Source organism: Saccostrea echinata, unplaced genomic scaffold (genome assembly GCF_033153115.1).
Source record: "Saccostrea echinata isolate AGI-Se365-2 ecotype Australia unplaced genomic scaffold, CSIRO_AGI_Sech_v1 ptg000040l, whole genome shotgun sequence".
Lineage (NCBI taxonomy): Eukaryota > Metazoa > Mollusca > Bivalvia > Ostreida > Ostreidae > Saccostrea > Saccostrea echinata.
In genome coordinates this window covers 1,888,910-1,960,998 of record NW_026889789.1, presented here as the reverse complement: position 1 = coordinate 1,960,998, position 72,089 = coordinate 1,888,910, and the positions used below count along the sequence as shown (strand labels likewise).

The window sequence follows — 72,089 nt, the reverse complement described above, 5'->3', positions numbered from 1 at the left end:
TACTTTTGTAATGTAATTTGTATGTATATCTTTTTAAGCTTCCCCCTCTCCTAATTGTGACTCCTTCTTGACCTCATAGGTGAGTGTGGGGATTTTGGCATGAACCTCTCACTACAAGATATCAACACTCTTCCATATCAGTTTCAAATACTGTTGCCTTGTTTTGGAGAAGGTGATTGTTCAAAGGAGTTTGTTCCCCTTATATATCAAATGTACGTGAACCATGCGATTGAGAACTCCATGAAAGCCAAGGATTGAACAAACATTCAACTAGAGTCTTAAATCTCAGTATCAAGATCCACAATAGGGCGTTAAATCCATGCATGTACTCATTCTTTGAAAATACATACAAATACATATAGATTCTCATAGCAAATAATATAGCAAATAATGTTTTTATTAATATATTAAGTATTTTATACATAAAAATATACTATTGTTAGCTCACCGCAGCCGAAGGCTCAAACGAGCTTTTCTGACTGGAATTTGTCCGTTGTCTGTCGTCGTTGTCGTCATTGTCGTTGTAAACTTTTCACAATTTCCTCTTCTCAGAACTACTGGGCCAATTTCTAGCAAACTTGGCACAGAGTATCCTTGGGTAAAGGGGGTTCAAGTTTAACTAAATGAAGGACCTTGCCTTCTTCCAAGGGGGAGTTAATTACAGTTTAGTGCAAAATCAATGACATCTTTTAAAAATCTTCTTCTGAAGAATCATGGGCCAGGAAAGATGAAACTCATGTGGAATCATTCTCAGGTGGTGTGAGTTCAAGTTTGTTCAAATCATGATCCCCGGGGGTAGGGTGGGGCCACAATGGACGATCAAAATTTTACAAAGGAAAATATAGGAAAATCTTTTAAAATCTTCTAAAGAACAGCAAAGCCATGATTAGTCATATTTATAGGGAAGCATCCTCAGATAATGTTCATTCACATTTGTTCAAATCATGACCCCAAGGGGTAGGGTGGGACCATAATGAAAGTTCAAACTTGTAGGAAAAAAGTCACTGTTAGTTAAAGAAATATGTAAGCATCTTTAGTTATAGTGTAGTTCAATTTTGTTCAAATCATACCCACACCTCTCTTTTAGGGGTAGGTCAAGGCTGGACCCCTTAAACAGTAATGCTTTTAAATACTGAACTGATTTTTGCTTTTTTCCTAGCCAGAGTGCTCAGGTTAGCGATGTGGTCCACAGACCTCTTGTTCCATCTAACCAAATTTTCAAAATGACCTTGCCCATTTTATGCATCTACAAGTTAAAAAAAATCACCTTAAATTTTAATGTTTATAAGATACGTCGCAGGCTTTTTAACTTTTCATACGACCTCTCTTTGTTATCAGCAGGCAGAGTCCGAGCCCGAGCTCGAACTCGCTACACTGGAAATGTCTATTTTGACATTAGTTTAATTAGAGGATCGTAACAGATACTCATTGTAATGAAATTAATTTATTTATAAGGCACATTTTACAGCAACTCTTAAACTAACATAACTGCCCTAAGTGAAGAAATATTAATATAGAAAGCACATAAGAAATTCACTTTTTTAAGGATACATGTACCCACTTCCGCCAAAACCCCTATAGCTTAGGGTGCCGCCGTGAGAATTCCATCGGTATCGAAAGCGAGTTTTTACACTTGCCTAGATGGCCGAAAAACATTATATATATCTATCTATCTATCTATCTATCTATCTATCTATCTATCTATCTATCTATATATATATATATATATATATATATATATATATATATATATATATATATATATATATATATATATATATATATATATATATATATATATATATATATATATATATATATATATATATATATATATATATATATATAGATATATATAGATAGATAGATAGATAGATAGATAGATAGATAGATAGATAGATAGATAAATAGATAGATAGATAGATAGATAGATAGATAGATAGATATATATATATATATATCGTTTACAGAATGTTCAATAGGCTTCTACGGAGAGCGCTGTATGCAGAAATGCAAACATCCTTACTATGGCAAGAATTGCAAATATAATTGCACCTGTAATGAGAGCAAATGTAATTTCATTAAAGGTTGTGTAGAATAAGGTTTGTATTTCTGACGCAAGCAGGTTTTTAATATTTTGATCAATAAAAAATGGACCAGTGAAATGCATTAAATTAAAATTACATTACATTTATTGTAACTATGATTTTAGTACATCGTGACTGTAACTGAAGATGACATCTGTTTATTATATACCTTACATTATTTTTTTCAGAAACCGAAACTTCAAGAGATATGTCTACAATAACCTATAACCAAATAATCCATACATCTAATAACCATATGACTATTCTACGTAATAATGAGCTAAAAGCTACAGAAATATTACATTTATCTTCATTGCCTGTGAGCTTGATAATTTGTGGAGTCTTGCTTATTTTTGTCACCGCCTCTTACTTGGTTTTTGTTACTTGTGAAAGGCAAATAAATGCAAATAGACGACATTCTACTGAAACAAATGTTTATGCAAGTTATGAGCCTTGTAGAGGTCTTACTCTTCATTTGTAAAAAGATAAATGTTGTAAACCATTATAAAACTGATTCACTGTCTTGAAAATACGGAAGACCGTTGAGGCCAGTTCAGAGAAGGAAATATTTATTATTGCGTTTAAACGCAATAATTATTGCGTTTAAACGCAAAACATTGCGTTTAATCGCAATAATCATTGCGTTTAAACGCAAAAGATTGCGCTTAATCGCAAAGTATATTGCGTTTAAACACAAAACACTTTGCGTTTAAACGCAATCTTTTGCGTTTAAACGCAATCTTTTGCGTTTAAACGCAATACTTTTGCGATTAAACGCAATACTTTTTGCGTTTAAACGCAACAATATTTTTGCGTTTAAACGCAATACTTTTTGCGATTAAACGCAATACTTTTGCGATTAAACGCAATGATATTGCGATTAAACGCAATAATTTTTGCGGTTAAACGCAATAATCTTTGCATTTAATTGCAATAATCCTTCCTAAAGATTTGTTGTGCATTTAAACACGATATCGTAGTTTCTGAATCAAACAACAATTAGCCAAAACTTATAATTACGTGTACATGTACTATGATCCTTGTAATTATGCAACATTACTGAAACATTCAATTGATCAAAGACTTCATTAAGAGTGTTCGGTTCTAATACATTTAAGACAGTCAGGTTGTTAGGATGCCATTGTTTTACTTCAATTTTTCAAAAACTGGAAAATTTTACAAAAAGACACAGAACAAATCGAATCTTCTTTGCTTACGTATCACAACTTATAGATGATGTTTAAGTGTTATTAAGGGCACTTGTCAATTTGGTAGTACACAGCGATCAATCTTTTTTCATTTGATTTTGATCTTATATCTTAATGATCTCATATGAATCCATCACCTATTGTGTTTACTGTATGCAACCATAGGAAGGGTTGAGAATGCACATTTAAGTCTAAATACTACATGTTGTACGTAATTCCAACATTTCACAATTCCTTTTCTAAAAACCCCACATACATGGGTTAAACTTCGTGACCGTAACGTAGGGGATAGTTTTTTTTAACAAAGCAACTGATCAAAACCATTAAGAATGTAGAGATCTAATAAGCTTAAGACATGTCTCGTTCTTAGGATGCCTTTTTTTTTACAACCCGACATTTTTTTTCTCTTCTGTGAATTCATAATATGTTGACCGGTGCGACCGTTAAGGCGAGCGCAGATACCTTTTCAGTTTTAATTTTCATCCGTCTCTTCAAACCGCACATGATATTTGATACGTCGATCTAGACTCTAACGTCACATGACGTCGTATGTAAGTTGCATTTCAAAATCGAAAGTATGAACAGTGCTAGTTTTAATGAAGAATGTTTAATCTACTTTTTTTTTTTGCAATATCCATTTAATCAAAAAATGTGATTTCATTTTTTGTTGAACTTTTTTGCTACCGCGATAACGTAGTTTGCGGCGAGATGCAATTTGCAAAGCATTATGAGACCACATGGCGCCCAGGCGTTGCTTTAAGAACTCGCAGTGACGTGCGACGCTTCGCGCCGCTCGCTACTCTCGCTATAAGTGATTTATCCTTCCAGAGAGCGTTTGCTCGAATAAATCTGATTCTATAAAGCTAGACAACACACAATTTCCTAATAAGTAAAAAAGAGAAAGAAATAAAAGATATAAGTATGCGTGGGTCCATTTTACTATGCAAGGTTTGATACAAATGACTGCCTGTAAACTCAAAGATTATTGCGTTTAAACGCAAAGATTATTGCGTTTAAACGCAAAGATTATTGTGTTTAATCGCAAAAATATTATTGCGCTTAAATGCAAAAAGTATTGAGTTTAATCGCAAAGTTATTGCGTTTAAACGCAAAATTTGCGTTTAATCGCAATCTTTTGCGATTAAACGCAATGTGTTTTGCGTTTAAGCGCAATAATTATTGCGTTTAAACGCAATAAAAATATTTCTTTCTCTGAACTGGAGTCAACGGGCTTCCTTATGAAGAGAATAGAGTATGATATATATAATATGGCTAGAAACTTGGTGCAATGATATTTTTATTGCAAATGTATTATGTTTATCCGTTGTAATTTTTATCTTCATTTCAATTTCATTAAAGTCAACTTTGATAATGTACATTTTAAATCAAAGAAAGCAAACTGGTTTGTCATACCAGGTCTTGTCTTCCAAAAGAGAAGAGTTGTCTTCAAGGAATTACAACTGGTTTTTAGAAAATCTGTGACTTACAAGTCCTGTTGACCGGATATTTGACGAAAGGGTTATACTTAAGTTGTTATGATTATAAGTTGTGATCCGTGGTAATGTCTTGGCTTCCTTGTCACATCTAGGATTTGTTTTAATCCCTTTCTGGCTAGTTCCTTTCTTGATGTCGTTATTGATTAATATAACGGATAATGCTGTATTGTGACATATGTTTATTTTTAGATTCAGACAGGCGTTTATTTCTAAATTTTGCATAACTATTGTACATATTCTCCTGGCGAGGTTGCATTATATAGCTTTTATGATGTATCCTGGATTGTCAGATCACGAATGTAAATACTGTATCGGTGCTCTTGTAGAATCACATGTTGCAATTTTGAAGTTGTGTTTGCAGGTTATTGTATCTTAAAATGTATTTGAGTGGATCTTTTCTCCATCGTGAATTTAATATATCGGTCTAGTTCATTCAACAAGACTTTCAGAAAAATTCATTACCAGGCCCCAGACCATAAGCTGAGAACTAGATTTACTATTAAGGTCAGATGATACGTTCCTCAAATATCTGTTTTGTAAATCTTCGTAATGTATGAAAAATATTCAAAATTTTTACTACCTTCTGATTTCTAAACCAGTTTCTAAGCCTCTTTAAAAAGTCCAAACACTAGAAAAATTGATATTGGCAAATTATTTTTTTTTTCCAAAAGGATAATATAAGAAAAACTACCATCTGGTATCTTGCACAAATGCCTGGTAAGGTACCTCAATTTTTTTGTGAGTAAACATGTTAAAGTAGCAATACTTTAATGACAAAATCTTGGAAAAAATTATATATTATTGAGAAACATATCGTCTGTCCTTAAAATAATTTGATCATCAAAAATATTTTTCATCATGTGATAGTTTATGATTACTTATATTTACATGTATCATATCAGTTTGCAATTTTATAAATGCATATGCAAAATAATAATCAAGATATATAAAAACAATCAGAAATTTGACTTAAATCTGTTCTCCTTTTATTTAGCAGGTATGTTAAGGAATTACCCAGACAATTGTTCGGCGAATTTACACTTTTTTCGTAAACTGTAACATTGATAATTAAATCACAAAAGTCACGGATAAAAAATTTACTAATATTGTCCATTGTATAAAATCAAAGATTTTTCATTAATCCATGTTAACCACACGATTCTTGCAGCACTTTCCAAGTCCTTTAGATCACAGTCTTTCAATGTGGGTAAAATTATATTTCAAACTATGTGGCATAGTACTGAACTTTTGCTATTAGTTGTAAGGCTATTATTTGTACGCTAAAATCCACTTCACTTGATACGGAGCACTGTTATTTGACAATCATGTGGTAAATGCATGTCATGTGTACTGGATGAAAGTCATAAACAAATTTCAATATCGGAAAGCGGCAGGTTTATTTACATTTTTCAATAGTAATTGCCCTTGTTATCTTAATGACACATATGCCAAAATAAACACTTCAAATTAAAGTATACAAATATATGATTTCTAACTTGATTTGACTAAGAACTGCCAGTTTAATTTGGGGATACAATTAGGATTTTTTTTAGATTGTAAATAATTAAAATACAATGTATATCATATGTAGTACCTCAGGTATATAGGGGGTTTTATTCACAATGGAGAAAGACACGTGTGGAAGTAAAACTTGATTTACTTGATCAGGTATGAATAAATGTGCAGACTTCCCTGTTTATATTTCACAGCGTTAAGTAATACGTGTGCGGTAATCCCTGCTTGTTAGTGCCAGAGTTTGATGTCATCCCTGCTCTTGGCTTGGCATCTCATAGCAACAAGTGTTCGGACATCCCTGCTTGTTTCTGCGCATGATCAGGAGTCAGGACTTTCTTGCCTGTATCTTGTTTTAGAGCACTGGTATGCGAACATCTCTGCCAGTGTCTCTAATATAGAACCAATTTGATAGTGACTGGTTTGTGGTTTTCACTGCTTGTCGCTGCGCATGGGCAGGAGTGTCGACATTCCTGCTTGTCCCTTGTGAAAGTGCGCTGATGTGAGGACTTCCTTGCCAGTACTTGTTTCCTACTAGACAAAGTCCTATATACGTGCAGTACGAACTGATTAAGACTGCGCATTGTAAATATTTGCGCCATCTCAGAGTTATCTGTTTCTACCACGCGTACTAGCCCGCGGGGTTCACAGGTAGGGGTCTCCTTTGCTCGTTACAAGGGTATACCCTAGTTAAAATGAAAAGTTGATTAATAGTTTCTACATATCTTATAGTTTCTGAAAAGTGCTCTTGCTTAATTTATAATTTGTATTTTATTAGTTTAAATTTCAGGCTCAAGATGATACTATATCATCTTTATTAAGTGTTTTAAGTATTTATGAAGTAATGCTCTCGTTTAAGGAAAGCAGAGCTGCTTGTTGCAAGTAAAGAAGTATTACCTTTATGTATATTCTAAATATGGTCATGATCTTTAAGTGTATGCCTTTGCGAAAAGGCGATTGAATGAGGCACCTCTATGTATAGCATGCCAACCATGTACACAACAACACAGTAAAATTAATACAATACCTTCTTTCAATTGATTTTTTTTAAATAATGGCACTTTAATTTTAAATTGGTATTAATTGTTTATCTTACAATTGTAAATGATATTCTGTTTAATAATAAAATGCATTTTTTCACTGTGAAAAAAAATTTACAAATATGACATCATGTCGCGACAAAATAGAATCAAGAGGTAAGTTTTGATGTAGTTCATTACTCTTACACAGTTTAAAATCGCAATTTTTTTTTCTTTTTGGTTATGCGAGGTTTTTTTTTTTTTTTTTTTTTTTTTTTTTTTTTTTTTTTTTTTTCCCAAGACCGTAACATGCTATAAATACACAGAACAAACAAGGTGCTAATCCTTTAGACCAATCAGATAACGACATTTCGACAAACCCATGAGGAAATAAATAGGACACGTTTTAAATTTTTTTGTTCAAAAGATTTTTAATGGATTTTTTAAAATTTATTCTAATTATGCACATGTAAGAATTATTCAGCATATATAACAATTCTACCGTGAAGAAATACAACTCGAAAGCTTAGAATTATTTCTAAGAGGGATTAAAATCCGTCACTTTGAGGTTCGAAATCCAAATAGTTTGACTTGCATTAATAAATTTAATACAAATACGACAGATTTTCAGTTTTTAGAGCCTGACATGAAAATTCTTTGGTGCTAGGGATATAACACTACTACTTAATTTCCCGTGTATAGCAAAATTGTCCATTTTCTGGTATGCGTGGTAAGTTGTAATGTTCATTACATTCGTCTTCATTCCCTTTCTCCTATGTATTACACCTTTCCTTACGCCCGTTCAAAGTGTACACATTATCATATAGTATATATCATGATCTTCAGCACTCATGAAACCCGTGAAAAAGTACATGTAGTCTAAAAGAGGAACACTTGCGTACAGTAGATCTAACTCGTGGAAGCTTAACGTGTTCTATGAAAATCGAACGGCTAAGCCAAATTATATTTACCAACCTAAAGCATTTTCGGGTAAATGTTATAAATGTAATTGATAAATAAATATTTCGACCGTTTGATCTATTCCTCCGTAAACGATCGCACCTTTTACATCCATTAATGTGTTGGGCTTTTTCCGAGATGAAAATACAGTGCAGGGAACTAATTTTGTTACATAAACCAGCATCAGCATAAGCATTAGTAGCTTCAGGATCGAGCTAGCATCAGCATCAGCATTCAAAAAAAAAAAAAAAAAAAAAAAAAAAAAAAAAAAAGCATTACCAGGATCAGCATCAGCAAGCAAAGGATAAAACCAGCATTGACCTACATAAAATCAGCATTATCCTACTAGCATCAGAAAATCAATGAGTTTTAATTCAGTAAAAAATTAAAAAAGAAAGAAAGAATATTGATTAAAGTATTCACATTATTGATCCATAGTGAGATATTATGATCAAATAATTGTAAAAGGCACTTTTATTGCTTTAAACGGCAATGCTGAAATTCATTATCTACTTCCGGTAGCATGATGCTACATCCGGTAGCATTGACCTAATTATAAAACAACATCAGGATAAAGATTACTAGCATTAAATCAGCAAGCAAAGGAAGCATACAAATCAGCAAAGGAAGCATTCAAATCAGCATCGATGCTGTAACAAAATTAGTTTCCTGTACTGTATCTCATTTTGTTTACGGTAAATATTTCAGGAATATCTCATTCTTCCGACGCAGTACAGTTAAGGCAACATTTTCTATAAAAAGGCACCAAAACGAGACACTTAAAGTTCAACAGTCTTATTTTTTAGCATGAAACTCTATCTGAAATATCTTAATGGCTTTATGAAGAGTTTGTCCATCGCTTTTCACATCGGTATTTTTTGTCATCATGTGACCCTCTACAGTCACGTGAGCTCCGATTTTAAGTAAAAATATGAAATGTCAAATTTAACCAAAAAGTGCAAGGGCAAGGCAAACAATATTTGAACTGCACAAGGTTTCATCGAGTCCCTTGGTAACTATCCTATCGAAAAACTGATGCTCATTCAGTCAGATTTCTGAGATATTTAAGTTATTCATTGAAAACAAACACCAGTATTCAAAATTAGGGTATTTTTCATCATTTAATCGGAAATTTTAAATTGCCTAATGAATTACAAAGAAATGAGAATCACTTTTTAAAAACTATACAGTAAAATAAAGAATTTAAAATAGAAACCTACCTCTTGGGTTGTCACCTTGCCCTTGCACTTTTTGATTAAAAATTGGAATTTTAACACATTCATTCTAAATATAGTTTTCAAACGCATCATTGACCCAGCATGGGAGATAACTCTGTGGTACTTAATAGAGGTTATGTACCTCGCAAATTTTAAACAAATAATACCTTAGGACTGTGCTGGGCTTTATTTCACTAAGTCAAAACGGTATGCATAAAAAAAAAAAAATCTTTGACATTACTTCGTTTTTTATATCTTCGTTATTTTATACGCTACACAAGACGTACTTGACACCTACCGCATTTCCTGTGTTCGTCAACGATAGGCCTTAAATTTGCCGCAACATCCATCATGTAGATCAATTGGAAAATGCCCATGGTTAAAAATATTGAAAGATTCAATCATTTGTAATAATAATAAAAAAAAAATAGACAGCCCCTATCAATGGTAAAACATTTATTCTTCCTCAGTAGACACACAGAAAAAATATCTCCAACAGAACTTTTCTTTTTTTTTTTACATAAATTATTTGTGATTATTTTAGTTATCAAATCTTCAACTGTTTATAGATTCTAGACTACGTTAAAAGTTTTAACAACAGGAGGAAGGGATTGGGGTGCTTACTCCTGTATTTAATTACCTGTTTTCCTTTCTACAGACCTACCCCCCCCCCCTTTTCCCCATCACCAGTTTGCCTCTGGCTCCTTTGATACCATATACCTTACTGACATGTTAAAAATAAATTATTAAACAGTGTTTACATCAGGTTTTACTTATTTGGGCATTCAATATTGTAGCACAAATCACACTGGGGAAGGGGGGGAGCTTTAGTCTCGTGTTTTTGAGTTATTATCAATCAATACGCAAACAGTATAATCGTAGTAAAAACTTTGTAATCAAGAAACAGATACTCTGTTAAGGAACAGGTGAACACAATATACATGCTGAAATTTAGATCTTGTTGTACCCAAAAACACAGACAGGCGCGGAGCCAGAATGGAAATGAAATGAACGGCTGGGGTCCGCTTTGAGACCGCCAGTGCATCCAGGGCGAAGTCCCTGGAAGCTCATGGTTTTTACCAATATTTCATTCAAAACCATGCCATTTCGATTTTCTTTAGAAAATACAAGACATAGTAATATTGTTTTTAACACAAAGTTAAATACTTCCGTGCAAATTTATTGTACATGTAGAGGATGAATATTTTTTCAATTGAAAAGATATATTGGTATCATCTTTCGGCAACAAATATGATTAATTTCAATTAAAGGTGCTTGGACACAGATTTGAAGTTAATATTTTCTCAAATTTTCTGTATAATTTCATGACTTATATGTTGCTATAGCATTTCATACTAAAATATAATAAAAATCTTATTTCATCTCGAAGTTATTGAAACTTCAAATTTCTGGACGCGTTTGATTGACACATCCTTGCACTTTCACAAATTTTAATTTTATTCTTAATACTTAAGAAAAGTGGCAATTTTGTTGTGTATTAATGAAAAATATCAAAACTATAATCCAGAAAATTCAGAGTAGAAATGTTCGAAAGCAAAACCCACTCACAGTATTGTCAGTCCGTGCTCAGTGGTGTGTGCAGACTTTAACAATTGAACACACTCGGTGAATCATAAACATTAACAATAACAGAGCTCGTGCCCTATTTACAAAAACAGTTTACGTTTCACGGGTGTATTCAATTTGTTAAACTCTGTATACAACACTGAGCACGGACTGACGATATTAGTGAGGGGGTTTGCTTTCGCACATTTCTACGCTGAATTTTTTGGATTATAGATGTAATGTTTTTCATTAATACACAACAAAATCGCTTCTTTTTTTAAATATTAAGGATAAAGATAAATTTGTGAAAGTGCAAGGATGTGTTAATCAGACGCGTCCAGGAATTCTTAGTTCCAATAATTTCCAGATAAAATAAGTTTTTAATTATATTTTCGTGTGAAATGCTATTGTAATATGTAAGTCGTGATATTATACAGAAAATTTGAGAAAATATTAACTTCAAATCTGTGTCTAAGCACCTTTAATAACAAAAATGATATTTCAAATCATATTCTAGTGGATCACAGCATTCAACGGTTGATATTTTCTCAAAGATCTTTGAAAAAAATATCAATGTGTTGTAGGAGAATTACAAATTAATGAATGTTTTATTTGGTTTTGGCAATGATTTAATAAAACATTACAATTTTTTTTATAAAGACATGGTAATATAAAATTTGAATTTGAATTGAAACAGTATGAGATAAAACAATTTGAAACACAAATATTTGCTGCATGGTATTGATATTTTTTCTCTTCTCGGAAATCTCCCCCCCCCCCCATTTTTTTTTATTTGAAAACGATGTGTACGCACCTGCGTATTTGCGTATAGGCAGCTACGCGCCTGTCAGAATACATGCAAATAAATATATTCAAATCTTAACAGCCTTCAAACTTTCACACCATTGTACTGTTAAAAATTCAAAGTATTAATTATCTAGAAAATTTATTTAATTAAAAACAGCTTTTCAATTTTAAAGGCAGGCTGTGAAGGGATTTCTGAGCAGGTGCAAAATATTTCAAATAGTCCACAGTTCAAACAATTCTTCTGGATGAAATCAATTCTGAAAACAAAATGAAATACCATTATGGAAAGTTCATTGGTGTTTTAAAAAAGTGATACTCAAAACAATGCATTGAGTAACATGGAAAGCATATACATGACTCTTCTGTTTTTATTATCAAAACATTCCAATACTCTTGCTAGGAATATGTATGGTTTATAGCTAATATGGAGCATACCTTTTTATTTTATTGGTGCAAACACTTGCTGCCTGAATGAATTGTTCAAATTGTTTGGGAGTAGCTACAACACAATATATATGTAATGAGTGAAATACATAATGATTACTATAATTGTAAAATGAAATGACATTGCATTGTGCAAAACAAACCATGCTATACTATATTTTCTGAAATTCATAAAATAAATGGAAACAAACTTTTGATACAAAACTTTTCTGGGAAATTGAAATCGATGACATTTGCAAAAGTAGAATTAGTAGCTATACTTAATTTAAGTAGAAAAAAAAAATAAATCAGTATACTAGAGATAACATTTAATTCTTTCACCTATACAAAATTTAAAAAAAAAAAAAATTAACACTGGCATACTATAAACTTAATGTGAAATGCTTTAGTGTGATCATACCCAGTGGAGAAATTGATGCATCTATTTTGATAGTTCTGGCTGATGTAAATGCCAGTTTTAACCAGTTCTGTGGCAGCTACAATGATAAAAGAGTTATACATATAAACTGTTCATAAATACATATATATACATATAAGACTGGCTTAATGTATATGTAGTCAGACAAATGAAAATTCAAATATCTATCTTCACTAATGTAGAAATTCTACAAATTTACAGCCTAGTGATACAGAAAGAAAAGTTCTACGGATGAATTTCAAATATGAAGCACTGGTAAATTCTGAAATCCTAAAATTCACACATTTTTGATTGCCAGAGGTATAAATTAAAATTTATAGGGTCTTATACTCTTGTATGTACAGTGCAGATACATTATACACTGTGCAGTTTGACTTCACATTGAAATACATTGTAAGTGTGACTGCATCTAAATTATAATTTGATATCATGACATGCTGTGCTTATATTATGTTACATGTATGTACATGTATGCCAAAGGACAACATCATTGCATGTTTAAAAGTGTGCAACTTTCATAATGTGTGTGTTTGTATGTGTGTGTGTGGGGGGGGGGGGGGCATACACACAAGGCATGCATTACAGTTTGTGACTGACTGTAATAATACATCTTATTGTACATGTTCACGGTTATTTTACATCTATGTAAAGAACAGTATGTCTACATGTTAATACCTATGCGCATACACACCTTAATGAACAGAAAGGGACCTAGGGGGGTAGTGCGGATCGTCTCAGTTTCCCTTGATTCCCCGAAATAACGTCATCATCTTCTCATCAAAAACATAAACAAGGTCTAAGTCTCTTATTTTATCCCTATTCTCTTTAAAGATTGCCTGATTGTTGCATTTATCCACTGCATATCTCAGCTGCTGTCGCCACGTTTTTAGATGTAAACAACATTTCCGTGTCACCGAGTGCAAGCGCTTGGCTGAAGCCGAATGCAGCCAAACGACACAATAAAAAGAGAATTATTTCGAAGACCTGTTGTTATTATATAAGAGAAAATCACTAATGTTTATTTATTTAAACCTGAAAATACAGACATTCATTACAAATTCTCGCAATCATCATTAAATAGCTTTTTTGAGCTCTATTTCCTTATATAGATCTATCAAGGCGGAGCAACTGTCATGACGTCAAACCTCATTATGACCTCATTACCATATTATCTTCATGTGTAGCCTTAACTGTACTGCGGACCTTTTCATTTTACTTTTCAGTGGTTAGAGCGTCTGCTCTACAGTCGCGAAGTAAGGAGTTGATCCTTACGTCGCGGGTTCGAATCCCACTGTGGGACGTGGAGACCGGTCCTTCGGATGAGACCGTATAAACCGAGGTCCCGTGTAGCAGTAAGTGCTGGCAAGAAAAAGATCCCTCAGTGCTCAATAGCCGTAAGTGCCGAGTACAGGACAAAATTTGCAGCTCTCCACCGGCAAGTGGTGGCGTCTCCATATGAGTGAAAAAATCTCGAGAGGGACGTTAAACAACATGCAAAACAAAACAAACATTTTACTTTAAGATTTTTTGTCAAAAAAATTTTTTGAGAAAAAAAAAAAAAATAAACAAAAGCACATAATATTAAACTGTGCATGAAGTATATTTATAGCAACCTTTAGTAATCGTTCTTGACTTCCATATTTGGAAATCGTCCAGACCTGTATAAATTAGGCCCTGCTCCCTCTATGTAAGCTCAATAGTGCTGTGTAATAAATCTGAATTGTCTGAATGACACGAAAGATTTTTTTTTACAGAATAGCAAAGAAGTTTTTTCACACTTTGTTGGATAGCTGTTGCGGATCATGTCGCTATTCACAAACAATGTATACCGAGTTATATTTTTGTATAGCATCTGTACATGAGTTTTTGGTAACAGAAAAAAAAAAAAAAAAAAAAAAAAAAAAAAAAACTTTGTAGACAAAATTTGTCACAAAATCTTCCTCCATTTCTGGTAATGTGGAGAGGTATTTACTAGTATATAATATTTTAGTGTTTGCTTGCATATATATATATATATATATATATATATATATATATATATATATATATATATATATATATATATATATATATATATATATATATATATATATATATATCTAGAAAGCACAAAGAAATTCACTTTTACAAGGATACCCACTTCCGCCCCAGCCCGGGGTTGAACTCTCGACCTACGGAATATGTCTCCTAGCAGTACAGGAACAGCGTACTAGACCGGTCGGCTATCTAGGCAAGTCAAAAGCCGATGGAATTCTCGCGGCGCTGCTCTACACTACACGGTCATTGAGAATGGAAATGAGATACAGTTATTTGGACATTAGTTTTATTAGAGGATCGTTACCAATACACGTTGTAATGAAATTAATTTTTATTTATAAAGCACATTTTACATCAACTCTTAAACTAACATAACTGCCCTAGGTGAAGAAATATTAATATAGAAAGCACAAAGAAATTCACTTTTACAAGGATATTAGTTCTGACTTTCAATTATTTCCGTATGAAGTTTTGTATTGGAAAGAATTTTCATTATCTTTTGCTCGCTGTAAGCTAAGTTCATCAGAGATACGCCTTTATTAGCTACTTTGATGCAAATATCTTCATATCTTGCTGTTGATTCATATAGTGCATGTAATTCTTTGTAAGCATTGCAGTCTAAAATTGTTTCCGGTGATATAGAAATGTGCTCGGTAAAAGAAAACAACAAAAACAAAGCAAAACAAAACAAAACAAAACAAAACAAACAAACAAACAAACAAACGAAAACATACAAATTGTACGTTCGACAAGTCAACACTTTCCTTTCTTACAGACATAGCAAACATTGTCAAAAAAAAAAAAAACAAAAAAACAAAAAAAAAAAAAACTTTCTCTATCACTTAGTTGCATTTCAGCTAATAATTGCTTTCTATCATTTGAACGTATGAACAATCAGATTTATCCCTAAAAGATAAATACAGTTATTGAGAATGACGCTTATCGCTTTCTATTTTGAAATGCTACAAAGTGCAACCCGTTTTCCGGAATTATGTGGTCCTATCATGACGATTCTATGGTTAATAATACATGAGCATTAATGAGCATGCGCTAGGTCTTTTCATCTTCCCATCTTGTTCAAAGCAGACGAAATCCCCTCCCCCCCCCTTTAAATATTATGGTTTGTTTGAGTTTTTAAATTTATTAAATAATTTTTTATACCTTTTCTGCTGTGTGTTTTCTTTCAATTTCAGAAATCGTCATGGCATATACACTGATGAAGAATACTATGGACTTCGCTGTGGGAATGTGATAATCCTGACTGTTTGATTTAGACAAGTAACCATTTGCTGAGGAATACTGTTGTCTCCAGGTCTCCCAGCTCTGATATGGTTTATTTAATATTTGTGAATGCTATGCTGCCAAAATCTTACTAGTGGTAAGATCGGCGCATAGGGCATGAACATGCGAGTGGCATGTTAACTGTGATTGTAATTTGTAATAAAGAGCCATGACAGTTCCGATATATGAGTTGTGTTATTCTTACAAATTCTACAAGATACATCTATGAGGTGTCTAGCATAAGAAAAATTCAAAAGCTAAGATTATCAACCTTTATTAAACAGTTCTTATTAGTGTTAGGAATTTCGAAATAACGTATGATTAACCAAATTGAATGAACAAAATTATTGCTTTTCAATAACTTGTTTTAATGGTAACGTATGTAATTGTTACATTCAGAATATATATATTTATATATAAAAGACGCAGAAAGTTTATGGCTTATTGTGTCCAATAACATCATCGCTTCCTAATTTTCTTTTTAAATCGCAAAAAATAACTTACGCAAAATAAAAACTGTACAAAGCGTCCCTTTTTTTGCAGAATTTGCAACACGCTAAAAACCGAATACACGGTATATCTGGCATATAAGACAACAATTGTTTGACTTTTAGGAATAGTCGCTGTCACGTTTTTCTAGACAGATATAAATGTTAACAAGTAATAGCTTTTCAAAAAGCTTGCCTGACTAACCAATCAATATCTATGGAACCTATAAGCAAGAGAAGTGCTAAACGTTTCCGTCATCAAGAAGTGACATAGTTGCGATACTTCATTACACATACACAAAATGTATAATTGACTTTCTCAAATGTCATAACCAAATACTACAGATTAAAGAATATCTAAGACATGCCACTATTTCGTCATTTATTAGTTAGCCCACAGGTTGACTAGTTACCTTGGGATGAAACTGCAAGTGCGCTAGCGTAGATTATAATTCTGGGAAAATAGTTAGATGATTCGTTTTAAAGAAATTCATATTCTCGTACTCTCTTACTAGAGGGCGCGCATTTTCATGTACACTCTCTGGTCAGTGATAGATTGATCAGACGGCCTCTATTTATAGACTGATCTGTTTCCGCCGTTCTCGACGACGAAGTAAATTATGAACAGTTTTAACTGGGAAAATTGTCTTGAAGTGTTTGAAACAAAAAATGCTTCAATGCTGCTCTAGGACGCAAAGTAAAATAATGGCCTGTACACTTTATAGCTAGAGAAGAACAAGGTACTAGTACCCCCCCCCCCCTCCCCGGACAAAACTCACGCGATGATGGTTTTACCATATATAGATGTACATGTATATATTATTATAAATGACTTATTATAAAGTACATCTTTATGTACAGTTTTAAAATTGTTCAGTTTTTCTTTTCAATCGATTTCAGTACCTTTCTCAATTTATAATAACGTGTTTCTTTATGAAATGAAAACCAGTACAGATCATGATGTCTTCTTCATTTTACCGATTCTTTACTTAGCCTTACGGGAGTGAAGCCTCCCTCTATAGGTACTGACCTAAAATCTTCTCACTCTATTAAAAGGAAACCCTTGTTCATCACAAAGGATGAAATGATATGCTTCCGGCTGACTTTCCAAGCTTTTTTAAAAACCTAACCTTGTAATGTACATTATTGGTAAATGTAATATTGAAAAAAAGTGGAAAACAAGAAGGGAAGTCCCAATTACAAGGTAGAGGGAGTTTGTTTATGATTGGACTAGTCCACTTATGGGATCAATATATATAATAGTAAGAATAATCAGCAAATCCATTGCTTTAGTGTTGCCTGCCCATATACAATGTGATGAGATGAGATAAAATTTACTGTTAATAAAAATTCTGAAGCTTAAGAATCAGGTTGAAAGAATATTTCCATATAAGTTATCACACCCATTCAATAGAACAATCCAAGAAAAAGGCGCGAAATGATTGTGTCACCCCTTTCGTAGAAGGCAAATGGACTGATCCAGTAGTTTAGAAACACAGAAAAAATGTTACACGGACATGTCCGTACAAAGAATCGCAAAGAATAAACATGTGCATACAAAAAAAAAAAAAAAAAAAAAACCCGAAGGAATTAAACACATCATTATTTTGCACCAGTAATATGATTCTTTCTTCTGTAAACTGTATTTGTTTAAATGCAGGAAACAAATTCCGATGTAAATCAGCTTGCACAAAATCTTAGTTCATTAAGAATGATCGCTTAGTTTCGGATCTTGGAAAAAATAACGTGGCGTCAGGCAATAATTTGATTTTTCAGATTCATTTCTTGATGAACAAAATGATTAATATACCGGTAGTCAACCTTACAATTTCAATTTTAGTGACAAACATCATTGAGGTAGGATTCTTATCGTTGCGCCTTCTTAATTAAAACAATGAAATATGGAATATACCCTCTAATGTGTGGGTAACTTGAAATTCTCGTTCAATAAAAAAAAAAAAAACTATGACCCAATCCAAGCACATTTCTGATACAATATTAGACAATTGTATTATTCACTTGCTCCGAGGAGATTTTTGAGGAACACTTCAAAAACTATATTTGATTGTCACGTGATTAACGAGGTCATGTGATATCATAACTGTATTTGTAAAATTCTTAAGGGCATATTGTCTCTTATTATGTTCATAGACTAGATACTGAAATCAAAATCCAGCTGAAAATGTAATGATAAATTTCAGATGCAATTTAATGCTTCGTGCAGTCTGAACACAGCTGCGTGTAGAAAACAAGATGTGTTTGTGAAACACTGATGCCCCCGTACGGCGACTCATAACAAAGGTTAAACTTTCTCAAATGCAAATCAAATATGTTGGTACCCAAAATAACGTCTTGTCTTGAGGAATATACCTGTGAAATATGAAAGGCCTAGCAGCAACCATTGAATAGATATGGAAAAGGTTAGAGTTTTTCAAAAAGTACGTCAAACATCAAGGACAAGTTCAAATGGTCAAAATTAATGGTGCACAAGGAAATGTCTTCTCATAAGAAATTCACATGTCAAATATGAAAGCCCTAACAACAACTGTTCAAAAGTTATGGCCAAAGTTAGTTTTTCAAAAGTAGGTCAAACTCCAAGGTCAAGGTCAAAGGGTCAAAGTTGTTGGTATCTAAAGGAATGTCCTCTCACAAGGAATGCATATGTGAAGTATTAAAATCCTAGCTCTAACTGTTCAAAAGTGATGGCCAAGGTTAATTTTTTTTTAAATTGAAGTAGGTCAAACTCCAAGGTCAAGGTAAAAAGGTCAAAGTTGTTGGTATGCAAAGAAAGGTCTTGTCACAAGGAGTATACATAAGAAGTATGAAAGACCTAGCTCAATTTGTTCAAAAGTTATGGCCAAGGTTAAAGTTTTTTCAACAGTAGGTGAAACTCCAAGGTCAAAGTCAAAGGGTAAAAAATGTTGGTATCCAAAGGAAGGGCTTTTGACAAAAAATAAACCTGTGAAGTTTCAAAGCCCAAGCTCCAAGTGTTCAAAAGTTATGGCCAAGGATAAAGTCTCAAAAATTTTTGCAACAGTGGGTCAAACCCCAAGGTCAAAAGGTCAAATATGATGGTACCCAAAGAAAGGTCTTGTCACAAGGAATACACATGTGAAATATAAAAGCCATAGCTCCAACCAATTAAAAGTTATGGGCAAGGTTAAAGTTTTTGCGGATAGACAGACAGACAGACAGACAGACGGACGGACAGGGCAAAAACTATATGCCCCCGAATCTTCGATTAAGGGGCATAAAACTACCCTGACTTTCAATTCTGCAACCAAACTATTTCTAAAACATGAACTACCACTTAGAATGAAAAAATGCTTTGAAGTTAGCAAAAGTGAACAGTTCCCTTCTTGGTAACTCCAGCAACAGTGATATTTTCTTCATCAAAGAACTGTATACGGTAAGGGCGTATTCCTGCCCCCATAATAGTCAAAATTTGAAAATCTCTTGAAATGAGAAAAAGTGCATATATTGTATAAAATAATCCAAATTAAGACAATATATTATGAAATTGGAAAAATTAGTTGGCTTTTCTTGTCTCTGTGAGGTCACAAACTATTTGGATTTCCGTTATTTTTAAAATAGAGGCCAAAATGCACAGAGTTTGTTCAATTTTGGCTATAGTATTTATAGAGCGCAAGCTTGCTCAGGTACCATATTCACATATTTCATTGATATTATCAATCTACACATTATATCAAAAGATGTAGTCTGAGCAGACCTGCGCTCGATAATTTCCAATCAAAAAACCGACGTAAAATACGCTATTTTCTATCAAAATCATTGCAATTTGGAATTTACGTCATTTTATTGACGTCATATCTAACTAATGATGTCATAGTTGATAAAAATATTTAATGCTTTGAAGTCTGCAAATATCCACCTGGTTTAGAGCATAATTAAAGATTTCTCCATCAAAGTTTTATTTTGGGGGCAGATACTGGCCACTACAGAATATAGTCCTTTGATCAATATAGGATATTAAATACTTTCAGATTAGTACAACCAAAATTTATCACCAATTAAAACCACTGGTATACTAGTATTGTTTCATGGATACACTATTGCTTTTTTGTGTTGGTGACTGAGTTTGATAATGTACATAATACATTTAATTACAGAATATTGTGAACTTTCATCATTTAAAATGTATTTCAAGGTTATCTATGGTTACCCCTTCCTTGGATATTTATTCTAAAGCTGTCCTTATAGCGTAAGTGTCAACAAGTGTAATGCTGTTCGTGAGAGTGGTTAATTTGATTTTCATAGTCTTTATCACGACTCAGTAAAGATTCAAAGTTGCTGGAAATACCAAGTTTTCATTTTTTTGTTCGGTTGTTACCATGATGGCAATTAAGAGAGAGAATACAGAATGAAAACAGTGTTTACAGATAATATGTACTTTGAGTGCACATGCTTTGTGTTTTGATGATTTGGTGTTGAATAAATATCCGTCCAAATTTTTTGCCTCCAAATAAAAATACTTTTTAATTCCTGTGATTTTTGTATGCACAATGTATTTCCTGACGAGTTTGTTTACGTAATTTGTATTAAAATAGTTTGTATTTGTTGATCATGTTTTAAATCATCTGTCTTTGGGCGGGGGGGGGGGGGGGGGGGTGGGTGGGTAAGGGGACATTTGATTAGTACTTCTGCCTCTGATATAGTAATTGGAAAGGCGTTTTCTCTTTTATCGACCGGTCACAGTTTCCTAGTTTTAGGATGTTCACTTCGTGACCGAGGGGCCTGGTTCCGATTTTCGTTCGCCGCCCTGATTAAACCTAAGAATAATGACTGTTCCTTCTCCAAACACTTGGCATGAGATGTGAAAGTCACGGATATTTCTGCTGAGATCTTAAAAACTTATGTCTCCTTTCAAGGTAGGAGTTGGCACGATAAAGAAACTTCACTATTCAATATACTTAAGTGCCGAGTATAGGTCTTAATTTGAAGCCTTTAACTAGAAGATAGTGACGTATCTATATTCTCGAATGTTACGTTTAACAACAATCATTTAATAAATCTCTCTCATTGTGCCTCATTGTTTTACTCATATCATAAGTAGTATTTTGTGGTTTGTTTCCATATTTTTCTTACATACATTGCACCGAGTTTGTCCTTGTTGCGGTCTTGGGTTCCTTTGTTGCTTAGCTTTGTAGACGTTATTTGTTTTTGTTGAGATTTTGACGGAAAAATTCAACAAAACCTTAGTCTCATTCTTAATTGGCCTGCTTGTGAGTTTTTAGCTCACCTGAGCTGAAAGCTCAAGTGAGCTTTTCTGATCACCCGTTGTCCGTCGTACGTCCGTCTGTCCGTCTGTCCGTCCGTCCGTAAACTTTTCACATTTTCAACTTCTTCTCAAGAACCACTGGGCAAATTTTATCCAAACTTGGTACAAAGCAACCTTGGGTGAAGGGAAGTTTAAATTGTTAAAATGAAGGGCCAAGTCCCCTTCAAAGGGGAGATAATCAAGAAAATACAAAAATTGGGTGGGGTCATTAAAAAATCTTCTTCTCAAGAACCACTGGGCCAGAAAAGCTGAAACTTATCTGGAAGCATTTTAAGGTAGTGTAGATTCTAAATTGTTCAAATCATGACCCCCGGGGGTAGGGCGGGGCCACAATAGGGAATCCAAGTTTTACATTGAAATATATAGGAAAAATCTTTAAAAATCTTCTTCTCAAGAACCACTGGGCCTGAAAAGCTGAAACTTATGTGGAAGCATGTTGGGGTTGTATAGATTCTAAATGTTCAAATCATGATCCCCGGGGGTAGGGCGGGGCCACAATAGGGAATCCAATTTTTACATTGAAATGTATAGGAAAAATCTTTAAAAATCTTCTTCTCAAGAACCACTGGGCCTGAAAAGCTGAAACTTACTTGGAAGCATCCTGGGGTAGTGTAGATTCTAAATTGTTCAAATCATGACCCCCGGGGGTAGGGCGGGGCCATAATAGGGAATCCAAGTTTTACATTGAAATATATAGGAAAAATCTTTAAAAATCTTCTTCTCAAGAACCACTGGACCTGAAAAGCTGAAACTTATGTGGAAGCATGCTGAGGTAGTTTAGATTCTAAATTGTTCAAATCATGACCCCCGGGGGTAGGGCGGGGCCACAATAGGGAATCCAAGTTTTACATTGAAATATATAGGAAAAATCTTTAAAAATCTTCTTCTTGAGAACCACTGGGCCAGATAAGCTGAAACTTACTTGGAAGCATCCTTGGGTAGTGTAGATTCCAATTGTTCAAATCATGACCCCTGGGGATAGGGCGGGGCCACAATAAGTACTACGGGGGGGGGGGAATCCGGTGAAAAACAGCAAGGCCAAAGTTACTCAGGTGAGCGCTGTGGCCCATGGGCCTCTTGTTCCTTTTGGTTTCTGTTGATTTTTTTTTATATTGTTTCTGTATTTTAGAACACAATCAAATGCGAAATTTGATGCTTCTTCAAATTTATCCTTTAATTGTCCTCCCCTTCTCACAATTAGCTTTCCACATATTTGTCAATATCACAAGGATTCTCTAACTTAATTTCTTCTTGAACTCATTGCGATTTTAATAACTTTGTCTTGAGCTCGAGTGTAAGTTGTATTTCTCCCTTTATTCTTATCCACTGTCTTATTTTCTTTGACGTTTTTCCGGTTTTCTGGTTCTCCAGGAATTTCTGTAATTCTGATTTTCAGGGTAGAATTAGGTTGTCTTCGCCAAGCTACTTTTAATTCTGTTCTGCATCCTTTAGCAATGTACATTGTTTCCAGAAAAAGTGTTTACTCAAGTTGAGTGTTCTATTCTACTTTACGTTTTTGCTTAAATTTGTCTGTTTTGCCTTTCAATATTGCTTCAGTTAATCAACAAAATGAAAGCCATAGTTCATGTGTAAATGTAAAAATAAAGAAAAGGAAAAAAAGAAATATGGAAATAACGAAAAACGATTGATATTAAAAAAATCTGTAAACAATACAAATATGTGAAGAGGGCATAAAACACGGACCCCTGGAAATTCCAGAGGTGGGATCAGATGCTTTTTAGAAGTAAGCATATCCTCTAGTGATCGATAACATCCGCCACGATGCCTATTCACAGAACAGTAAAACGTAACATTCCGTATTCAAATTCGGTATAAAAACGAAGGCATAACAATTGATTAAACATGTCAGCCGAAATACGACCCAATGAAAGGTTATATTTCCAACAAGGTCATTATAACGACCGTCGAATTTTAAAATGCTGACTTTAAACGAGGTTGTTGAAATCCATGCAACATCAGCTCATCTATCAGTAGCCTGTCTCGGTTTAAAAATTGATCGTACTCGGAGCATGCTCTTGAGTATCGAATAAGTTGGGAGGTGTGAACATCATACGCAGGTTATAGTGGGATGATACTACATAGATAAGGAAAGGTGACGATGGAAAAACTTCAGTTATCTCGTTTGTCATACAATTTTATTGTTAGTTTGCCATTAACGTCTGTAGTCACTAAAACATCCAAAGGACAAAGTATGGTAATGGTCGAATCTGGCCCCTCATTTGATGTAAAAATCAGAACACAGGTAAAATTGTGATAGTTTGTAATAGGGATGGCAATCGAATACAGAATTGCTAATCGGTTAACCACAAGACGTTCCGACCGATTAGTCCGTTAATCATATCAAAATGCACATTTTTAGACATCTTTTTTAAGGTAGCTCTATTCATATACACAAGAACACTAAAAAAATGTTAGAAGTTAGAAACATTCTGGTTATCTTGATCAGGAACCTACATGTACATATATTTTATTTCAATTTCATTATACAAGAAACTTGAAACATGCGTGCCTGTAAAATCAGACATTGATAATTTTCCAGAGCAGATGTCTCACAAGTTCATTCTGCATTGTCACAATAATCAAAACTAGCACTATGTCTGAACTTTCGCTTAATTTACAATGTTTGCCTAATGATATAATTTAATAGATAGCGGAAAAAGATGTTTTTAGAAACAGTAATTAACACTTCACAACAGACCAATTACCCCGCGATCTCAATCCAGACAGCAATAATTACCCACTATAAATAAGCTTAAACTGATAGGAGAAAACACTAAATTATGAACTTTTATGCAGAGGTTTATTTTTTAGAAATAAAATTTTTAAGACAATCGCGTTCAGATATACAGTCATATATTCTATTTTTTCCGACTAACCGATTACAGATTTTCTAACCGATTACTATCGTTCCGACCCAATAATCGGTTAACCGGTTACAAATTGCCATCCCTTTTTTGTAGTTAAGAACTTAAAATGATGCTTGTTTTAAAACCAGCACTAATTTTGATTCAAGGCTTACACGAAGGCGACAATAGGGAAAAGAGTACCAATAATTTTCCCATAGAACTCTATACAAACCTTTTGCCCTCTCTGTACTCTACTAATTCAATTTTAGACAAATCTTGGCACCATTTGAAACTGTATTCTAAGCGCTTATAAAAAAGCCCGAAAAAAATATAGGGTCCCATGGCGTTTATAGATCAAAATTGAATTTGTTTACAACTTATAGCGATCAGCAGTAAATGACACTGCCAAAAATATCAACCCCAACTCCTACAATCCCCCCTGGTATTTCTATTTTCTCTGTAATATTCCCACATTCCATCATTTAATTTAAACATTAATATTTTTAATTGAAAATGAAAATAGTTACATACCTGAATTCAGCCAATAGGGTAACACACACTATTCAGTACTCTATACTACTTTGTGTAACAAACAAAACCACGTGTACATGCGGGGATTTGGTACTCTCATTCCAAGAGAGTGCAAAAATAGGACATTTTCCCGAATTTCCTCAATTCTGATCGAATTTCATGAAATTTGAGATGATTTTCACTTCGGAAAACATAGAGCACAAGCTTGCCTATCTGAGATTTTTATACATAAGATGCATCTGATACTAGTGTATGATATATATAAATTTGATAGATAGGCAAGCTTGTGCTCTATGTTTTCTGAACCAAAATGTGCTGTAAAATTTGCATAAAAATGAGAAAATTCGGAAATTGACATATTTTCCAACCCTCCTGTGACCTCTGTGTATCCCATAACTTAGAACAAATATTCATTTTGTGGCAGGGATGACAACAGGTTTTTAACTGATAAACTGTTGCATCACTCTTAAAGACACCCCGAACCGGGGACCAAAATGGGGTCGTAGCCTATCTTGTCTTTTGAAACATACTGTAAAACGAGAAAATTTGGCGCATATGTATTTTAGCGCAAATACAAGTAGGAAGTAGTTTTAATTTGGTGCAAATAAATTTCAGCGCTTGTCATAAAATATATAAATGTAATACTTTTTCTTTGATCCACGAACGTATTTGATTTTGTGGTCATTCGAGCACGCAAACACAATAGCATTGATTTCTAACTCACATACACAGGTAAACATTCGATCAATTTTCCGTAGTGTTAAAGGTACATGGAAGCGGCACAATGTCGATTTTAAACTTTTTCAACAAGATGTGTTTGTGAAACACTGATGCCCCCGTATAACAACTTATAGCAAAGGTTAAACTTTCTCAAATGCAAATCAAATATGTTGATACCCAAAGTAAGGTCTTGTCTCGAGGAATAAACCTGTGAAATATGAGAGGCCTATCAGCAACCATTGAATAGATATGAAAAAATTTTAAAGTTTTTTTTTTCAAAAGTATGTCAGACAAGGTCAAGGTCAAATGGTAAAAATTAATGCTGAAAAAGGAAAAGCCTTCTCCCAAGAAATACACAGGTGAATTATGAAAGCCGAAGCACCAATTGTTCAAAAGTTATGGCAAAGGATAAAGTTTTCCAAAAGTAAGTCAAACTCCAAGATCAAGGTCAAAGGGTCAGAGTTGTTGGTATCGAAAGGAGGGTCTTGTCACGAGGATTACACATGTGAAGTATGAAAGCGCTAGCACCAACCGTTCCAAAAGTCATGGCCAAGGTTAAAGTTTGGTAAAATTTTGCAAAACTTTATCAAACTCCAAGGTCAAGGTCAAAAGGTTATATATGGTGGTACCCAAGGAAAGGTCTTGACATAATGAACAGTCATGTCAAATATTAAGGCCTTGCACTTGATAGCGCAATAGTTATGGGCTAGGTTAAAGCTGACAACAGACAGACAGATAAACAGCTAAAGAGACAAACAGACAGACAGGACAAAAGCAATATACCCCCAGGATCTTTCGATCTCGAGGCATAATAAAAAAAAATGATGAGTTTCTTCTTAAAGTCATGCATGAATCGAAGGAAAGATACTTGGATAACTGGTAAACATAATCAGGTATTGTCTGCAAGGTCTATCGCCATGCTTAATCTAGGCGATATATGATTGACATGGCGAGAAGCCCAACTTTGAAGGTGCTAACGATAAGTGCCAAGTAACAACTAACAATTGTTTAATTAACTGATTAATCCATGATTTGGCAGACTTTTCTCGATTGATCATGCAGTTTACCAGTGCGAGAGTGTGTATATACAAAAAATACAGCTACTCTACGACATTACGTAATAGCGCGTTCCGGTTTACATGCACTTAAGTGATTGATTTGAACACAAAAAAGTTTAATATTTAGAAATTCCTTAGCGTACAATAATTTTAGCGCTCGGGGACCCTTGCGCCAAGGGCGTTAAAATTAGCAGTGAGCCATATTTTCTCGTTTTACGTATGTGGCAGCCTCTGTTGTGTCTTTTATTTCTTCACTGGGATTGACCGAGTCGAAATATGAATGTAAGTAAGTAAATTTTTGAATGCATTCTGCTTCATATCAATATAAAAATATGTCAGGTAATAAAATAACTCAGTTAGTACCCATCGGAATTCCAACTTATTGTTGGACGTCCTGGTCTCCGAAGACTACATAACTGTTGTCAATGAGAAACTCCAGCATCCTTTTAATATCAACTTCACAGTACTTGTGTGGAGAATCAGAGTGATTTAAAAAAAAAAGTAATGTTGTTGATGACCAATCACAAAATACGACAATTTTTGACTTCCATGATAAAATTACGTTATATTGAATCTATCAATATGCAGTGTGCAAAAGAAAAGCATGTCTTGTAGATATTAGACTAAATTCATAATTTTGGTGCTTGAATACTGTCAAAAAATATTTGTGTGTTTGGTATATGTAACGAAAAACAATTGTCTCGAATATTGTTTATTTTCGTACATAATCCTTTATGATATTGATCTATGTAAGAATTAAGCTTTAGCAAGCAGACAGTGTAATGTTATGTTGTTAAGAAAATTTTTGGTACGAGTTAATCATTACTGGTACGAATTATTTTTAGTTCATGCATTTCCGCCCGAGTGGGCACATGTATTTATAGTTATTTGCGTAACATTGTTTGATTATTTGGAGCCCATCAAAGTGTAAGTTTATTCTTTTATCAGTATAATCGATTGAATTATTACATGTATTTGATAATGTCAGTGATAAATAGTGATCTAGAACTGTAGTTAATGTCAAACCAGTACATCATACATGTGATCCTTTTCGCGCCATATTTCTTGTGTAAAGATATAATGTCCATCAAGTTAAGGGCTGCCAGCTTATGATTCGTATATTTTTTGTTGTAGCTTTCACTATATATTGAGATATATGTGCATGACGCACTGGAATAAAGCATTGTCAAATGTACTGACTCGGGCTTTACAGTGAAAGACTTTGTACGCAGCTCACGCATCATGTCGGACGTCTCCGTAAGCGCGGAACTCGCCAAAATCCATATGAAGTACGCAGATGAGGAAACTGCATTAAAGAAAGCACAAGCTGAGATCATCTATAAACAGCAGTTAATCAAGATGGACCTTGAACTTTTAGCAGAAAAACGTGCAATTGAAGAGATGTATGCTAAGGACAGCATTAGTTTAGAGGATTTAACAGATGTTAGTTCGTGGTGTTCAAGTGAATACAAGCCGATATCTGTGAAAGCTCAAGAGGAGAATATTCAGTCAGTTCAGTTATCAGCCGAAACCCCAGCATTTGTTCCTAGACATATGGAGCCACATGCACCTAAGCGTATTAGAGATGGACTTTCACCCTGCACAGCCAGTGGTAACAGACCCGTCTGCTAGAGAACTGTTCCCAGGTCGACCGAAGGTCACATCATCCACATACATACCTTTACGAGCTAACACGCGTGATAACAGACTCAATGACACTCATAGAGCACCTTGTCTACCAGAACAAGGATGGAAAGACTCTGTTCATTCATGGGATTTCTCTCCGGAACCTACCTCAGCATTTGATAGGGACTTACTTCCTCCCGAAGTAGATCATATTCCACCTATAGGGACTCGTCCTGTAGATCAGTGTTCCGACTTTGCTAAGTTCCTTCTCAAAAAGGATCTTGTTCTTACAAGACTCTCCAAGTTCGATGACCGACCTGAGAACTACTTAGCCTGGAAACACAGTTTCAAGTCAGTGATGAAGGAGCTTGACATAAGTGCATCAGAAGAACTGGACTTGCTTGTGAAATTCTTAGGCCCGAGTTCAACTCCTCAGGCGATAAGTGTGCGTTCGTCAAATCCGTTGGATCACCAGAGAGGTCTGTTCAGAATATGGAGTCGACTTGATGAGAGGTATGGCAGCCCACAAGTGATAGAAGCTGCACTAAAACGGAAACTGGAAATCTTTGCTAAAATCAGTGTTAGAGAAAAGGAGAAACTTTATGTACTCTCGGATATTCTCTCAGAGATTGAATCAGCCATGGAGGACCCACAGCTCAGGGACTTGTTATCGTACTTTAACACTTATTGTTGCAAAGTTACCACCATCTCTGCAGTCCAAATGGAGAGACAGAGCCGTCAAATATAAAAACAGACACAATGTGGCTTTTCCTCCGTTTAGAGAGTTAAGTGAATTTATTCGTGAACAGAGCACTATCTGGAATGACCCTGGATTTGTATTTGCATGTAATCCACAGCCAGTTCAAACAGGAAACAGGGGACTCAGTGTAAATAACAGAAAAACTGCTGTGGGGGACTCGAACAATTCTGTGAGATCAAAGTGCCCAATACATAATGCAGATCATAGCTTACAGGACTGTAAAGGCTTTCTTAAGCTCTCCATGACAGAAAGGAAGAAGTTCTTGCGTGACCGCAATTTGTGTTTCAAGTGTTGCGCGTCTACAGATCACCGCGCAAAGGATTGTACTGTGCCGGTTAAGTGTAGAGTGTGTTCGAGTGATAAACATACGACAGCACTGCATGTTGGTGTTGCCCATAGAACTCAAAGCAATCTTGAGCCAAGGGTCAGTGTAGCAGCCGAGCTCCATGGCGGGGAGCCACAAACCTCTTTGTGTACGGAAGTATGTGGACCAGGATTTTCTGGGAAATCCTGTGGGAAAGCAGTACTTGTGCGTATATACTCCACTGACACACCTCAGAACTATTACCATACTTACGCTCTTATCGACGATCAGAGCAATAGGACACTAGCCCGTTCAAAGCTCTTTGATGCTCTGTGTAGCCCTAAGACAGAGTCTGTGCAATATACCCTATCTACATGTGCTGGACGCTCATCTGTTACTGGACGACAGATGTCTGGACTTACAATTGAATCGTTAGATAAGACATTTAGAATTGGTCTTCCACCAGTTATCGAATGCAATAACATTCCAAATGATCGCCAAGAGATCCCCACACCAGATGTGATCACACATTTTGAACACTTGAAAGGTATTCAGATCCCTCCTCTTGACGAGAAGGCAAACATTTTACTTCTTATTGGAAGAGACTTACCAGAAGTACACCATGTATTGGAACAGAAAACTGGGCCTAGGACTGCTCCATTTGCCCAGCGGCTACCCCTTGGTTGGGTTGTGATTGGTAACGTATGTCTAGGAGACACATGTACACCATCGACTGTAGCTAGCGTCAATAAGACTACGATCCTGAGTAGTGGACGACCATCTGCATTTGAACCATGTGATCATCACTTAGCTGTTTCGATAAATACTGTGAAAAGTGACGGAATTGGACAGGATGTGTTTATTCGGACAACGGATGATGAGAAAGACGGATACTCTGTCGAGGACCGACAGTTCTTGGAAATCATGGGTAAGGAGTTTAAGAAAACGCCGGATGGTCATTGGGAAGCACCATTACCCTTTAAGGAGTCGCGTTCCCCTTTACCAAATAACAGAGAGGAAGCTCTCAAACGTGCACGAATCTTACAGAAGAACCTCCAACGAGACCCTGTGAAACGGGACCACTTTCGCACTTTCATGACAAAGCTGCTGCATAATGGACATGCAGAAGTGGCTCCACCACTTGATACAGAACAGGAGTGCTGGTATCTACCGTTATTCGGAGTGTACCATCCACGGAAAAGGGACCAAGTTAGAGTCGTTTTCGATTCTTCAGCTAACTATAAGGGAATCTCACTAAACGCTGTTTTGATGTCAGGACCTGTGCTTATGAACAGCCTAGTTGGTGTGTTACATCACTTCCGCAAGGAACCAGTTGCTGTAATGGCGGATATACAGCAGATGTTTTATGGATTTTTCGTGACAGAGAATCATCGCGATTTCCTGCGTTTCTTTTGGCACCAGGACCACGATCCCCAGAAGGATCTAGTTGAGTATAGGATGTGTGTCCACGTTTTTGGAAATTCTCCTTCTCCGGCGGTTGCGACCTATGGTCTCCGTCGTTGCGTGGCACAGTCTGAAGATCCAGAAGTGAGGGAATTTGTTAACAACCAGTTTTATGTGGACGATGGTTTGGCATCCTTCCCAACAGAAGAGGAAGCTATAAAGGTGTTACGGAACACACAAGAGACTCTTTATCAAGAGGGACAACTCAAGCTTCATAAGATAGCGTCCAACAGTAAAACTGTAATGAATAATTTTTGCATGGAGGACTTAGCAAGTGACTTAAAAACTTTAGATATTGCTAAGGCTGACTTACCTTTGCAGCACAGTCTTGGACTGGTCTGGGACCTCAATTTAGACACATTCACATACCGTGTGCGTGACGATGATAAGCCGTTTACCAGGAGAGGTGTGCTGTCTGTGGTGAATAGTCTATTTGACCCCCTCGGAATGATCGCACCAGTCCTACTCCTAGGGAGGATCCTGATGCGTGACTTGATAGCTGAGACTACAGATTGGGACATACCATTGCCAGAGTGTCGCATAAAGGACTGGAGGAATTGGAAGGACTCCTTGAAATCTCTAGAACATCTTCAGGTTCCTCGATGTTTACTTCAACATCCTTACAAGGACTGTGTTCTGAAACGTTTGCATGTGTTTTCAGATGCCTCAGAGCAAGCGATTGCTGCCGTCGCATTCCTGCAAGCTATTGACAGTAATGGCGCTATTCACATAGGCTTCACATATGGGAAATCCAAGATAGCACCAAAACATGGCCACACCATACCGAGGCTTGAACTATGTGCGGCAGTGTTGGCTGTTGAAGTGGGTGAGATGGTATCTCAACATCTTGGACTGGAATTGAGTGACATTCAGTACTACTCAGATAGTCGAGTGGTGTTAGGATATTTACAGAATACGAGTAGACGGTTTTACATTTACGTCAGCAACCGTGTTGCAAGGATCCATAGGTCATCTCAACCTGATCAGTGGAATTACATACGATCCGAGATAAATCCTGCAGACTCGGGAACCAGAATCATGTTGGCGTGTCAGCTTCAGGAAAGTTCATGGCTGAAAGGTCCAGACTTCTTGTACACAGAAACTGAGAGCCATTTGAGTGAAGGATTTCATCTTGTCAACCCTGAGAGTGATCGAGAGATTCGTCCTGAGGTTACCTCGTGCAAGACCAAGGCAGATGGCAAAGAAACCGTAGATTATCTCGGAACATCTCGTTTCAAGCGATTCTCCAGTTGGAAATCTCTCTTATCTGCCATAAGAGTGTTGTTGCGATTCTTGACAAAATTTAGAAACAAGAACAAAGACACTGAAACTAATGAAACAGAATTCATCAAGCAGGCTGAGAACCAGATTGTTAGAGCAGTGCAGCGAGACATGTATCCTAGAGAGACTGAAGCTCTAATGGAGGGCAGACCCATACCGCGGACAAGCTCCATTCTAAAGCTTGCACCTTTTATAGATGACCAAGGGATCATAAGAGTGGGAGGTAGACTCCAGACATCAGACCTACCATATGGTGAGAAACATCCAGTTTTGATCCCGGGAAAACATCATGTTGCTACATTGATTGTTCGACGTTTCCATGAACAGACTGAGCATCAAGGAAGACACCTCACAGAAGGCGCCGTTAGGAAGGCAGGATTCTGGATCACTGGAGGGAAACGCCTCATATCGTCCATACTCTTTCATTGTGTAACTTGTCGGAGATTGCGAGGGAAGTTTGTAGAACAAAAGATGAGTGACTTACCTAGAGACCGTTTGACACCTTGTCCACCCTTCACATTCGTTGGTGTTGACGTGTTCGGTCCGTGGGATGTGTTAACCAGACGCACACGTGGAGGAAGTGCTAACTCGAAACGTTGGGCTGTGATATTTACTTGCTTGTACTGTCGAGCTGTTCACTTAGAACTCATTGAGGAAATGAGTACAGGATCATTCATCAATGCTATGAGGAGATTTTATGCTATTCGTGGTGAGGTCAAAGAATTTAGATCGGACCGAGGTACCAATTTTGTTGGCGCCGCCGACGCCCTACACATGAAGGTTATCAATGTAGAGGACTCCAAACTGATTTCAATCTTGGAAGACCACATAACAGTATGGAGATTTAATCCCCCTCATGCATCCCATATGGGTGGGGTATGGGAGAGACTTATTGGGATAGCCAGACGTATTTTGGATAACATGCTCAGAAACCCAGCCAATCAAAACCTGACTCACGAAGTTCTATCCACCTTAATGGCAGAAGTCAGCGCAATTATTAATGCGAGACCTATCGTATCAGTTTCTACTGACCCAAACTCACCGTTTATACTTACACCATCAGTTCTGTTAACACAGAAAACCGGGACCATGACACAGCATCCTGTGGAGTTGGATACTAAGGAGATGTATCGCTCTCAATGGAAATACGTTCAGATTCTAGCGGACACCTTTTGGAAGCGTTGGAAGTCGGATTATTTGTCGACTTTGCAGTCAAGACAGAAGTGGGAGTCTGTGAATGACAACTTGAAACTTGGTGACGTCATTCTATTACGCGACCGAGATGTACCTCGTAATCAGTGGCCACTAGGAGTGGTAGTGCGTGTGTTCCCTAGCGAGGATGGTTTAGTCCGAAAGGTGGAAGTACAGGTTGCTCGAGGTGATGCAAAGACTGTGTATGTTCGCACTGTGTGTGAAACTGTTAAACTCTTGTCTCTATAAGGTGCAAACTGTACACATGTAGATTGATGTTTCTAAATAGGTATCTTTTATTCTAGTCACTAGTAGTGATGTTGATTGAAGTTGCAATATATGTTGTGATATTAGCATATCAGGCGGGGAGTGTAATGTTATGTTGTTAAGAAAATTTTTGGTACGAGTTAATCATTACTGGTACGAATTATTTTTAGTTCATGCATTTCCGCCCGAGTGGGCACATGTATTTATAGTTATTTGCGTAACATTGTTTGATTATTTGGAGCCCATCAAAGTGTAAGTTTATTCTTTTATCAGTATAATCGATTGAATTATTACATGTATTTGATAATGTCAGTGATAAACAGTGATCTAGAACTGTAGTTAATGTCAAACCAGTACATCATACATGTGATCCTTTTCGCGCCATATTTCTTGTGTAAAGATATAATGTCCATCAAGTTAAGGGCTGCCAGCTTATGATTCGTATATTTTTTGTTGTAGCTTTCACTATATATTGAGATATATGTGCATGACGCACTGGAATAAAGCATTGTCAAATGTACTGACTCGGGCTTTACAGACAGTCTGGCGTAATTACGCAAAATTATCTCCTCGAGTTTAAAAGGATGATTCTCTATAAGGCCATTTTCCGGCCTACGATAAAATCACTTAAAAATGTGATTTTATGTAACTTTAATCATTGTATTTCATGATTTTGATGTTTGTTTTTCAACATCGATCACCTAAGTCGCGTGATTTAAAGATCACAAACGGCCGTCAAGTAAAGAAAAACTTAGGGTAGGTCTATTTACATCAAGTTTCTATGCATGTTTCTAGATGTAAATGATCAAAATTCGTTTATTTATGTCGGAAACATATCAGACTTAAGTAATAAAAGCAAAGATTGTTTAATTTAAGGCTAAAGATATTTTTTATGGCAAGAATTATGATGCATTCACATTTTGCATATTTTGAATGTAAATCTTTACAAAATGCACCTCGTATGATGTTGAAAAATGTTTAATTAGCATTTAATTAAAAGTATTATTTCATATATGTTTATATTGTAATTGTGTATTGTTTCTATAGATGTGGTACCTATTTTATGCATAAAATGTCCATGCAAGAAATGAGATTTCTAAGTTTCTATTGAACTATAAAAGTTGTGTATCAAATGTTTAAAGCAATGAATGAATTTTGTTTGTGATTAAATCAAAAAATTAAATTGTAATTTATAAAATATAGTCTATATTTGCAAAAAAAAAAAAAAAAAAAATAATAATAATAATAATAATAATAAAGAATTCATTAATTTACAGGATAAAAATATTAATGCAAGTACATGTTAATAGTCAGTACATAAAACTCAAAAGGTTGTATTAAAAATATATATATCGACGTAAAATGAAATAACATCGTAAGAGTTTCTTTGATTCAATTTAATGTAAAACAATATATTTAATTTAAAATGCTATCTAAACTATAATACACAAATGTATATATAAAAGTCGAGTCCCCCCCCCCCCCACGGCACTCCATAAAATGGAGTAGATTTTCAACAGTTCCTTCCGTGCTGCGTCAAGAACTAACGTGTTTAACACGGGTAGTGACAGTTCCTTTACTACATCCTCAGCACTGAAAGTAAAATTCATGGGTTTTTTGGATATTATCTTAAAGAAGGAGGTCGTGTCCTTCGGTAGGTGTTGGTCAATACTGAAACCATGCATAAATCAAAATTGTGACACTTCACCTTAAGTGGATGATCTCTTTATCTGGGTGAAAAATTCTAAAATGACGTAAAACAACATTCAATTATCAATCACGTGACATTTAGGAACCCCTTTCCTCCTTGGCGTTTTATTTTCTAAGACAGAACTACTGTTCTCATAACTTTAATTGATGCTACTAAAGAAGTGTGATAAATAGATTGACTTCTCTCAACACCCAGTTAACAAAATACATGGATCCTATGTCACTCATACGGAAAAGTGTCCCTCTAAAAGGTCGAGGCGAGAATTTCCATTATGAAACCATCCCATCAGTAATTCTCTATCTATAAAAGTTACATGTGTACCCATAGAAAAATAAAGTTTATAACACAAATAGCAAATGCATCTTCCCGCTACAACAAAAATAGCTTTTATCATTTCTAGAACTAATAACAAATATGCAGTACTCCTAAGGAAATACAAATACAAAGAATTAGCATAGATAAACTAAACTACCCTATTAATAATAATAATTATAATAAGTAACTTATATTCATGCCTTATAGTCTATAAAAAAAAAATCTTTATTTCTAGCAGATAGTTCAATGAGACTTGTCTTCACGTAATTTCATAACAACCAATCATTTCAGTCCTTTGATTTTAGATTTTTTAACTAAAAAGTTTACCTTTTTTGAGTAAACATGCATGGCTTATATTAATTCTTAGTAAATCAATAGAAACATGTACTCTAAGTGGAAGTTTATAATAAGAAATAATCTACATAAGCTGATATCCTTCATTGTGAGTAGTTAGCTTTTCCTGCTAATATCGCAAAAATGAAGCGAAAAGTTTTTATTTACATGTCATAACCACCTTTAACCAAGTTGATAATTTGGTAGTCACTTTTTATGTACATAAGAAGTTTACATGCAAATTTTGGTGTTGGTTAAAGGTGGTTATGACATGTGTAGGAGTTACCTAACACACCAACCCTCTTGAGTTTTCCCATTACCCTAATGCTAATACGGACCGATAGTACCTTACTTTGTGACCCTACATCATAACAAATACTTTTGTATCATTAACCAATCAACATTTATCGTTAAACTGGAACATTAGCCTACTGACTCATGCAGTTTTTAAGGGAAAAAATACTATTTGAAAATTTGAAGCCATTGTAGGCCGCAAAACAGCCTTATAGAGAATGATCCTTTGATTTACAGTAATCTAATCTTGTATAAGATAATAGAACCCTAAACAAGATGCCAATGGGCCACAACACTCACCTGAGTAACTTTGGCCTTGCTGTTTTTCACCCGATTCCCCCGTGTAGTACTTATTGTGGCCCCGCCCTACCCCCTGGGGTCATGATTTGAACAATTTAGAAAAATCTACACTACCCCAGGATGCTTCCACAAGTTTCAGCTTTTCTTGCCCAGTGGTTCTTGAGAAGAAGAATTTTAAAGATTTTTACTACATATTTCAATGCAAAACCTGGATTCCCTATTGTGGCCCCGCCCTATCCCCGTGGGTCATGATTTGAACAATTTAGAATCTACATTACCCCGTAATGCTTCCATTTAAGTTTCAGCTTTTCCAGTCCAGTGGTTCTTGAGAAGAAAATTCATAAAGATTATCACAACATACTCCAATGTAAAACTTGGATTTCCTAATGTTGCCCCGCCCTACCCCCCTGGGTCATGATTCGTTTAATTTAGAATCTTCACTACCCCAGGATGCTTCCACTTAAGTTTCATCTTTTCTGTCCCAGTGGTTCTTGAGAAGAAGATTCATCAAGCTTTTTTTTCTAAATGTTTCAGTGTAAAAATTGGATTTCCTATTGTGGCCCCGTCCTACCCCCGGGGGTCATAATTTGAACAATTTAGAGTCTACACTACCTCAGGATGCTTCTACATAAGTTACAGCTTTTCTGGTATAGTGTTTTTTTTAGAAGAAGATTTTTAAATATATTTTCTATATATTTCAATGTAAAATTTGTATTTTCTATTGTGGCCTCGCCCTATCCGCAGGGGTCATGTTTTGTACAATTTAGAATCTAAACTACCCCGGAATGCTTCCATATAAGTTTCAGCTTTTCTGGCTCAGTGGTTCTTGAGAAGAAGATTCATAAAGATTATTACAACATTTGTCAATGTAAAACTTGGATTCCCTTCTGTGGCCCTGCCCTACCCCAGTGGGTAATGATTTGAACAATTTAGAATCTACACTACACCAGGATGCTTCCACTTTAATTTGCTTTTCTGACCTAGTAGTTCTTGAGAAGATTTTTAAAGATTTTTTCTACATTTTTCAATGTAAATCTTGGATTTTCTAATGTGGCCCCGCCCTAACCCCGGGGGTAATGATTTGAACAATTTAGAATCTACACTATCCCAGGATGCTTCCACAAAAGTTTCAGCTTTTCTGGCTCAGGGGTTCTTGAGAAAAAGATCTTTTAATGACCGAACCCTATTTTTGTCGTTTCTTGATTATCTCCCCTTGGAAGGGGGCTTGGCCTTTCGTTTTAAGAATTTAAACTCCCCTCCCAAGGATGCTTTGTACCAAGTGTGGTTAAAATTGGCCCAGTGGTTCTTTAGAAGTAGTTGAAAATGTTAAAAGTTTACAGACGGACGGACAGACGGACAGCTAGATGGACAGTCGGACGGACGGACGGACGACGACAACGGGTGATCAGAAAAACTCACTTGAGCTTTCAGCTCAGGTGAACTAAGAAAGAAGAATCAAAACTGTATCGAACATAGACATAGCGTGAAAAATAATTGACTGGAGTTTTATCAGCTCAAGGTCCCTCAACAGCTGATTTAAATTTGAATAATTGACCATAAACTTGCATATCTTGTGCATAAAATTGCAATTTTATTGAAGTAAAAAATGTAATTAAAAGATCAAATTAAAATATTCTTTTGAAATAAAAATAAGGCGCATATTATTAGCTGCAATAAATCGTAAAGAAGTAAGTCTTATGGCAAAAAAAAAAGCTTAAACAGATCAAGATTGAAAAATAAATAACATCCTTTCAAATGGTGCCAGTTTCAAAGGGCCTCACTTTAGTAAAGGGCATAAGAGTGATTGGGACAAGTACACGTAAAGGATTAGAACTGGATTCTGAGCTTGATCTTTGACATGCACATTTTCTCATAGGCACCTTTTGGGTAAGATATGAGGCAGGTAAGGCCAGATCAACAAGGCATGCTCTGGGCAATGGATTTACACAGATATACTTTGACCTTGACCTAATCTAGAAAAAAAAACAGTTAATGGGCACTGCACCTTTTTTCACCAAAGGCAGTGAAGGTCAATTCTGATAGGGCCTAAAAGGGAATAAATGTACCCTGGAGAAGAATTTTATGAGGATATTTTTTTACATTGACCCTTGATTAAGGAAATTTATCACTGCATATCCTCTATCTACAAGAACACATAGTTTAAAGTATGACTCAGATTGGGAAAATATGCTTGCAACAAATATTTGCACAGAATATGTTATCTAATGCTTATGGTCAAAAATGGTTCAAGTTCACAGCAAACTCTCTACCAGCAAGCATATTTTATTTGACGTATGAGCTAGAATGGGCCAAGGAGAGGGATTTAAAACTCATTCGATGAATTTCAAAAAAGATACGTGCTTTGACCTCGACATCTAACATACTAACATTTTTCAAGGTAATTCACTCTTAACTTGCAAGCACTTCATCGCTGAAGTGCGATCCAGAGAGGAGAAACGGTAAAAATATACGCTCCCAACAAGGTTTTACACAGATGTGATTTTTTACTTGACCTTTGATATAGAAACTTCATTCACGGTCACTACACATTCTCTAAGCATAGACACTCTAAGGATGAAGTATGAGCCAGATCTAACCATGGAGTAAGAGAATATGATTTATTCAAGTGATATCGGATGGACAGATAGACGGAAAGACTGACAGACTGATCACCTCGGGGTACCCGCAAGATGAGGCCCTGATAATTAATGAGTATCAAGTCAGTGTGTCATTTCTTTAAACACATATGTATTATATAGTTGAAAAAATCAATTACATTTATGCAATCTTTTCTTTCTCAGATTACATTTAGTAACCTCTTTTCCCCAATGATTTTGGATTCAGACGTCTCTAAGTTCCTGTCTTTTCTTTTTTCACAGATGACGCAGTTCCTTAAAAAAAGAAAATATTACTTAAAGAGTCTGTGTTGAACTTTCTTTCAAATATTTGGGCTAATTTTTTTTTTAAACTTCCCACATCTATACCCTGTATTATACAAAAAACCATCTTGTTTTTATTTTCATTACTGTAAACTTTATGAACTTAAGCAATTCTGTAGGTTTTAAAGGTTGTATTTGTTTTTTAAAAAAAAATACCTGACATGCTTATGAAAATTTCCTAAGAAAAGTTTTAAAACCTGTCTTAGGATATTTCTTAGGACATATCTTAGGGCTCTTTAGGGGGTGTGAAATGAAAACGTCTAAGGAATATCGTAAGTTTAATATATGGTATATACCCAACGCATTTTTTCTTCTCTCTCTCTCTCTCTCTCTCTGTCTCTCTTCCGTAAAACAAATATAACAATGTACATGTAGTTCGTATTGACAGTTCAATCATCCGGATCTGGAACCCTCTGGGATTCGTAAAGTTATTACATTCGCGGTGAAGTAAAATTACCCAAACCCTTAATAAAATGGCAAAGAAATTTATATAAATGTTCTTTATATTTATGAAAGAAAGCAACTTGACCCCACCAATCTAGCAAGAAATAGACAAACAGAAATTCAAAACTGCATATTTTTATATCCATAGATAATGTATAGCTATAAGTGATTTAGAAAAAAAAGTTTCTTAGGATCGATGAAACACAACTATTGTGAGGTGTTTTCTTTTTATTAAATAGTAAAAAATATATAACCCAAATTAACCCTTTAACACTATAATATGTGTCATCCAGTCACACAGCATACGAAAAGTTTTGGTCAAACGAACTTAGCTCCTGAGACAGAAACCAATGAGAATAAGTTATATTATATTTTTGAAAACATTTCTCATGCAGCTCTCTCTCTCTCTCTCTCTCTATGGGGAAGGGAGGGGTAGTGCCCGTACGCATCCGCGCTTGTAGTAACACTAAAGAAGTTCAGATTTTTCCTATGATGTGTCTTCTTTATCATTAACACTGGCTACTACGAAGATCTACGAGAATTGTCCCAGAAATACGCGAACATTTTCATCTTTTGTTTTACTAATATTATAAAATCAAAAATTGGAGTAATCAATATTTTTTTTATATAAAGCATAAAAAATTGAATAAAATATCTACTGTAGACGTCAAAACTTAGATCGTGGCGTTTGTTAATTTGTTATTGAATCCTGCGTCTGATAAAATATGCTTGAAGCATTCATTGAACACTGTACTTGGTTTTCTTTTAGTTATCGATCTTAGATATTAGCATTACCAAATGATCGCATAATTAATTCTTTTAATAGACAATTTGTCAACCCCGATCGTACCCTAACAAAAATATTGAGTACTATAGTTAACTATAGTTTACTTAAGTTAACTATAGTTTACTATAGTATCAAGGTATTTTTACTATAATAAATCAAAATATCTTTACTATGGATTTAAGATTGCTATATGTTTTGTTCCTCAATTCATACAAGCACATTTATATAGAAAATGAAACTATTATTTGCATATTCAAATATTATTTTTTTTTTAATTTTACATCACTGTTATTGAATCTAAGAGATCTTAAGCTTTAAAATCGCCAAAAAAAAGCCCCTGAGTAAAGTTTCATAGTAAATCAAAGTATCAACGTTTTTACTATAGTTAACTATAATAAAACTATGGCTAACTATAGTAAATTTTTGTTAGGGTAAACCTAACTGCTTGCATACATGTAGTTAAACGGTGGTCGCCTCGAATGACGTCCAGCTCCTGAGTTTTCAGTTTGTCTTCATTTTTGTTGGTCTACCCAACGCTTCTTCCATCGAATAACCAGTCAAGTCATCCTCACTTAGGTGCATGTATGTATCTGTGTCCGAGACATATGTTTGTGTCGTTTCATCGATAACATCTTTTATTCGTATGGATAGTAGTCATATCCCGCTCATCACAGTATTGCTTGGTATTTTAATTGGATTGTTGCCCTGCATTATTGCCCGACGTCACCATTTTGGAAAATATCTAACTGATAGTGTTTTGGCATATAACGTTATATTCTCGTCACTTTTGATGCTGATTAAAGAATTAGGGAAAATAAAGAAAATTCTCACGTGAGTGTTCCTTTTTTGAGTTTTTTTGAAAGTATTTTTTAATATTATATTTCCATATTGCCTGGTAATAAAGTAACTTCAGTGACAATGCTATTTCTACACTAAAAAATTACCATGCGCCGACCATAAACATTTCACAACCTTTAAATGCTTTTTTACATGCATATGTCATTACAGCATTATAATATTTCGTAAAAATAAGGAAAATATCATTTAACAACAAAGTGCAAAACATTATTAATTTCATTTTGTTTGAATAGTTTTTGAAATATTCAAAAAGTTCAATCGCGTTTTTTGAGACAACCCACCTACTAATACATGTAACAGTTTAGTACAATGAACAAGAATTACATTCTTAACTTGGACTGAAATATTTCAATGAAATTTAAATAAGACTACTATCAAAATAATTTTCCGACTGTTGTTACCGGAAAAAAAAAAATACATGTGCATGGGACTACCCCCCCCCCCCAAAAAAAAAAAAGAAAAAAACAAAACAAAACAAAAAAAAAAAAAAAAAAACAAAAAAAAAAAAAAAAAACCAAACAATATTAATTATAATCAGTATTTTATATTCATTATCAAAAAGTTTTAAATAAACCTTCATCAGAATATTTGATCCTGTTACATATTTAATTGAAATCTGTCGTAAGCTCGGCCTTTGATATATCTTAGTCTTAAGAAAGATAAGTCCTAAGAAATCCTGCAGATCTCGACTGGGTTGGTTGAGATACATAATTGTATACAATTTTTTTTTTCAAAAATGTTTTGAATAAAAAAATATTATTCTATTTTTAAATTATGTTTATTTGCTTTCAAGTAAATATGTTCTGTTAAAGTTCCTGCCAAAATCTTTGAATTGAATTGAATTTGTGTTAATCAATTATCTTAATTAAATAAAAATTAGTTATGGTAAGTAAATGACCTTGCTTTAGGTATGACTATGCAAGAAGAAGGAGCAATAATTTTAAGGGTATTGTGTTTTTTTGTTTTTTTTCAAACTGGCAAAATCGAAATATAACTCCCAATCCTTGTTAGAATGGAACGAAACATTTATACTTTGTTGTTCCCATCTACAAATGTCCTTTGATCTTGGTGAAGGTCATAACTCAAACGACAGAGGCCTTTTACTGTCACAAACAAACTGATGGTACTTTTGCTATTCGTTTATTTTTTCGAATACCTTAAAGCCACAAGACAAAGACAGAATAATTGTGCACCTGGTCGAAAACTATGGGAATTTTGATTGGTTTTAATCCTAAATTGATAACATTAATAATTAAACCATAATAGTTTTTAGAATAGTTTTTCAATAGAATTAGACGTAATAAAATGCACAATACGCAAAACACGTGCTTATTTATAGAGTAATATCCCTTGTCATCCCGAGACTTAACTAGGGTTACTTGATATTTCATTAAATTCTATTTATTTAATTTAATTTATTCCTACTTTAATTTAGAAAATATAAAGTATTTCTTTGAATTATGCTCGGGAAAGGAAAGTGTTACAGAAGCTTTATTTATACCCTGAAAAGAACATATTCATTTTTCTTTTAGTATATATTAATGAACTTCTATTGATTTCCCTATATAAAATAAAAACGTTAGATGTGAATAACAGCTAAACATAGATACGAATGGACGTTTTGCCGTTCGTTCGTTAAGTGATCTAATCACTGCATCAAAATTTGTATCTGTATAATAAATCATTTAAAAAGTATACAATTGTGGGAGACAGCAAGATTGCAGTTCAACTCCCATATATACTTTTACTGTATAATAATATCATTATCTCCACAAAATTGTATTGACTGAAAACACTGATGGTGAGTCGTCCACTTTAAAAGTAGTTCAACCATTGACTGAAAAATAAATTCATCGACAAAAGAACAAGAAAAAAAAAGATTAAATAAGCTCTGACAATAGAAGTCCATGGGCTGAAAGTAGAGAAAATCGAAATATCGCTAGATTCAATCCAGTCTTTTCTATATGAAGCGTGTTTTGATTTTCTTTGGTTTGTTCTTTTAACTCATCATGCAGCACCTGTCTGTCTTCTTGCTCAGTGATCTCATTTAAAATTGGTAATAAAATGACTATTTTCATGTTTGAATCTTTAAACACGTGCCCCCCCCCCCCCCCCCCCCCCCGTGAGACAACAAAACCTTTGGAATGAATAAAAACTGAAAAAAGGATCTGTTGTTTCACGGGGGAGGACGTTTTGAAAATAAATTTCCATTTTCCCTGGCTCATTCAAAGGCAAGAGTATTAATTTATTTTAATGTAATTGACCTAGAGAGAGAGAGAGAGAGAGAGAGAGAGAGAGAGAGAGAAAGAGAGATTACCAACACCATCCAGAAAAAAAGAAAATTATTGAAAGATAATATAAACACCATAACTTATGCAAATTTTCTTCACTGAATATTATAACTAATTCTTCATGAATGTATTAAATGCATACATTCTCCTTTGGACTAAGTCTTTGGTGAGAAGCTTACGTTTGTTGATTTATGTTTTGTTAGAGTTATCTCTCTTGTGTCGTGCGGATAACAAATGTATTTAGCACGACCGTCGTGCGAAGAACGAAAATAATCTGCACGACCATCGTGGCGATAGACACTCTCAATTAATTCTTAGGTAAAAAAAATCTCTAGATTTGGGGTCTTTTAGACAAGAGGCTCAACTGAGTCATATTGGTTTTCCTTGAGAGAAAGATGTTTACAAGATTTTTTTTCTCCTCTATACAGGTATTCCTATATAAACTTTTGATCCTACATTTTGGACCCACCTACTCCTTGAACAAGGACTTTAACAAATTTAAATTTACATTTTCTTTGGATGCTTGGATATTCAAAAGTTGATTTATCATACCCTAGTAGTTTTTTACAATTTTTTTTTTTTAAATATTTTTTCCAATCTTTTTTAATTGGTGGTTATTCTAAAAGCAACTTCATTTGAATTCTCCAGAATCGTTTCGGAGCGATTCTGCAGTTGTCTGCTACATATTGCAACTTTATGGTAAGCATTCTAATTGTGGTAAGGGAATGTTCTAGGATAACGCAAAATATGTAATTACCGCTCTCAGTTGCCTGAGTCAAGTTTCTTAATCTGCACGTCATAAAATATGAACAACAAAAGTCTGCTAATCCAAAATATGTCCTCCTATATATTCCTATGTAAAATCTTTTGTCCTTTACTGTGGCACCAAACCAGAGGCCAAGACTTGAAAAAAAAAGCACCTACCTGAGGATGCTCATATGACTGATCATGACTCTGCTCTTTTTTTCGTATATTTTTGAGTAAAAAATCCTTGTGCACTCATATGAAAAATTTCAATCTCTATAATTATGGCCCCATCCTAGCCTTAACGGCAATGATTGAAAAAAAATGATTATGCATTATCCGAGGTTGCTTGGATATAAATATGACTAATCAGGATTCTACTTTCCTTGGAAGATATTAAAGATTTTCCACATGTATATCCTTATGTTAAATTTTAAACACTAGTCGTAGACCTTGTCCTAGCACCAGGGGTCATAATTTGAACACATTTCATTCTACACTACCTGAATATGCTTGAAAATTAAATGTCAAATCATGATTTAGTTCTTGTGAGATTTTATTTTGTTTTCTCTATGTGAAAACTTTCATCATTTACTGTGACCCAGCCTTAGCCCAATAGACAATGGCTTGAACAAATTGGATTTTTTAAATACATGTACTTGGGATGTTGCATAATTATATGATAATTCATGGCGTTATTATTCTTGAGAAGACGATTTAAAAAAAAAAAAAAAAAAAAAAAAAACTGATTATTAACTTGTACAAATTTGGACTCCTATTTTGGTCACATCCTATTTCAAGAGACCGTTAATTGAACAAACGCGAATTTCCACTATATCAGGAAGCTTTCATGGTTTCATCTTTCTTGAAATAATTTTTTAAATGATGCCAGTAATTACCTGCCCTCAAAGAGGATGAAGCTCTTTATTTGAACAAACATGAATTCCCTGCACCCAAGATTTCTTTGTGGCAATTGTGGTTGAAATTGCTTCAGTGGTTCTGGAGAAGAAATCGAAAATGTGAAAATTAAGTTCACAAACTACACAAAACAAATGGGCATTTTCAATTAGAGAGCTCCCTTGACCTTTCAGGTAACGTGTTTTAAAAAGCAATAAGGGTTATGATAATCTCTTGAAGTGGTGGTTTCAAAGTCTTTAATGGTTTCACCGAACGAATTTATTGTACAAGGAACATAATTTGGTACGTCGCTGAAAATTTCTGAATGTAAATTTCGCAATTAACATTTCTGATCACTATAGTCGAAACAAGTATTCTATACCCGTGGGTTTTCTCATTTTGAATAAACGATTTTAAATAGTTAAATGCAACTTTGAACTTATTTGATAATTTTCTTTGCATTCTAATTAATGCTCTCTTACGAACATTAATGTGCTGCAAAGAGCAAAGGAGTGTAGTCCACTGGGTAATACATGTATTATTAATTTATATATTTAACAAAGTCAAACAATAACTTTGATCTCTACAAGTATGCCAAGTAATTTTTGATATAGTGATTTGTTTCACCTTAAAAAAAAAGATATTTTAGAAATGAATTAACTGAAAATACAAAGCACATCATTACACAAAATAAAGACAATTTATCCGATGTTTTTGTGTAATTAAATCCCAAACATGCCATTGTTGTCGTTACATTTTTGACGGTATTCTATTGAATTATATAAGAAAAACGGCCTTTTTGGCTCGTTTTGAGGCAAGGTTTTGTTTCAAAAAATATCAATAACTTTTAAATGGTGCAGACGAAATTATTTCCCCTTTGGTATTTTAACAAAGAATTGATTTGAAATAAATCAATGTGAAAAAAATTAATATGTCTTCGGGTTAGTTTTCGTGTAATTTAAATGTGTATAATTGCTTTTATATCGCAAAATGTAACAATTTTAGGAACGACGTCATAAAATATCGCGACGTCATGCTTGACGTCGCTAATATCTATCCGGTATTCAGTGCAGAAAAATAAGATAAAATGATTTTTATAAAAAAGAAATTCACGTCTATATGCTTTCAAGTGACCCGTGAATCGTATCATAATAATTCAATATCAATGAAATGATTATTAGACATGCTTCTCTTAAGATTAGGGGTTTTGTACGTCTTATATTTGTTAAAATTCTCGCAAGGGACATAAAACAACACTCAATCCTTTAGTTTCTTTCTTCCAATTTACTTTCTTTATGTGTTGTTTTCTTACCGTTTCTTTTCTGCCTGTTTTGTTTTGCTTTTTTCCCCTTAGATTAGACGTATATATCCTTACATTTGGCTGTTTTTTTCTTCTTTTTTCCAGCGTGCTGGCGAAAAATGGTATTCTTTAATTCAAGTATTTAAAATGTTTTTATTTAGACCATACAGCAAGGCGCTCAAATCTACGAATTTCTGCCAAATATCGTCTCGGCTAAATACAATATATTTTCAGTATATATTTAAACAAAATATCTATTTTTACATACCACATTTTCAGAGGGGTAAACGGGACGAGGATATAAAAATTCATTTTATCTGACGTAATCAACAGCCATTTTTTTTAGAACATGAATTCTACTTGTTGGACATGGAAAGCAATGTAGCGAATAAAATCTGTAGGTAACTGCATTGCAAGCTGTTGCTTAGGGGACTATCAATTCATTCGGGGGGGGGGGGGGATGGGGGGTGTGGGGGCTTACAGATTTTGGAAATAAATAATCTATCTTCGACTGGGCAAGAAAATAAATAATCTGTCTATGACTAGTTCTAGCACCCCCCCCCCCCCCCGGGAGTTTTCAACTTTCAAATTGATGTTTTTCTTACTTTTTTTTTTCTTTTGCTTGTCAGAATTTATCAGTGAAGAAGAAATAAATAATCCGTCATTGTTTTTTTTTTTTTGGGGGGGTGGGGGGGGTGGGGGGAGGGTGGTGGCAAGTTTTACCGAGTCAGATTGTTTATTTTCATGTCAGTGAAATACAGATTATTTATCCCCCCCCCCAATAAATAATCTGTCCTTGTTTTTTTTTTTGGGGGGGGGGGGATAAATAATCTGTCCTTCACTGACATGAAAATAAACAATCTGACTCGGTAAAATTTGCCACCCCCTTCCCCCCCATTCAAATAGTTGTCCCCTAACAGTAGGTCAGTGTCGCTAAAAAATTGTCTTTATGCTTCATCGTACCTTAGCAGTGCATGTATTTAATTTATGATAAACTTGTAGATCTTTACATTTTAAAAATATCCTTTTTAAAAATAAAGTTTAATCTTTTGATGTAACAGGTGTATTTGCGATTTTTTTAAATAATGGCTTTTTTCTTAATGAAATAAATTGTTAATTCAAATACGATCAAAGGAAAAAAAAAGGTCAGATGAACCTTGTGTCCATATCGTTTTGCGATACCAAGTGAAAACAAATTAATCGGAATTTCTCCGGCCTTTCCGACAAGCCGAGAAACAACTACTTATTTTTCCAAGCTTGCGGGAAAGGCCCAAGAAGATGCGATTGATAATTATGACGTCATAATCAAATGTGCACAAGAAAGTCGCCCAAATCATATAAATTGCGTACCCAGTTTTAACGACGTCAGCAAACCCGCGACCTACGTTAAAATGCATTTCTGAAAAAAAAGAAACGTCCGTATAAATGTTGATAATTAAGCTTTTTTCACAAATCTATTTAAACTTATATGGAGGTAATTTTGGCTCTCCGGATTGAGATCAGGGGTAATTGGTCAGTTTGTGAAGTGTTACTGTTTCTAAAAACACCATGCCGTTACCCCGACTGTCATGTAATTCTTTAATGATATTAAATAAATCACTGTTGAGCACTGTGAATTAGAACATGTATGTCTATCTTTTGCCGTTATCTATTAAATTATATTATTAGACAAGCATTGTACATTAAGTGAAAGTTCAGACAGTTTTAAATATGGTAACAGTGCAGAATGAACTTTCTCTCTTTCTTTGTAGGTTGTTAAACGTCCCTCTCGAGAATTTTTCACTCATATGGAGACGCCATACTTGCCGGTGGAGAGCTGCAAAATTTTGTCCTATACTCGGCACTTACGGCCATTGGGTAGGGAGGGATCTTTTTCGTGCCAGCACCTACTGCGACACGGGACCTCGGTTTATACTGTCTCATCCGAAGGACCGGTCTCCACGTCCCACAGTGGGATTCGAACCCGCGACGTAAGGATCAACTCCTTACTCCGCGACTCTAGAGCAGACGCTCTAACCACTGCGCTACGCGCAGAATGAACTGGTGTGCCATCTGCTCCGGGAAATTACCAATATCTGATTTTACAGGCATGCATGCTTTATGTTTTTCTTAGTTTTTTCTTGTCTAATGAAATTGAAATAAAATATATGTACTTATAGTTTCCTCATCAAGATAAACAGAATGTTTCCAGCTTCTAACGTTTTTTAGTCTTCTTGTGAATATGGCTAAGTACTTGACAAAAATGTCAAAAAATGTGAACATTTGTATTTTGATACGATTAATCGGTGGGAACGTCTTGCGGTTAACCGATTAGCAATTCTGTTTTCGATTACCATCCCTAAGATGATTGGTAGATAGATAGATAGATAGATAGATAGATAGATAGATAGATAGATAGATAGATAGATAGATAGATAGATATTGCAAAAACATAATTTGTGTAGAAGGAATATGTGTAAACAATTAAAAGAGGTGGGATTGAATGAATAACAATAGAATTGATATTGATGTTAAATAGTTTTATGTTAAAAACAATCACCGTCTAGTAGAACAGCTGCATTTGGAAGAAATATTGTATGATTATAATATTTAAAAATATATATATAAAACGATAAAATTTGCACTTCATGAGCTAAATCAAGTTTTTGAGTATCATATATAAAATGTTAAAGGTTAAGGTTTAGTCTGAGATTTATTTACTAAAAAAAAAAAATTTTGTCATAGAACTAAATCGTCGATTTGTTTCCTTCAAATATTTTGACATCTGATGCCTCTGTGTTAATTCTTTTTTCCATTAACGACGTAGTTCCTGAAAATCAAAACAGAGCACATTTTAATATGTCTGTATAAGGTAAAAAGTTCTAATCAATATATGCCTAATTTCCTTTGATCTACCCTCCATTAGACCTTGTAAAGTTCAAAATATCTTTTAATTAATCTTGTCTAAATAAAGGACTTTCCTCTTTTAAAGAAGAAAAATCTGATTTGCTTTCGATGTCAAAGAAATTCTCGCGGCGCCGCCCTACACTACGCGGTCATTGAGAATGGAAGTGAGATACAGTTATTTGGACATTAGTTTTATTTGAGGATCGTTACCAATACACATTGTAATGAACTTAATTTTATTTATAAAGCACATTTTACAACAACTCTTAAATTAACTAAACTGCCCTAAGTGAAAAAAAAAATATTAACATAGAAAGCACATAGAAATTCCAGTGGCATTGAAAGCAAGTTTTTTGACTTGCCTAGATAGCAGAGCGGTCTAGCGCGCTGTTCCTGTACTGCTAGGAGACAGATTCCGTAGGTCGATGCTGGGTTGGAAGTGGGTATCCTCATGAAAGTGAATTTCTTTGTGCTTTCTATATTAATAGTTCTTCACTTAGGGCAGTTATGTTAGTTTAAGAGTTGTTGTAAAATGTGCTCTAGATAGATATATAGATAGGTATATATATATACACTGAACCAAACTTCTAAATGTTCACCTAACAATTTTTAAGTTATAAAGAACAAATGCATACAATAAATAATTTCTTTAATTCATGGTTAATGATGCTTATTTCAGTTTGACGTTGCGTAAATTTCATGTAAGTATCTCGTCAGACTTTAAAGCGAAGTATCAAGGACATGAAGAACCCCCAAAATGAAAATTCACATAAAATAATCTCTATGGCGTAAGACCACCACTCGCTCTAATTACTGCAAGACATCCTTTTCTCATGGATGCTATGTACCCCTGAACAGAAGGTTTGCCTATCTGCTGCCACACCTACTGCATGAATCTTTCTAAACGTTGAAATTGTGTAAAGGAGGGGGGGGGGGGGGGCTTTGACATTCCTTTTCAAAGTCCCAAATATGTTCAATGAGTTTCAGAGCTGGGGATTTGACAGGCCACTGCATCACACAGAAGCCTTTTGGTCAACACTAAGACCCTCCTTGGGCGTCTCTCACTTAAGTGTACCTCTTTAAGGATGATTCAGACTGTTTGAGATGATACTGGACTGCCATGAGCACCAATTTGTTGTCATTTTCGTACCATTGATGTTGCTGATTTAAATGTTTTTAAAGTGGTTCAGGACCATGTAACAATCTTTTAACTTGGTTGTGACGCAAAACCTTGGCCTCAGACGAAGATCCTGGTCACTTCCGGTTTGATTAAATTTTGTCCAAAGCTTTCAAATTGTGATAAATTGGCGATAAAAATGACACACAACCTATAGAAAAATGTGTTTAAATGGATTTTTATTCAGGTTGTTAATTTTTAAAAGTAATATGAAGGACAAATAAACACTAAAATAAAAGTGAGTGAAACGTGTCGTAAGGATGATCCAGATATCAACATTGCAACGGCTTTCCCTCCTTCCTCAATGGTCATTTTGCCCATGTTTTGTGTTTTTTAGTTAAACCAGTTGTTAAAAATTGATAATGGTCACTAAAAGTAGCTGATTACACAAAACACGTGCCGTAAAGTACAAATTTATTGATTTTAAGCTTCGTCACGGGACATTGGTTTTCATCGGTGATAATTGATTTTCTTTCGACAATTGTTGAGAAGACTCATTGGTTATAATAATTTCAAAATATCATACCATTCTATCGTGTAGTTTTTAAATTAATACAATTATTAGAGTGAACACTTAGAAGTTTTGTTAAATATATATATATATATATATATATATATATATATATATATATATATATATATATATATATATATATATATATATATATATATATATATATATATATATATATATATATCCCATGCTTACCCTTTATCCTGTGGATATGACTCGACTCATTGGATAAATTTTTCATATTCCACAGTTAAGTGCAGTTGTGACGTCACAATGTTTTTTGCGTTAGAGTGATGAAGTAAAATGAAGTCTTTTATAAAACTGTAAAACTGTAAAACATTCGTTGTGAAGTATTAAGCATGGGATAAAAAGAATCTCCCATGATTTGTAGTTGGATATGACTTTTATCCAATTCAGTGTGTGTTTTTATCCCCTCACCAAGGCTCGGGAAAAAAAAAAAACACACACACCTCGTTGGATAAAAATCATATTCAACTACAAATCATGGGAGATCCTATATATATATATATATATATATATATATATATATATATATATATATATATATATATATATATATATATATATATATATATATATATATATATATATATATATATATATATATATACCTGTTTCTCTGTATGTATTTGGCTCTGATGAATGTTTCTCTGCATTACAAGTATCTAATAAACAAGGAATAGATTAAGAATTAGCGAAACTGTTAGAACTTAATCTAACAAGTAAGAAAATTTATCCTTTTTTTCACTTCTTGCTTCTCTGCATTCAAATCGAAAAGAAATTACATTCAAAATTTATCTATTACTGCGATTTATTTCTTGGCCACTGTTTAAAATTACAGGAAGAAATGACCTTGTTTTATTTTATATATGCCATAGGGTTAGGGGCGTATTAATATTTTCTGAGAATCACGAGGTACTGATAGGTTAGTTCTAGCAATAAGTAAGGTAACTTTATTGCAATTGATTCATACTAAATAGGGTTACTTAGTCATCCTGATTCTTATAATGTCACAAGGAAATGGTAAAATGAAATTGTTTCCGGGCTATAAGTAACTCTTAATTGTATAAATTTTAACTTGAATACGCTGTTGTTGACAATTTTATTGAATGTCAAAATGCACTAAACTGCCAATGAGCGGCTGAAATTAGAATACAATTCAATCCATACTTTATGAAAACAATGCATGTTTTCATCTATATTTGAAAAAAGTTAAATGGTCAAGATCTTTATCTGTTGAAATGAAGATTAACAATTTTGTTTAAAAAAGAAAGATTCAAAGATTCAAAAAAATTGTCTTAATGGACATGTAATGCATTGGTTAAAGAAAAAAACTTCAAAAGACCCAACTCTGGTTAGAATGCTGGGTTAACAAGGATTACTTCCATTATAAGAATACTAAAGAATACAAAGTATATAATTTATACAATTTTGATATGAATACATTTCAGATGTTATATTTTCAAGACAACTTAAAAGCCCAAGCATAAACTTAGTAATTTTTTCCACAACAGTTTGTGGGTCAATCTCAATGATTTGAAAATACATACCAGTAGTGTTAGTACTATTTAAGACCCTTTTCTCTTGTCCATTACTTGTATTTTTGTATAAGTATTGATGGTACTGGTCCAGTGCATGATGTTGGAGAAAATGTCGAAAATTATAAACTTAAGATAACAGATGATATACTGGAAAGGATTGACGGAGAAGCAATCGCTTCGGCTTCTGCTTAATAGGGCACAAAATACTGCTGTTATATTTGCTAGCGAGGTTATTATAACGACCATTGAAAATTTGAAATGCTGACTTTCAACGATGTTATTAAATCCCTGTAACAACAATTTATCTGTCTGTAGCCTACCTCGGTTTAAAAAATTAGAGTATGCCTTTGAATATGGAATAAATTGATCGACATAAACACCACATGCAGGTGGTATCGGAATATTACCATGTAAATAAGAAAAGTTGGCGATTGTAATGCTGATGTCATCTTGTTTGTCATATAAAGTGGCAGTAGTTAGCTAGCCCTTGTTATTATCGTCTTTTATCAGTAAAACATCCAAACAAGAAAGAGATGTGGTCAGACTCTGTAGTTTTTATAATTAAAGTTCACATGGATATATAAGATATATCGAATTAACATGTGAATGGAACTTACTATTGTTAATTGATAAAACGTCGTGATATATCTCAATATCGAGTTTAGGGCAACAGTGAATGAATTCTGCTTCATAGGAATATAAAAACAGGTCGGCTAATAAAGGAGCACAATTTGTACTTTTCAAAATTCCAACTGTTTGTCTGAAGACCTGGTCTCTAATGACTATATAGATGTTGTCAATAAGGAACTCCAACATCCTTTTGGTATCAACTTCAGGGCACTTGTGTGTAGAATCAGAGTGAATTTTAACAGTCATTTCTTTGACGACAATCACAAGAAATGAAAATTTACGAATTAAGAAGCAGTAGCCTTGATATCAAAATGTCTCGATTTTAAATTATTGTGAGAAATAGATGCATAAAGTGTAGAAAAGTCATACATTTTGCTTTTACTGACTCTTGAAAAAAATGATTTCAATTTTTTTAAGTTCTATGGAGTTTTTGAGAATACAGGCACATTTGATTTTCACCATATCTATAATATGCAGTAGCACAATTCGTTTGAAGTCTCCCTCCTTTACAACAGTTTATATTTTTGTAAGGAGTAAAGATAGCGGCGTGGTGCACTTGCTGGACCAGGCAATATATCTTAAGTTTGTTTGTTAAGATTTTTATGAACTTTGGAAGCCGAGTATGGGTAGGGTGGATCGAACTCATCTTCGTTGACTGGGATGTTAAATACGTGAAGTCATGATATTTCTTAGATTTTTCATACCTATCTAAATTCTTAAACCCTGTTTAGATTATCGTGAGTTTTGTGTTTTGAGCTGAAATAATCAAGACATTTCTAACCCTTGACGGGCTTATTTAATAAATTCTATAGCTTAGCTTATCAACGAAAGACAGACCTCAGTTAAGGGTGATATTGCAACATACAATTTTATCTAAAATATCCTTTACCAACAGATTTTATGCATCATTTTTGATTGCAATAATTGGTTCTGTATAGTAAGTAAACAATGTCTTACTTTGAAATTAGATATTATGGTTTCAATAAAAAGAGTAATTTTAGACTCATGTAATACATGTATACAATTCTCAATGTAAGAATTGAGGAGTATTTATTAACATAATGATTCAGTACATGTATTTTGATTTTAAATTCAAATTTACTTACGCTTTATAGCTTGAAGTTTAATAAATAAAACAACAACAATCAGTAGTATCAAGAAGAACACGACGGCAGTGACTATGAAGATAATCAAGGGATCTTCAAGTTGCTCCTCGCTATGAACTCTGTTGTCCTTTATTTGTGTAACTGGTTTATCGCCCTTCATGCTATATGAAAAAGAAATAAATTGTTTTCTTTTATACATAGGGAATTTTAAAGTATTTTCATTGGTTATTCCATACATCAAATTAGTGTTTCTTAATAGTTAATTACAAAAGAGATTCCATGGAAAACACAAGTTTTCCATGCCTCTCTTAGTTCATTATGATGCCAGCTGTACTTTGATTATATACAATTAAAAGAAATACTTTAATCGGAACTGTATTAGACACACGGACAACACGTACTTTGCATACCTTATAATTAAATCTTTTTGTGCAATGCTAGTTGTAAATTGAACACAATTAAACAATCTGTAGCCTTGGAAAAACTGTTACATATCGGGTGATATGATTTTGAAGAAGCTTAAATATTCTATCAAAATTGAATTTGATAATGATAAATTCTATTCAAGATTGGTTTAGGTTGTGGAATGACTGATAAAGATGATATCTGATTTATTTTCGATGATAGAGGATTTGATGGGTTTTTTTTTCGGAATAATCTCTAACTGTAGTCGATACCATTTGTTTCTCTTCTCTTGAATTAAATACCTCAGATTGGAATATGAAAAAGACCGGTTACTGCATAGAGGCAGAGCATTTGCTTCGGAGGTTCGTGGTCAATTATCATCCGCAGCGCCACGTCAATTCTAAGACATGGTAGTTACTGCTCTAAAAGATTGAGAATTTTCTAACAATCTGCTTTCTCTATATTGAAAATGAACGTTTTTCATACGAAACAAAAGCCATACCTGAAAAACCCTTCACTGCTTGGAGTTGTAGAAAATTGAATACGTTTGCTGGCAGTAAGTGTTGATTTATGAACATTTTTATTAATTCCTGCATGTGAAGCTTGCTTTTCTTCTTTCTTAAGTTGGAAGCATTCTTTATCTATTTAAATGAGAATAGTGCATAAACGTACAAATCACTTTCATAACATATCAGCTAGAGGGGAACATCTGATAAATCATTATCCGACTTGTGTGTTTCTGTTTGTAAACAAGTACATGCGTACATATAATATAAACTTTCTATAACCTAAACTGTTAATAACTTTTGTCTATCATTACAATAAACAGATTAAACAAGATGTGTTTGTGAAACACTGATTCCCCCGTATTGCAACTTAAAGCGAAGGTTAAACTTTCTCAAATGCAAATCAAATATGTTGGTACCCAAAGAAGTCCAGAGAAATATACCTGTGAAATAAGAAATTCCTTGCAGCAACCATTGAAAATATGTGGAAAAGGTTTTTTTTTTTTCAAAAGTAAGTCAAACATTAAGGTCAAGGTCATATGTTCAAAATTAATGATGCCCCAGGAAAGGCCTTCTCACAACAAATACACATGTTACATATGGAAGCCCTTGCACAAACCATTCAAAAGATATGGCCAAGGATAAAGTTTTTCAAAAGTAGGTCAAACTTCAAGGTCTAAAGGTCAAAGTTTTCATTATCAGATGGAAGGTCTTGTCACAAGGATTACATATCTGAAATATGAAAGCCCTAACACCAACTGCTCAAAACTAAACCAAGGTTAAAGTTTTCCAAAAGTAGGTCAAACTCCAAGGGCAAGGTCAATGGCCAAAAATTGTTGGTATCTGAATAAGGGTTTTGTCTCATGTAGTACACATGTGAAGCAGGAAGGCCCCAGCACCAACTGTTCAAAAGTTATATCCAAGGTTAAAGTTTTCCAAAAGTATACCAAACTCCAAGCTCAAGGTCAAAGGGTCAAAATTGTTGGCATCCAAAGGAAGGACTCGTCACAGAATTACACTTGTGAAGTATGAAAGCCCTAGCTTTAACCGTTCAAAAGTTATGACCAAGGTTTAAGTTTTTCAGAAGTAGGTCAAACTCCTAGGTCAAGGTCAAAGGTCAAAGTTGTTGGTATTCGAAAAACTTGTCACAAGGATTACACATATGAAATATGAAAGCCCTAACACCAATTGTTCAAAAGTTATGACCAAAGTTAAAGTTGTATAAAATTTTGCAAAAGTAGGTCAAAGTCTAAGGTCAAGGTCAAAAAGTCAAATATGATGGTACGCAAAGAAAGGTCTTGTCACAAGGAATACACGTGAAATATGAAAGCCATTGCTCCAACCAAACAAGAGTTATGGGCAATTTTAAACTTTTTGCGGACAAACTGACAAACAGACAGCTAGACGGAGGGACAGGGCAAAAACTACATACCCCCGAGTTTACGATACGGGAGCATAAAAACAACTTTAATATTGGTCCAAAAGTCTTGGAAGCAAGGTCTGGAAATAATCACAAATGCCCCTTAATATCAGGATGATGGAATCTATAAGGTACAAAAAAAAAACGTTCAAAGTATTTTAAACACATCTCCTGCAATTTGTCTGAAACCAAGATAAATGACTTCTACATGTTATTATATACACAATGACTTTTCAACCACACTGCCTTATTTTGGAAAACAAATATTTAATTGCATTCCAGTTCAAGAGGAAAAAAAATATTTTTCTTCTTTTTCAAAAAAAAAAAAAAAAAAAAAAAAAAAAAAAAAAAAAAAAAAAAAATCATTGCATGGAACAAAGTCTGCTTTTAGCATGAAGTCTTGTTAGATTTAACCAAGAACAAGCATGAAGCAAAAAAAATATGTTTCCACAGAACCACATGTTCATTCTCTATTTTTTCAATTTAGAAAATCTGCAAAAATCACCTTGCTACAACAATGGGTAGGCATCTTAGAGAGAGCAATCTGATCTGGTTATAACCTGTGACATTATATACACCATCATCTGTCTAACTTATTTTTGACTCTCCCAAATCTTTTCCAAAATAGCGATACTGGTCTTCAACCCTAAGGGACGGAATCTTTGATCTGAAACATTTGCTTTTTTTTTTTTTTTTTTTTGCTTTAGAAAAAAAACAATAATACTTTTTCAAAAGTTTTCTTTTTTGTTTTCATTGCATAAAACGGCGTAACTTTTTTTCAATATTTAAATCAGCCACAAATGTGAACACAAATGCATTTTCATTATTTAAAAAAAAGATAATAATATTAAAAAACAGGAAGAGCCCTGTCGTTGAGGAAAATTTGTCATACAATATGTACATGTGAATTTTTAATTTGCATGAAAAATTAATCACATTAAACAGGTGTATAGCAGTAATATTTTAAAAAGTTAATAAGACAATTCAGATTAAGCATCCATTTATACATATAAATGTATTACTTCTGTGTAAAAATTAATGTCTTTTGATTAGTTAATGTACACAACATTTTACTCTGTAAATTAATGAGGTGTAATTAGTACATTAATTGGCATCTGTAAATTAATGGGTGTGAATACATGTACGTGTAACACTTTCAAATGTATTCAATAAAAGCATCAATTCTACACGGTTCAGTTTAATCAACAAGAGGCCAGTGGTTCTTAATATTCATCTGATTCATTTTGGCTCTGCAGCCATGAATCGTGTATTGAAAGATTTTTCCTTAGTATAGACCATGACAAATTTCGGACTTATACCGTGACACTACTTTAGTCCCAACGGGTCATTTTATAATCAAACGTAAATTCCAAACTTTATAAGAAATTTGAATCTCAGAATACCACATATGAACATGTATACATACGGTATGTAAAAAAAAAAAAATCAAATTATAACAAAGCAGGTAGTTTTGTCATGTCCGTCCTTATCCCTCTAACCGTCTTTTTTCCCCATTTTTTAAACTTGAAGTTAGGCTGAGTTTAATAGATATCACTTATGACCAAAACTTCACTATCTTTCACTTTGCGTTTAATATATTTTCAGTATGTACAAATTCAATTACGTAATATTTTTTCAAACCTTGACTTTCCTTTTCACCTAGGTTTTCAATTATCAAGATCTTTTATGAAATACATAATTATTGGAAATTATTGATACTAGCAATTAAGCTTTTTCGTTTTTTTTTTACCTTGGTATAACATACACACTTGACCTCATATTCCTTCTTTTGCATTTGCCCTTGGTTCCAAAGAAACTTATCAAAATATTTAAAATATAGTTCATCTTATTGGGCTGCATGAAAGATTACTACATATAACCCCATTTTTATTAAAAACTCTAGTCCAAATTAAAAGAAGTCTGATCTCCTATTTAGCCCGATTATACCAACTGAAGCTCATGTATATTGATTTATTAACATTTTCCCGTTATTTCCCGATCATGACAAGGAGCACACGGCGGGTGTGACCGGTCGGCAGGGGATGCTCATTCCTCCATGGCACCTGATCCCATCTCTGATGTTTTGGAGGTCCGTGTTTGCTCTGCTCCTGTTTTGTATTGGTTAATGGACTTTTGAGATTGAATACTGTTCGTTTTCTCCATATACTTCATTTAAATAATTGCTTAATAAACTTTTTGCTATCGAAATCAAGATTTACAATTTTTCAAGATTTTTGCTGCTTATCAATTTTGTATAGTAACATACTCTATGCATGTTATATTTACTTGTAATATTTTATTGTGTATTATTTATGACTGTCACGCAAAGAAGTTAAATTTTCTGCAATCTAATGCATGCCCGTTTTCATAAGGAATTTAGAATACTATCCAGATTAACTTACATTTATAAACATTGGAGGAGATATACTTGAAAGGACAACTCTTGCATTTTTTTTCAGTATGTTCCTGGAGAAATTGGCCTCCAACTGTGAATTCTGTACACTGTCCACCTTAATCATTTAAATTTAAAATGAGGAAGAATAGCCATTATAAGCCAAATACACAATATGAATGAGCTAGAAATAATGATAGATTTCAGTTATACTTTATTTAACAATTCTTTCTGGACAAAAAAGTAAAAATATTAAAAGAAGAGAAAACTTACCTATTATGTCTACAACAGGTGCACACAGTTCGACGGTACCATTACCTATTGCATTTAGGACACAATGGTATCTGTATTTTTCAGCTACAGTGCAGTTCTGTTCGTACTGTTCACAGTTGGATATTTTTTCTCTTTCACCCCATTCCCTTTTAGTGGCTGGGCATTTAACATTATATTTAGCAGTAGTTAGAGAATGTGGACAGGGTGATTTCTGAGGAGCAATTATCACAAAGGATTTCTTTAAATAATCAGTGATTTCCTCAAACATTGTGAAAATGTAAAGCAGATATTGTTTGACTAAAAAGACATAAACCATATCTACTATCTTCTTATGACAAAAATGTATTTAAAAAGTTTGTAAAATATGAACAGTTGCAGTCAAAATATTTTAAAAGCATTGAAATTCAACTAAACAGTTTTTTATTTCATATTTTTCTTTTGCACGTTAATTATTATTAATAATAAAAAAAATCACAATACCCCTACTGTTTGTCCAATAGTTATGTATAAGAAGAGAAGACCTGCTCTGATGATCATATTGAAATTCTGTACGCAGGTACATGTAATAGCTGATAATTTCGCTCGGATTCTGAAAAAAAAAAGCATTTAACATACTCGTTCTTTGTTATTGTTTATTTGTTTTTGTTTGTTTTGTTTTTAAATTTTATTCATTTATTTATTGTTTGTTTGTTTGTTTTTTTTGTGTGGTTGAAATAAGTTTTTTTGTTTATAGATTTTCTTGCTGATTTTCAACAATATATTTGTATGTCTGTAACTATATAATACTGGGCTAAGATTTGACTCAAAATATGTTTGTTTGTTTGTTTGTTTGTTTTTTTTTTTGTTTTTTTTTTACAAAGAAAATCACTCAATAATATAACTTGTTATATCTCTATTAAGAATACTCTAATTTGATTGGCTTGTTAGAAGGCTTTTAAACTCAATGATGACTCAAAAAGTACCGTTTACAGCAATAATGACCTAGGACTCATTGCACGTGGGGTATAATGACCCAGTCATTATAAATAATGACCGCTAAAAATGACCGGTTAATCTAAATTCTATTTAAATTGAAAATTTATGCATACAGTCATGATTCTTCATTACAAAATCATGACTTTATAAAAATATGTATAATCTTTTTTATGACCAGGAATACGTTTGGCCTTTAGATGCGTCATAAAAATGATCGTTTTCATTGAAACTTTCGTTACGATGTCAAATTCGTCGAATGCAGACTCGGCTCTTTTGTACAGTAAAAGTCTGCACCAGATTGTCATTGTACTCGGGAATGGTATTTATGAATTTATAAGAATACATGTTACTGACAATCACAGAGTGTTTTAATAAATCGATGGTGCAAAAACTTACAAGACTTGCAGGCGAAAAGTAAACAACTTTACTCGCGAATCCCGATCCCGATGGAACACTGATAATAACAGTTCGTAGGTCTAATCCACAATTGATTATTTTAATAATTAAGCCTACAAATTTGTCTTAACTCATATCGGTATAATAAAACAATTGATTATCCCTTATGAGTTCAACATGGTGAAATAGGGACCCTCGACCTGGCCCACTCGCTGACCTGCCCTGATCTGACCTCGGCCGCGTAGCGGCCGAGGTCAGGTCAGTTCACCTCGTGGGGCAGGCCTCGGGTCCTTATTTCACCATGTTGACTTCATAAGGGGTAATTAATTGTGTAGTATAAGATAGATATATTGATCATATTAGATGATCTTTACATTACTTATAATCATAAACATTTGATATAAAATTAAATTATCACTGAATGCTTTTTTGAAATTCTACACCTTACGTAATACTGCGCTTTGGAGCGTCGGTTCAAAAGAAAAACATTGGTTAGGGTTCGAAAGATGCATGGAGACAAGGACAGAATAGCAAGTTTATCCATTCATGCAGAGCATTGCTTTTCAAGCAATGGTTCTCTGACCTTAATTCCAATCGTTGCCTCTAGAAATTAATAGTTCAATTTATCAGAAATTGGCATGATATTAAATAAACTTGCAAAAGGGTAATCTCATTTATCATGATCCTTACATTTATGTTGCGGATATACATGCATTCTGCTATTTAAATGATCTGTGTGCATGTATTTGTGTATATAAGAAGGAAAAAATGTCCTTACATATGTGACATATTTTCATTAGGATATATACGTTCCTTCTTTATACTTATGTGCATGTATATATACATGTTTATGTACAATGTGCAAATATCTTCCGTCTTTGTGAATATGGATTCGAAATGTTTATTACAAGTTTGCATGATCTTGTTTGAAATTGGGGTGCAGCCACTTATACCCATAGATTGTTGGTCATTCTATATGGATGCTTTGAATTAGTGGTGTTTTTTTTAATGATATTATTATACATGTATGAATTTTGTATGCAGAATGTGGTTGAAAAAATTCCAGGCCCTCTCCTTCACTTGAAATTAAGAAGCTAAGACTAAAAAATATATTTTTTGCGTTGTTTCCCGCTTTAAATTGTTGAAGCAATCAGCATGTTTTGTAATGAATGTACATGTGCAGTGTACCTGTTACAAGAATATCTTTGAATATAATTTAGTTTGGATTAGATCAGGCCCTTAGGAAGCAATTTCACTTCGGGGGGTGGGGGGGGGGGATAAACCCTAGAGAAATTCGTGACAAACTTTCAGAAAGTTTATTAGAGGTTTTTGAAGGAACGCAATCGTAAATTAGTTTGTTTTTTTTGTTTTTGTTTTTTTTTTTTTTTCTAATGTAAATTTTAAATTAGTATTTACTAGCAAAATTATTCATGGGGCACAATCTTCATTAGCTCTGTTTCTTTTCAATTATCAAAGTATATACTGGCAAAATTATTGAACTCCCGCCCCATTCTCAGTTCGTACAGGCCTTTAGATTATAATTATTTGTATTTATAGCAAAATGCCTACGACCACAACTGATTCAATTTCAAATACCAAAGAGCATCAAAAACATTATACAGATAATAAATTTGCGCAAGACTTATGTGTGATACATCAATTATGCCGAATGATAATGAATACAGAACTCATATGAGAAGAAGACATATACAGAAACCTATTGACAGAAAACCGTTTTTCCCCCCATATAAATTCTATGGAACGTAAACGCGCCGTATCTGCAAATATCTATGATTTTTTAATGCGCCTGTGGTGTCATGTTTGTGTGATGCTGTATCATCGATTCATTTTGCCCTGATTAAACCGATTGTCGAGTACTTTTGAACCGTCAAAAATAATCTTAAAACTCGCAAAGTAGAAAAGAATACAAGGCTTAATTAAGTATTGTTTTGAATAAACCTTTTTCTTTTTGAACTGTATACCCCCTTCCCCACCCCAACCTCTTCCAATATTCAACCACATAGCTTGTTGGAATTTTTTTTCTCACAAATTATATTGCACTTATTCATCATGTGAACCATAGAAAAAAATCGGGGAAACAAAAAAAAAAGTGTAACACTTAAAAAAAATTACCCAACTAAACGTATTATATATATTTTTGGGAGAAAGTCCAACAAGCACTTTGGTTATTCGGGAAAGTGACCAGTATATGTAACTTTTTTATCAATCATTTTTCATCCGTATGTCTAAGAGCTGGAAAACGAGGTTTGCAGGAAGAAAATAACCATAAACATTAGATATGAATGATAATTAATTCTTACTGAAATAAAGAAATGATGAAGACCAACAAGAAACAAGATGTGTTTGTGAAACACTGATGCCCCCGTATGGCAACTTATAGCAAAGGTTAAACTTTCTCAAATGCAAATCAAATAGTTAGTACCCAAAGTAAGGTCTTGTGCCGAGGAATATACCTGTGAAATATGAGAGCCCTAGCACCAACCATTGAATAGATATGGAAAAGGTTAAAGATTTTTCAAAAATAAGTTAAACATCCAGGTCTAGGTCAAATGGTCAAAATTAATGGTGCCTAAGGAAAGGCCTTCTCACAAGAAATATACAGGTAAAATATGAATGCTGAGGCACCAATCGTTCAAAAGTTATGACCAAGGTTTAAGTTTTTTCAAAAGAAAGTCAAACTCCAAGGTCAAGGTCAATGGATTGCAATTGTTGGTATCCAAAGGAAGGTCTTGTCACAAGGATTATATATGTGAAGAATGAAACCCCTAGCACAACGATTCAATAGATATGGCCAAGGTTAAAGTTTTTATGTCAAACTCCAAGGTCAAGGTCAAAGGGTCAAAGTTGTTGGCATCTGAAGGAAGGTCTTGTCACAAGGATTACATATTTGAAGCATGAAAGCCCTACCGTCAACCGTTCACAAGTTATGGCCAAGGTTAAAATTTTTCAAAAGTAGGTCAAACTCCAAGGTCAAGCTTTAAGAGTCAAAGTTGTTGGTATCCAAAGAAAGGTGTTGTCACAAGGATAACATATGTGAAGTATGAAAGCCCTAGCTGCAACGGTTCATAAAGCTATGGCCAATGTCAAAGTTTTTTAAAGGTAGGTCAATCTCCAAGGTCAAGGTCAAAGGGTCAAAGTTGTTGGTATCCAAAGGAAGGTCTTGCCACAGGAATTACACATGTGAAGTATGAAAGACCTAGCACCAATTGTTCAAAAGTTATGGCCAATTTTAAAGTTCGGTAAAATTTTGCAAAACTGGGTCAAACTCCGAGGCCAAATTCAAAAGGTCAAATATGGTGGTACCCAAAGAAAGGTCTTGTCACAAGGAATATAAATGTGAAATATGAAAGCCATAGCTCCAACCAATAAAAAGTTATGGGCAATGTTAAAGTTTTTGTGGACAAACAGACAAACAGACAGACAGCTAGACAGACGGACGGACAGGGCAAAAACTATATACCCCCGAATCTTCGATACGGGGGAATAATTACCTGCTAAATTTGATGTTTTTGATCAATGAAACGTTTTAGTGACCATTATTAGCATATTATAATGGAATAACCCGACACCGCTCTCTAATAGACTCTCTCACTTCTATAAATAAAGGAGACATTGATTTGTTGCTGTGTCATTGGTACTACAAAGAGCAAAAAAGTGAGTAAGTGATATTACTTTTTAATGTGATAACATTCGATCAGTGGCCCGAATAGAGCCGAAACTGTTCACTTATTTGGTATAATGTGTAAAAGAGGAAAATTGTATGCAATTTTATCATTTTAATCAAACTGTAAGCTTTAGAAATCAATTACTACAGTAAGTAATCAAAAAAAAAAAAAGTTTCGTGCGTAATACTTATCGATCAAAATATCATATGGACAATGAGGCAATGGTATATATGTAAAGTCAGTTTTAAAATCAATTTTACAAAATGTGGCGCTGATGACACCCGACACCAGTCACACAATGTAAAACAAATACAGGCTAGAAGCAACCGGTATACATGCGAACTAATGTTAAGAAATCCGAAAAGGGGATAAAAAATACATGTTGTATATTGTGTTTTCTTTGCCGCAGATTACACTTACAGGAAATACCTCTTACAACAAGAGGCCCATGGGCCTTAACGGTAACCTGAGTACAATACAACAACTAAGAGGATTCATAAACTGATAAATGATGCTTTGTTCCCCAAAAGCAAGAAATATAGTATGATTAGCATCAACAAAATAATTGGTCTAGTATCTATGTGTCCCTCATTTATCACTATTACCATGCAGACAATTTAACAAAATGTCTATTTTTTAACCCCATATTATTACTTCTCACATTGGCCTCTCTTGGCCTTTGAAGAACATTTAAAAAGATAAGTTATTTCTGTCTCAATTTTATTCATCTATTATTTCCAAGTCTATCTGATCATTAAAACTGTGAAAGTACTTTTTGTATTTTACAATAATACATTGTCAAATACATTGTTTACAGTGATTAATTTTCAAAGTTGTATGGCAAAGGGGAATAACTTTGCTCAGCAGAATACAATTTAATAGAACACTGGGCAGGACCAGAACACTTGACTAAATGGTCCAGGTGTTCAAAGTTCTGGTAAAAATACCTTTGCATATTAAAACGTCTACACTGTTTGCCTCGAATATGCCCAGAAGCATAGAAGATTTTCAAAGAAATGCATTTTCACTATATTATTAAATAAATAAAGCCCCACCCTTACACCAGAACATCTGACCTAGGGACCATGAAATCACAATTCTGGAAGAAGCATCCTTGCTCATCATAACTATGCACTTGTTTTATAACCAGTATTAGAAAAAAATATTTTGAAAGAAATTATGCATTTTCAATATATATTCAATAGAGCCCCCCCCCCCCTCTTCTTCACTTAACCCCTGACCCAGGGGCCATGAATTTCACAATTTAGAAGAGACATTCTTCCTTATCATAACCGTGCACTTCCTTCGTTTGAATAATACCAAGGAGCAGAGAAGAAAATTTTGAAAGAATTTATGCATTTCCCCATATAATCAATAGAGCCTCGCCCTAACACAAGAACCCCTGACCCTGGGGCCATGAAATTCACAATTTTGGAAGAGGCAACCATGCCCACCATAACTCATCGTCACTATGTACTTAGTTTATTTAATACCCGGGAGCAGAGAAGAAGATTTTCAAAGAACTAAAGCATTTTTACTATATAATCAATAGAGCCCCACCCTAACACCAGAACCCCTTACCCTGGGGCCACGACTTTCACGGTTTTGGAAGAAACACTCTTGCTCATCATAACTATGTACTATGTTAGAGCCCCGCCCTAACACCAGAACCCCTGACCAGGGGCCATAAAATTCACAATTTTGGAAGAGGCACTCTTGCTCATTATATCTGTTTACTTAGATACTTTATTTAATAACCAGGAGGAAAGAAGAAGATTTTGAAAGAATTAATGCATTTTCACTATATAATCAATAGAGCCCCGCCCTAACACCAGAACCCCTGACCCTGGGGCCATGAAATTCACAATTTTGGAAGAAACACTCTTGTTCATCATAACTATGTACTTAGTTACTTTATTTAATACCCAGGAGCAGAGAAGATTTTGAAAGAATTAATGCATTTTCACTATATAGTCAATAGAGCCCCGGCCTAACACCAGAACCCCTGACCCTGGGCCATGAATTTCACAATTTTGGAAAAGACACTCTTGCTCTTCATAACTACATGTATGTACTTAGTTACTTTATTTAATACCCAGAAGCAGAGAAGAAGATTTTCAAAGAAATAATGCACTTTCACTATATGAACTATATAGCCCCACCCTAGCACCAGAACCCCTGACCCAGGGGCCATGAATTTCACAATTTTGGAAGAGGCAGTCTTGCTCTACATAACTATGTACTTAGTTAGTTTATCTAATACCCAGGAACAGAAAAGAAGATTTTCAATGAAATAATGCACTTTCACTATATGATCTATATAGCCCCATCCTAGCAGCAGAACCCCTGACCCTGGGGCCATAAATTTCACAATTTTGGTAGAAGGTTCAATGCTCATTACAATGATGATGATGCCAACAGTTTGACTGCTTGATTTCCAGGAGTAAAGAAGAAGATTTTTAAAGATTGCATTTTTTTTGGTGGTTTTTGCCCCACCCCTCATGCCCCAGGGGGACAGGGACCATGAAATTCACAATTTTTGTTCCCCTTCCCCCATAAATGCTATATTCCAAATTTGGTTGAAATTAGTTAAGCGGTTTCAGAGAAAAAGCTAAAAATGTTCAAATGTTAACACACGACACACGACGCACAAGTGACTCAGGTGACCTTAAAATCCAATGCCAGAATATTTTTATCTATTCATTGAATTTATTCTGATGCGTACATTTTCTTTGTTTTTGTTTGTTGTTGAAATTCTCAATAAAGGTAGCTAAACTTAATATGTTTATGAATACATGTAGCAGCTTTGTTCAGACGTCATATTCCTGAAATGAATAAGCCCCACGTATGATATATTTTTTATTCTCCTTTGTTTACATTTAAGCTAATTTTGTTGAAAGAGAACATGTTATTTTTTTCTATTCTATCTCTTCCATACGTGCGTTAATGTAATTATTTATCTCATGAACTAGCTCATTCCTTCTAGGTCAAGGCATAAAGCCGGCCGCCGTTACACCAAGACACAGATGGATGTGCCTGCGCATAGATATCGACTAATTGATTTACCTAAAAGAAAATGTAAACGATAAAGCCGAGTCACACTGACCCTTTTTATAAACCATTTTATAGAGACAAAGAACAAAGGTTGTGGTGATTTGCAGAGTTAACATCAATTTATAATTAGTCCATTGATTGAAATTTAATAATCAGACATGTTTTACACATGTCTTATAATATATTGTTTACATGTATATTCCAAAAAAAAAAATTCTCGGATTAATCTTGTACTTTCAATAGCATTATGCCGTGTGCTGAACTTGATGAAGTTCATATTTGTTATTATCAAAAATCTCAGCATATAACTAACAAATTCTTGTCATGGCTGAAATCTCAAATCGAGCACTGGCATCTCTGATATTAATGTCAATGTCCTACCAAATCACTTGCTTGCAAAAAAAAAAAAAAAAAAAAAAAACCCATATGTTTCGTCAGCCTTTTTAGTTCGCCTGATCCAAAGATTCAAATAAGCATATCTGATTGCAATTTGTCTTATGTCTGTGTAGTATTTTTTAAAGAAACTTTTTCGTATCCATCTTCTGATCCATCAAAGCCAATTTCAATCAAGTTTGGTATCCACTTTGATGTAGTAATTTTCAGTTTGTTCAAATGAGGCACCGTGACGGATTCTGAGTTCAACCTTAAGAGTAATGGTAAGTCGGTGATATATAGGACATACATGTACATGTTATCTTAAAATTCTGTTTTTTATTAAGTCTTTCAATATTCCTAACTGCTAATCCTCTAATAGTTTACTAAAATTCATGTCTTATGCGTCAAAAATGGAGGCTGCTGGGTCTGGCTCAGTTGGATAAGATTGACAAAAGTTATTACTCAATGTGCATTTCAAACCATATATACCCATAGAAATTAAGGAGGTAAGTATAATACATGGTCGAGGTGAGCTGCGCCCTTTGATATGCTAGTATGACAAATGTCTCAGAAGTGGGAAAGAAACCTTTCTTTGTTATTCGAATTTTTCAAAGCTTTTAAGCACTAAAGCTTCACAAAACCAATGCTAGTGTTCCCAAAACCCGGACAATGAATATATAAACGTAGTGCTTGGGTAAGTTTTGTTTGAAATATTTTGCCAACGTATCAATATCTATTTTTAAAAACATGTACATATATATCGCATCTACGAGAGGCTGCTAGTATAATGATCAAGCATTTTGTTGTTTAAATTTCTTTTAAAAGAGCTTAAAAGAGCTTTCACAATGGATATATGAACTCACTTGCTGTTCATATATAGGTTTTATACTTTTTGATCTAACCATATACATTATACAGAAACTTTGACATACCTGTATTGGCTTCTGTTGTGAAGCGAGTTACACACATATAGAACGATCGAAAAATCCACAATATGTGCACATGTTTTTTTTTTCTTTCGTATAAACACCGCAAATAGACAAAAGTTTGCTTACATAATACGAGTAAATAAGAATCAAGCTAACTGAACACTCTAGAAAATTAGATGATGTAATCTTGAGGCTTTATCAGTGGTGGATTAATGGCACCCTGAAATTGTCGAATTGAAGATATATTATTGTTTCATTAAAGAATGAAGTTTTGGATAAAGGCGTAGAAGTAAAAGCTTTATTTCAATATTCTTGTGCAAGATCTTGTGGGTATTTATTCCTAGGCTTTGTTTTTACACACGTTCGAATACTTGTATAGTTTTGTTAATTCTTATCATTAATCATGACGACCCTCGAGGCGGCCCCAGACTACCTGCCTTATCTAAACTGTACTTCATATATACAAGTTTTTAATTCATGTATTACATGCATTTATGTACATCGATCCTCTACTCATTTTTAGATTTTTTGCTGAGGAAGAAAGTATTGTACGTACTAATACAAAATCTTTCCTGAACTCTCCAGCAGTATGCAGGATATATTACGTGAGTAATTTAGACTAAAGGTTCTTGATGTACATGCTTACATGTATGTGTATGTGAAAGAAGAGAAAATTCCACTCTGAAAACCATTTTCAATTTTGATATATCTTTGAAAGGAAAAGTATATATGTACCACGAGGAATTTGGAAACTCGTAACTTTCACTTTCATTTTCAGTTGTTTAGCTCCGATGTGCACTTGTCGGAAAACGAATCGGAAATGATAAATCATTACATGAATTCTTAGATTTGGTAAGTAAGAGGGAATTTGACAAGTTTTATATAAAGGGTGCCTAAGCAAACATTGTCGACTATGAGGAATGTAAACAGTCATGTAACTGGTCTGCAGCCAGGGATGTAAATGTTTCTGATTATTTTAATCCTTAGGGAAAAAAAATAATGAATCAAAACAAAGTAACTACAAACTAGCAAGCGACATATAAAATGAGTGGGTCTTCGGAACTGTAGATGCTTTATTGATATGACAGAAGAGAGGCTTCCACTTTAAAAACTATTCACAGTTTTGAGATATCTTTAAATAAATATTCCAAAATTTGCAAAATATCCTTTTAAGATATTTTTTTGCAAACATGTACTTTGTTTTTTTTTGCCAGGAAAGGAATTGACATACCATTATCTGAGATTTTTTATAAGTGAGAGAAAATTTGGCAAGTTTCCATTTGAGGAGAACCTCATCTTTAAACGAAATTAAGGGATTTTAGTTTTTTTTGTTTAACGTTCCTCTCGAGAATTTTTCACTCGTATGGAGACGCCACCACTTGCCTGTGGAGGGCTGCAAAGAGCAAGAGCCACTTAGGGCCTTTTTTGGCCCTGAGAATTTCTGAAAAATCGAAACTGCTAAGTTTTGGTTGAAAATGCAGTAATTATAACTTGGACCCTTGGTGACCGTGTATCTATTGAACATGACGTAATTTTTCTCTCTTGTCCATGCATTATGACGTCATGAAATGCGTCATTTTCCCCATTTCCTGTAAATTCCCTTTAAAATGGGCAAACGTTGAGGTACTTTCTCAATATTTCATATAGAGCACAAGCTCTGATCCAAAATATGCAATTACATAATGAAAGATCTGTTTCTGAAGATCACAAAACATGTTTTAATTTTTGGATCTTGGGCTGTGCTCATATTTTAATTCTTTGCTGAAAGTAGTGAAATACGCATGTTTTCTGCAAAATTCAAGAACATTGCATTTTCTCAAAGCCTGTTTTCCAATACCTGGATTCTCAAAAAGAAATTTTGTTGTAGAAAATGAGAGCGCTAAGTCTCTACTTTAATTTGATATATGAAATGGGACAGAGGGTGATAGTCAATTAATTGATATAAGGACAGGGCCGTTTTATGCATAAAGTGAACCTAGCTCTTTATACCTATACTCGACACTCAGGGCATCGAGCAGTGAGGGATTTTTTTCATGCAAACACCTACTGCGACATGAGACCTCGCTTTTTAAACAGTTTCAACCGAAGGACCGGTCTCCTTGTCCCACATTGGATTCGAACCCGCGACGTAAGGATCAACTCCTTACTTGCGACTCTAGAGCATACCCTCTAACCACTGCGCTAAACGGGCGACAAAAAAAGTAAGGGATGAAAGTTATAAAAGAAAACGTAGACATTGCGAACCATTCATGAAAATGTATTTTTACGGAGATACAGTGTATATTGAAAACAGTCGATTAAATATGCAGGATGAATATATAATCCAGTCTGGAAGGTACGTTTCGATTAAAGCATTTATTTCTAATATGTTCACTTTCACCATTTTTATATAAGTCGGATCTGTCGAGGTACAGAGGACGTATTAGATGAACGTTAATATAAAGAGGAGACACTATAGAAAGAAATATTTAAAATTGAAGTTTTTTTTCAAGAATATTACTCAACCATTTTATTCTATATAAGGCTGCAATCTTAAAGATTTAAAGGGAGCTGGACACAGTTTCATCGTTTACAATTTTAAAAGTCTATTTTATTCAGTTTAATTACTTGAACTTACATGTATATTCTATGAATTCAATAACAACTTCATTCTTCCTAACATCACTTCGAAAACATGTGTTT

The 72,089-nt window shown here is 34.2% G+C and overlaps 2 protein-coding genes across 2 annotated transcripts; one reads left to right on the top strand and one right to left on the bottom strand.

Moving 5' to 3' along the window:
- Window positions 1-28,257: 28,257 nt before the first annotated feature.
- Window positions 28,258-33,890, top strand: LOC133200504 (uncharacterized). The gene is made up of 3 exons (XM_061336291.1): window positions 28,258-28,627; window positions 28,758-29,313; window positions 29,423-33,890. Exons 1-3 carry the CDS (start codon window positions 28,258-28,260, stop codon window positions 33,888-33,890), a joined length of 5,394 nt encoding a protein of 1,797 aa, XP_061192275.1.
- Window positions 33,891-49,847: 15,957 nt separating this feature from the next.
- Window positions 49,848-60,260, bottom strand: LOC133200503 (uncharacterized). Its single transcript, XM_061336290.1, has 5 exons — window positions 59,993-60,260; window positions 59,730-59,837; window positions 55,904-56,042; window positions 54,997-55,157; window positions 49,848-49,930 (listed from the first exon to the last, which is right to left on the bottom strand). The coding sequence occupies exons 1-5, from the start codon at window positions 60,258-60,260 to the stop codon at window positions 49,848-49,850; spliced, it is 759 nt and encodes a 252-aa protein (XP_061192274.1).
- Between the last annotated feature and the right edge of the window lie 11,829 nt (window positions 60,261-72,089).

Excerpts from the sequence above, each read along its gene's own strand:
- LOC133200504 (XM_061336291.1), top strand. The coding sequence starts at position 28,258 with ATGTCGGACGTCTCCGTAAGCGCGGAACTCGCCAAAATCCATATGAAG. Across the intron at positions 28,628-28,757 it reads TTCACCCTGCACAGCCAGTG|AACAAGGATGGAAAGACTCT; the intron begins GTAACAGACCCG and ends CTTGTCTACCAG. Across the intron at positions 29,314-29,422 it reads CAGCTCAGGGACTTGTTATC|AGAGTTAAGTGAATTTATTC; the intron begins GTACTTTAACAC and ends TCCTCCGTTTAG.
- LOC133200503 (XM_061336290.1), bottom strand. The coding sequence starts at position 60,260 with ATGTTTGAGGAAATCACTGATTATTTAAAGAAATCCTTTGTGATAATT. Across the intron at positions 59,838-59,992 it reads ACCTGTTGTAGACATAATAG|GTGGACAGTGTACAGAATTC; the intron begins GTAAGTTTTCTC and ends TAAATGATTAAG. Across the intron at positions 56,043-59,729 it reads CTCCTCCAATGTTTATAAAT|ATAAAGAATGCTTCCAACTT; the intron begins GTAAGTTAATCT and ends TCATTTAAATAG.